At 34.7% G+C, this 72,089-nt stretch overlaps 3 protein-coding genes across 11 annotated transcripts in view; 1 reads left to right on the plus strand and 2 right to left on the minus strand.

Moving 5' to 3' along the window:
* Window positions 1–392: 392 nt before the first annotated feature.
* On the minus strand, window positions 393–29,791 carry LOC127878258 (methylcrotonoyl-CoA carboxylase beta chain, mitochondrial-like). Its single transcript, XM_052424777.1, has 11 exons — window positions 29,728–29,791; window positions 28,071–28,236; window positions 26,917–26,983; window positions 20,098–20,182; window positions 10,396–10,497; window positions 8,736–8,863; window positions 8,138–8,250; window positions 3,598–3,711; window positions 2,158–2,222; window positions 1,638–1,736; window positions 393–411 (listed from the first exon to the last, which is right to left on the minus strand). The coding sequence occupies exons 2-11, from the start codon at window positions 28,230–28,232 to the stop codon at window positions 393–395; spliced, it is 954 nt and encodes a 317-aa protein (XP_052280737.1). The 5' UTR covers window positions 28,233–28,236; window positions 29,728–29,791.
* Window positions 29,792–41,056: 11,265 nt separating this feature from the next.
* LOC127880324 (sushi domain-containing protein 2-like) overlaps window positions 41,057–72,089 on the plus strand; it is a 233,644-nt gene continuing 202,611 nt past the window's right edge. For 2 of the 8 annotated variants that reach the window (XM_052427721.1, XM_052427725.1), the window contains exons 1-3: window positions 41,099–41,183; window positions 48,908–49,023; window positions 49,191–49,508. In XM_052427721.1, coding sequence (XP_052283681.1) covers window positions 41,114–41,183; window positions 48,908–49,023; window positions 49,191–49,508 — 504 coding nt within the window. In that variant the 5' untranslated portion in view covers window positions 41,099–41,113. Of the gene's footprint in view, window positions 41,184–48,907; window positions 49,024–49,190; window positions 49,509–49,820; window positions 49,920–50,222; window positions 50,383–50,798; window positions 50,909–51,149; window positions 51,286–51,622; window positions 51,659–72,089 lie in introns of all 8 variants that reach the window. The other 6 variants (XM_052427726.1, XM_052427724.1, XM_052427723.1 and 3 more) reach the window with 6 other exon arrangements.
* Window positions 66,141–72,089, minus strand: part of LOC127880329 (uncharacterized) — a 230,487-nt gene continuing 224,538 nt past the window's right edge. Inside the window, exons 1-5 of one of the 2 annotated variants that reach the window (XM_052427737.1) lie at window positions 71,043–71,152; window positions 68,752–68,900; window positions 67,762–67,833; window positions 67,110–67,382; window positions 66,141–66,815 (exon numbers count right to left, since the gene is read on the minus strand). In XM_052427737.1, coding sequence (XP_052283697.1) covers window positions 66,657–66,815; window positions 67,110–67,382; window positions 67,762–67,833; window positions 68,752–68,900; window positions 71,043–71,055 — 666 coding nt within the window. In that variant the 5' untranslated portion in view covers window positions 71,056–71,152 and the 3' untranslated portion in view covers window positions 66,141–66,656. Of the gene's footprint in view, window positions 66,816–67,109; window positions 67,383–67,761; window positions 67,834–68,751; window positions 68,901–71,042; window positions 71,153–72,089 lie in introns of those variants that run through there. The other variant, XM_052427739.1, reaches the window with a different exon arrangement.

Consider the following 72,089-nt stretch of genomic DNA (forward strand, 5'->3'; position numbering starts at 1 on the left):
ATTAATTATAATTGAATTAATGTAATTAAGCTTTTTTTCTCAATATATTTGTTTAACAAGACATTATTCATTCAATAACAACTAGCTCTGAACGGCAATTGGTTCTTTAATAATTTCGATATCTTACTGAAGTTGCCACTCATATATGGTTTAACATTTATGTCGATTTAATCAATATAATTCCTGCATACAAACATACAATAGAAAAGCTTTTTTTAACAATAATGTCTACAGAAATAAGAGACATCATAATAGTAATTTTTGTTTTCATTTATTAAAGTAAAAAACAAAGTATGAATTTTAAAAACATGTGTACCTCTCTGACATCAAATGTCTTTTTCAGGTTTCCTCCCACAATGCCATAAGTTCGTCTGCTGAATACAATGGAGGGGTCAGGGGAGGTCACTGTACCTGAACAAGAAAAAAATAGACTGTTAGACTTACAATTTTTCAAGATTATTCTGTCCATTTATCATATCATATTTACAAAAACTATATACCAATTCATACAAAAATTTTTCTTCAATAAAAAATCTTCCATTTGTCGAAAAATTCACAGCTCTTCAGATATAATAATTAAAGTTGTAAAGTCTCAAATACATTTATCCATTGGAAAAATTAGCGTACAGTGCCGTCCCAGTTTACCCTATTTAGTTCACCACAAGCTTATCAGACTCATACATGCTATAAATTTTCAGACCAATGGCGGGACATTGAGCTCAATTTTCAGTGACTTTTGCCGATTTTCCAGGACATGTATACATATCGCGATATTTATAGACATATATGCCTTTTTGGTACGCATTTTTTTTCACATTGTAAATTGCTAAGTTCAAAAGCCTATCCAAAATACACTAGATCTATTAACGTCAAATGAAACATTACTTCTTCCTTAAGTAGATACAAGCCACATGTTTTTTTCGTGTTAGAAAAGAGCACCAAATTGCTTTAGTGTCCATGTCACATTATCTGCAGAAAACGCATGGGTGTATCCACGGCGCATAAAAACTTCGTAGAGCAGCGAACCTTGAGATCTGTACTTAATTTTTTACACTATGATGTTGGACTTCAGATGTGTGAATAACTCCTTTGCCCTTTTGCAGCGGGAAATTATAATGTAGTATATTAAAGAAAATTAAAAACCACATTAAACAATGCCGCCTTTTCGGTTTGACTGCGAACGTGAGACAATGGATATGATAACAGGACCCCTGTTAATTGATTGATTTTGACACGTATCGTAGTTACCTTTTGGGTAGGCATTGCCATGGAGACGCTGCCGATTAGTGGGAACACAGATTCGAGGTGCATTTAAGCCTAAGATAAGGTACATGTATATTAGATTTTGTAAAATCCGGGACATTTGACAGATTTTCGGGACTGCGGGACACATTCTTCATTTCTGGGAAAATCCTGGACAATCCGGGACATATGCCATGTTATCTGGGACTGCACTGTGTGCTTAAAACTGGACTTTTTCCAATTAGAGACTTCCTTTAAATGAAAAATACTATCAAAGCAGAAAGTAACCTTGATTAGTCATTGCAAACTACACAGGCTTATTTGTGTCGAGACTTTTCGCACATGAATTAAGGCCAGTTTTTCACAGAACACGTCACAATGCCAAGGCTACCTACCTGTGGGTCTTTTTTATAGTTGATGTTTCTGATGCAGTTCCTGGCAAGGTGCAAGGCATGCCGTCATCGTGAGCGTAGTAGTCTGTCACACCACTCTTGCTGAACACAGAAATAGAGAATACTAGGTCGGTGCCGAATAAAGCAAAGTTTATTTTGCGAGGCTTAGAAAATCTGAACCACGAGCCTTGGCATGACAGCTATATTTCAGCACTGCCGTAATAGAGGAAAATTTATTCCACAGTGGTTTATTTCGACAATGCACGTCTGATGATGGGATAAAATAGAAAAAAGGCCTCTTGTAAACCAAAATTGAGTTCAGGTGTAAAGTGTCGTCCCTGATTAGCCTGTGTGAACTTCACAGACTAATCTGAGACCAAACTTTACACACATGCATTTAACCCGTTCCCAGTGCAAGGCTTATATAAATATTGGTGCAGATGTATCAACATTGTCGGACAAACCAGTAATGTGGTCACAGATATCAAACATACTATTTTCTACACTACCAGCATGTAGTCACCTGCAATGTAGGTCAGCCCCACCCAGGTCTTCTGCAGACACTTCTTCTCCTGTAGCTGCCTTCACCTGGTATAGAGATACAAAAGACTAGAGGTTAGTTTTGTTCTGGGGTGTAACAATATCACTGACTAATTTTTAATGATTAATCACATTATTTGTGTCTTGTTCTGATAAAACTGGGCATAATACATGTGCGTAAAGTGTCATCCCAGATTAGCCTGTGCAGTCCGCACAGGCTAATCAGGGACGATACTTTTCGCCTAAACTTGATTTTTGGTAAGGAGGGACTTCCTTGAAACTAAAAATACCATTAAAGCGGAAAGTGTCATCCCTGATTAGCCTGTAAAGACTGCACAGGCTAATCTGGGACGACACTTTACGCACATAAATTAAGCCCTGTTTTCTCAGAACAAGACAAAATAATAAGAGCCTCGCTAAGGGAATATTGGGCTTTATGCATGCACCTAAATAGTTGTCCCTGATAAGCATCGAAAGTCTGCACAGGCTAATCAGAGATGACACCTTCTGATTTGATGGTTGTTTTATTTAAAAGGGAGTCTCTTCTAAGCAAAAATCCATTGAAGGCGGAAAGTGTCATCAGATATATACCATTATGTATCCTCTATATAATTTGTGGTACCCTTTCTCTTTCTCTTAATATCTAAATTTTTTTTTTAATGTTTGAGTCCTTTGGTCTGTAACACATTTCTTGTTCATTATTAAGAGGTTAATAAATGGCCTAGCTGGGACATGGCTAGATAATAGCCCGGGGGCCTATCTGGGACATGGCTAGATAATAGCTCCGGACATACAATAATCGCCTGAGGGTTATCAACCCCTGCCTCAGGGCTGCCATTTATTGACCATTTTCAATCATATGTTTTAACCATTTATATCCATCAGAATGATTTCAATTGCTGTTTTGTTTTCTCTTCTAATCATTATACTAATAAGTTTAGATATGTGGGTGCTTGTCTATATTGACTCCACATCCTAACTTGTTTAGAAGAAGATTGTAATGGAAAGATTGAATTTCATGTCCATGTAGATTGAAGAACATATTAAGTAAATTTATATAAATATATACAGTGTGTCAAGAAGATCTTCTCTAAAGGCCAGGTACACATCTTCACTTGTTTGAAAGAATAGAAATGAAATTTCTTTACAAAGTCTCCACTAGATGACCTAAACTGGGTTTAATACATGTACTTATAGTGTCATCCCAGATCAGCCTGTGCAGTCTGCACAGGCTCATCAGGGAAGACACTTTCCGCCCAAACTGTATTTTTGCCAAGCAGAGACTTCCTTTATAGAAAAAGTACAGAAACATTAGAAGTGTTGTCCCTGATCTGGGACTTCACTTTACGTACATGCATTAAATCCTGTTTCCAAGAGTGAGGCTCAAATCTAAAATAATTCTATCAACAGATTGGGTACCAACCAATGGTGGTCCACCAAGGAAGATGGTTCCCTGTTTGCGCACAATGATACTTTCATCAGCCATGGCGGGAACGTATGCACCACCTGCCGTACAGGAACCCAGCACCACAGCAACCTGAAGAAGCACAACACAACTGAAACTGTAACACTGAATAGACAGTCAGAGCTGGTAAACAAAAGCCTCTAAATGGTGATAAGAAAAAAAGCAAAGTATTTGAAGATTACACAAGAGATGTGTTTTTCAGAAACACAATGTCCCCTACTGCGCTGCTTTGAAGCCATATATTTGACCTTTGACCTTGAAGGATGACCTTGATCTTTCACCACTGAAAATGTGCAGCTCCATGAGATACACATGCATGCCAAATATCAAGTTGCTGTCTTCAATATTGCAAAAGTTATGGGCAATGTTAATGTTTTCGGACGGACGGACAGACTGACTGACAGACGGATGGACTGACGGACAGTGAACTGGTATATGCCACCCTACAGGCTACCGGGGACATAATCAAACTGAAGTAATGATTCAATATTTTGATTTGAATATTCTGTTAAAATAAAAATATCCTCTGCATAAGAAACAGAAGATAAAGTTGTTTGCAGATGACTGTCAAGAAAAAGTCCATGTTTTGATAACAATTGCCATCAAATAACGAGAAAATTGTGTTGATAATCAGCATACAGGAGGGTTTCAGTGTCATAGGATATTATATTGTGTGTTAATTTAAATGTGTTTGATCTATTGTCAAGGATAACCGACATGTAATGTTTGTTACTTTCAATTAAGACAGCAAACTTTCTTGGAGCATGTTAAGGGCATATATTCGGCCCCATTCCCAATACCCTAAATTATGTATTGTTCCCAAACGACTGCCCTAAGTTCCCAACTGGAGGTTTCCATAAAAAAGTTTTTCCATTAAATCGCAACATTTTTCCTTTTCCCTAACCAGCACTATAAGTTAATCCTATAATGATAACAAGAGGGCCATCAGGCCCTAAGGCGCTCACCTGAAAGCCAAAGGAACTAGACTATTCTGAAAAAAATGCAAGCTGATTCATGAAGATTATTTTGAACCAAAAAAGTGACTTTTAACATGTTTTTTTTTATATTTGACCTTGTGACCTAGTTTTTAGCTCATATGACCCAGTTTCAATCTCTGGCAAAATTTCATTGGGACAAATGTTCTGACCAAGTTTCATGAAGATTGGCCAATAAATGTGGCTAATATAGTGTCAACAAGTTTTCACTAAAGTCATATAAGGACAACTGCCCCCCCCCCCCCCCCCCTGGTGGCCATGTTTTTCAACAAACCATAACCATTTTCAAACTCACTCAAGCAATTGTTAGAACAAATGTTCAGATCAAGTTTCATAATGATTGGATAATAAATGTGACTTCTAGAGTGTTAACAAGGTTTTGTAGTAAATAGCCATTTAAGGAAAAATGCCACGTCCCCTTGCGGCCATGTTTTTTAACTGATCTCAACCATTTTTGAACTTAGCCCAGATATTATTAGTTCAAATATTCTGACCAAGTTTCATGAGCATTAGACCACAAATGTGACTTCTAGAGTGTTAACAAGGTTTTACCATACAGTAAAGCCATATAAGGAAAACTGCCCCGCCCCATGGCAGCCATGTTTTTCATTCAACTGGAACCATTTTCGAACTCGTCCAAGATGTTATTGGGACACATGTTTTGACCAAGTTTCATGAAGATTGGACTTAAAAGTGACTTCTAGAGTGTGAACAAGGTTTTACTATAGCCATATCAGGAAAACTGTCACGCCCCCTGGCGGCCATGTTTTTCAACCAACCGGAACCATTTTCAAACTCGTCCAAGATATTATTGGGACACATGTTCTAACAAAGTTTCATGAAGATCGGACAATACATGTGACTTCTAGAGTGTTAACAAGGTTTGCTATATATAAAACTGCCACGCCCCCTGGCGGCCATGTTTTTCAATCAACCGGAACCATTTTAGAACTCGTCCAAGATATTATTGGGACACATGATCTGAGTAAGTTTCATGAAGATTGGACAATAAATGTGGCCTCTAGAGTGTTAACAAGGTAAATGTTGATGACGCACGACGGACAAAAGGCAATCACAATAGCTCACCGTGAGCACGTTGTGCTCAGGTGAGCTAAAAACACAGCTAAATTAATCAATATGAGTAAAAACAACACATTTTTCCAATCCAGGGGGCCCAAGCTCCATCCTCAAATTGGTGAAAAATAATACCACAACTCAAGGGAAGATATGTTTACCAAACCTTACCTGAGGTATTTCAAGGGCATACATGTTTACCAAACCTTACCTGAGTTTTCAAAGGCAGACATGTCCACCAAACCTTACCTGAGGTATTCCAGGGGCAAACATGTTTACCAAACCTTGCCTGAGTTTTCCAAGGCAGAAATGTTTACTAAACCTTACCTGAGGTATTCCAAGGGCATACATGTAAACCAAACCTTACCTGAGTTTTCCAAGGCAGAAATGTTTACCAAAACTTACATGAAGTATTCCAAGGACAGACATGTTCACTAAACCTTACATGAGGTATTCCAATGGCAGACATGTTTACCAAACCTTACCTGAGTATTCAAATGGCAGACATGTTCTCCAAACATTACCTGAGGTATTCCAAGGGAAGACATGTTCATCAAACCTTACCTGAGATATTCCATGAGCAGACTTGCTTACTAAACCTTACATGAGGTAGTCCAAGGGCAGACATGTTCACCAAACCTTACCCAAGGTATTCCAAGGGCAGACATGTTCACCAAACCTTACCTGAGGTATTCCAAGGGCAGACATGTTTACCAAACCTTACCTGAGATATTCCAATGGCAATCATGTTCACCAAAACTTACCTGAGATATTCCAATGACTGACATGTTCACCAAACCTTACCTTAGTATTCCAAGGAAAGACATGTTCATCAAACCTTACAAACCTTACCTCAGGTATTCCAAGGACAGATATGTTTACCAAACCTTACCTGAGTTTTCCAAGGCAGACATGTTTACCAAACTTTACCTTAGTATTTCAAGGGGAGACATGTTCTCCAAACCTTACCTGAGGTATTCCAAGGGTAGACATGTTAACCAAAACTTACCTGATTTATTCCTAGGGCAAACAAGTTCACCCAACCTTATCAGACATGTTTACCAAATCTTACCCGAGTTTTCCAAGGGAAGACATGTTCAACAAACCTTACCTGAGTATTCCAAGGGAAGACATGTCCAACAAACCTTACCTGAGTTTTCCAAGGGAAGATATGTTTACCAAACCTTACCTGAGTTTTCCAAGGGAAGACATGTTTACTAAACCTTACCTGAGTTTTCCAAGGAAAGACATGTTTACCAAACCTTACCTGAGTTTTCCAAGGGAAGACATGTTCACCAAACCTTACCTAAGTTTTCAAAGTGAACACATGTTTACCAAATCTTACCTGAGTTTTCCAATGGAAGACATGTACCAAACCTTACTTAAATTTTCAAAGGGAAGACATGTTTACCAAACCTTACCTGAGTTTTCCAAAAGAAGACATGTTTAACAAACCTTACCTGAGTTTTACAAGGAAAGACATGTCCACCAAACCTTACCTGAGTTTTACAAGGGAAGACATGTCCACCAAACCTTACCTGAGTTTTCCAAGGGAAGACATGTTTGACAAACCTTACCTGAGGTATTCCAAGGGCAGACATGTTCACCAAACCTTACCTGAGTTTTCCAAGGGAAGACATGTTTGACAAACCTTACCTGAGGTATTCCAAGGTAAGACATGTTCACCAAACCTTATCTGAGTATTCCAAGGGCAGACATCAGACATAATTTCATTTGTCCTGACCAAAAAGCAACATGTCCTGACCATTATATCTTATTCTGCTCAGCACTTTGCAAAATAATGAAATAATACAAAATGCTCAAATCATAAAGACGTGAATCGTTCAAAATACATGTAAACATAATTGTAGGCAATTTCAATACAAAAAGAACTGACTAGAATAACAGGAAAACTCAAGATTATTGATCTTTAAACATTATACAAAGCCATAATACCCAACAAAAACATGTGTGTTGCCAACATCAAACAGAAAATGTTAAAAGTGATGTATATGTACAGTACTTAACTGATATTTAAAAAAAAAAAATCATTTTATCCATAGAGGACATCACTACGTTAATTGTCTGTAAGATCGGTGTGTACCGGTGTCGTAAAATGACAAAGAAAAAATGTTAAGGGTTGCTTTCCTTGTGAACAGTACAGTGTAGTACATGTATCACATGGAACTATCGGAATATCTCTGGCTTCGACGATTAAACGTATACAAAATATACTCGGAAAAGTTGAGTGATATCTCCACAGAAATAATGGCTTTAAAGGCATTTTTTCTAAGTTATACATTTACAATAACCATTTGTCCCGTCGGACTAGCAAATTCTATATTTACTTGTCCGGACTAACAATTTGGTTGTCCCGGACAGTCGGACTACCTTTAATGTCGAGCCCTGACATGTTTAACAAACCTTACCTGAGGTATTCCAAGGGCAGACATGTTAGCTTGATTGAAAAAGATGCGACCAAAGTGGTCTCTGTCAGGGAAGACATCTGCCTGGCGAGGCAGGTTGGCACCACCAGAGTCCACTATAACATAATGTATTCTGTAATGATTAGTTACTTTTTAGTGAAACATCAACAACTTTGAGTCCTGGAGACCATACTAACAAGCTCATAATTGTTCTATAAGCTCATAATAGTTTTTTGTAAATAAACACTTGACACCAAAACATGATTTTTTTAACAACGCGACTTGCTCCTGTTGAGATGCCAATTCAATAATTCACCAATTAAACTAAGAATTAACTAGATTTGCTTTTTTTCTAAATACTTCTTAAAAATTTAACAACATTTTTGAGGAAAATCCAGTATCAGCAAAAAATGACTATGTCAAATCCGTGAATTAGTATCCAGCCACATTTGTTAAGTGACTGTGAGGAACTAATATAAGTAAAGTATAACTTCAATGCAACTATATATGTACCATGATGCATAACTTCCATAAGACTATAACAAGAATTTTCAACTACGTTGAAAACATGGTTAAATACATACACACTTCAAGCTCTTACCAAGATAAATGCAAGGGAGGCAATTCTGCTGTGCTATTTCCTGTGCCCGTAAATGCTTCCTCACAGTAATAGGGTAATAGGAGCCCCCTTTGACAGTCGGGTCGTTGGCAACTATCATACACTCCACACTGAAACCACCAAGTTCTTGTCATTCAATACCAGGACAACATGGCTGAAATTTGGTTTCAAATTCATTTCTCATTATTTTAAGGTATGGTTGTGTGTTAAATTTAAGTACATTTTAATGTCTTCTCCCAAACTTAGTTATTTACTGTCACAAAATACGTACAAGATTACGGTAGTTATCTTTTAAAAACATAACTTGTATGTTATTACATAATAATTGTATAATAATACATACACTTTAATCTTAAGTATGTTTATGTAGTAAGATCTATAACTGATCTCAATTCAACTCCACTCAATGAAAGCAACATAGATAAATAAAACAAACATAAATAGCTAAAACATTAATAAGACATTAGTTATCCAATCAGTAAAACTGTTCTTCTGATGCGTGACCACTAAGTCTTTACAACATTGGCATTTAATTTCTACAACTACATCCGTTAAGTGCTGTTTATTTAACCCTTACAGTGCTGGAACCGAATTTTAAAGGCCTTTGCAAACAGTTTGGATCCAGATGAGACGCCACAGAACGTGGCGTCTCATCTGGATCCAAACTGTTCGCTATTCTGATAGTATTCTTTGAAAAAATCGAAGAAAATGCTAAGTTTAGAAATTCAGCAGACGATAATTTAGCAATTGACAAATTACCCAGCATGCAAAGGGTTAATTACAGAAATATCTCCAGAGTAAAATAGAAGGGAGCTTCAAATGATCTTTTTTGGTTCCCCATCATTACCCTCTTGGTTGAAAAATATTTTAACAAGAGGACCATAGGCCCTTACCTGAGACCCAAAGGAACTAGACTACATGTATATTGAAACAGTGCAAGCTGATTCATGAAGATTGAACCAAAAAAGTGACTTCTAGTATTAATATTAATATTTGTATTAATTACCCAGTAAGACATAAAAGGAAAAAATGCCCCCCTCCTGGCCGCCATGTTTTTCAACAGACCAGGACCATTTTTGAACTCATCCAAGATAGCATTAGAACTTATGTTCTGACTAAGTTTCATAAAAAGTGTAAACAAGGTTTTACTATAGCCATATAAAGAAAACTGCAACGCCCTCTGGCAGCCAAATTTTTTAACCAAATTGAACCATTTTTAATCTTGTCCAATATATCATTTTGACACATGTTCTGACAAATTTTCATGAAGATTGGACAACAAATGTGGCCCTTTGAGTGTTAACAAGGTAAATGTTGATGACGCACGAAGGACGACGCAAACAAGGCAATTACAAAAGCTCACCAGTAGCACATTGAGTTCAGGTGAGCTAAACATATAAAAATCGAAATGTTAATTTCAAATATTTAACAGAAAACGAATTAACTATGAATGATCTAAAAGCTTTAGTTCCACTTGGTGGACTAAGGAAATCCCAGAATTAATTAAATCATTTCATGAAGTGCTCAGCTTGTCAACCTGCCCCTTTGAGCAGCATCCTTTTATGATCCTTAATCGTGACTTGAATGATTAACTATGATGACTCCTTGTTAGTGTCCTTTACAGCATGCCATACTGACCTACCCTGCCACTCTGCCAATGCCTGTGATGATACCCCCAGCTGGCACCTCCTCCCCCTTGTACAACTCATAGCCTGCCAGCTGACCCAGCTCTAGGAACGGAGACCTGCAATATAACAAAGGCTTACAAGACTTGGCGTATGTCAGCGAGATATTTACATCCAGTTCTTTGTCCCAAGGTTTCAAAATCGGTTGCGTTAGTGAGGCAGGCGTCAACTGACTTAAGATAAAAATATAGGAAACAAGAGATGTGTTTGTCAGCAGGTATAGAAATCATCTCCCTTTCAAGGTTAATACTTCCCTTGAATTTTGTCCAACCCAACGGGGGGGGGGGGGGGGTCTCACAGACAATTATGACCATGTCAGACATCACTGACAACCAAGGCCTGTGGTTTAAAAGAGATCGTAGCCAGAGTTGATCATGTATCTATGGACATAAGTCCACAGGTACTTAATGAACATCAAAGAAATTATAATTATATCATTAAAAAAAAACCTTTGACAAATCAATCATTTGGGTTATAAATAATAATAACAAGAGCACCGCCTTGCGGGTGCAGACCGCTCATCTATTTTCTTTTTAAAGGTGAAGGGACTCTCATTTTCAATCACAAAGGAGGGAGGGGTGGAGTGAAGAGGGGTGTATAGTGTGGGGGTGTGGACATTTATTACATTATTTTCCAAAAATGCGAAAAAAAAAGCAAAACAAGGGACAAAATTGTCACAAAACCAGGTTTTCATTGTGAAAAAAAAATCTGATAAAGGGAGAAAACTCAAACTGAACTTTTGAAATGAACAAACAAAATAAACCCCCTTTGTAAGTTTGATTTTTAAAAAAAAATCTATTTTTAGTCGTGGCGACCTTGACATTGGAGATAATGACGTGATTCTTTCGTGCGACACACCGTCCCATGATGGTGAACAAATGTGCCAAATGATTTTAAAATCTCACAATGAATGACATAGTTATGGCCAGGACAAGCTCATTTATGGCCATTTTTGACCTTTGAACTCAAAGTGTGACCTTGACCTTGGAGATATCGACGTAATTATTTCGCGCGACACACCGTCCAATGATGGTGAACAAATGTGCCAAATGATTTTAAAATCTGACAATGAACGACATAGTTATGGCCCGGACAAGCTTGTTCGCCCGCCCGCCAGCCCGCCAGCCAGCCAGCCAGCCTGCCCGCATTCGCCAATCTAATAACCAGTTTTTTCCTTTGGAAAACCTGGTTAAAAACACACAAAAACATTGGGGGGGGGGATTCTTGGGTGTGATGGTTGGACGGTATTTCAAACATAAAATAATAAAAATAAATATTTGTGTTTTTAACCGTTTAAAAAAAATGAAATTTGGGGGGGGGGGGTATAGTGTGAGGGTGTGGTGGTCATTTGTGAGATGATCTTAAAAAAAAAACAAAAAAAAAAACAAGGGCTGTTTGTAAAACATGCATGCCCCCCATATGGGCTGTCCGTTGTAGTGGCAGCCATTGTGTGAATACGATTTTTGTCACTGTGACCTTGACCTTTGACCTAGTGACCTGAAAAAAGTTTTAAAACAATTAAACAATATAAATTTTTTTATTTTTTAATGACTGGGGGATTCTTTTGAAGAGTCATAGCGCACCAAATGACGTCTTTTGACGCTGTTTTTCTTTGAGTTATAACGCACCACAGAACGTGAATTGACACGTTAAATTAAACAAAATCAACGTCTGGAGGGGACACCCCTCCCGAACCCACCCCCGGGGCGCCTGAACAAATTCCTGCGGAAGGCACTGCAATCTACCCATGAAGTTTCATGATCCTAGGCGTATGCGTTCTTGAGTTATCATTCAAAAACCATTATACTATTTCTGGTCACCGTGACCTTGACCTTTGACCTAGTGACCTCAAAATCAATAGGGGTCATCAGCGAGTCATGATTAATGTACCTATGAAGTTTCATGATCCTAGGCCCAAGCGTTCTTGAGTTATCGTCTGACAACCACCTGGTGGACGGACCGACCGACAGACATGAGCAAAGCAATATACCCCCTCTTCTTCGAAGGGGGGCATAAAAATTAGGGGGGGGGGCTGGGTGGGGGGAGGGGGGGGGGTTGGGATTCTTGGGTGCCATGGTTGGACGGTATTTCAAACATAAAATAATAAAAATAAATATTTGTGGGTTTTTTTACCGTTTCAAAAAAAAAAAAATTTGGGTGGGGGTGGGGTGGGAGGGGGGGGGGGGGGGGGGGGTATAGTGTGAGGGTGTGGTGGTCATTTGTGAGATGATCTTAAAAAAAACAAACAAAAAACAAGGGCTGTCTGTAAAACATGCATGCCCCCCATATCCTAGGCGTATGCATTCTTGAGTTATCATCCAAAAACAATTTTACTATTTCGGGTCACCGTGACCTTGACCTTTGACCTAGTGACCTCAAAATCAATAGGGGTCATCTGCGAGTCATGATCAATCTACCCATGAAGTTTCATGATCCTAGGTGTATGCGTTCTTGAGTTATCATCCGGAAACCATTTTACTATTTCGGGTCACCGTGACCTTGACCTTTGACCTAGTGACCTAAAAATCAATAGGGGTCATCTGCAAGTCATGATCAATCTACCCATGAAGTTTCATGATCCTAGGCGTTTGCTTTCTTGAGTTATTATTCAAAAACCATTTTACTATTTCTGGTCACCGTGACCTTGACCTTTGACCTAGTGACCTCAAAATCAATAGGGGTCATCTGCGAGTCATGATCAATGTACCTATTAAGTTTCATGATCCTAGGCCCAAGCGTTCTTGAGTTATCGTCTGACAACCACCTGGTGGACGGACCGACAGACCGACATGAGCAAAGAGGGGGGGGATTCGGGGGGGGGGGGGGGGAGGGCACGGGGGATGTTTGGGTGGAGTCTATTGTGGTATGTCAAGTAAGAGTAGTTTTGTCAAAGTATCAATCAAATCTAATCATAAATAAAGAAGTTATGGCAATTTTAGCAAAATTTAATAATTTGACCTTGAGAGTCAAGGTCATTCAAAGGTCAAGGTAAAATTCAACTTGCCAGGTACAGTAACCTCATGATAGCATGAAAGTATTTGAAGTTTGAAAGCAATAGCCTTGATAGTTAAGAAGTAAAGTGGATCGAAACACAAAATTTAACCATATATTCAAAGTTACTAAGTCAAAAAAGGGCCATAATTCCGTAAAAATGACAACCAGAGTTATGCAACTTGTCCTTTTACTGTACCCTTATGATAGTTTGCGAGTGTTCCAAGTATGAAAGCAATATCTAGGATACTTTAGGGGTAAAGTTGACCAAAACACAAAACTTAACCAAATGTTCAATTTTCTAAGTATAAAGGGCCCATAATTCCGTCCATATGCCAGTCAGAGTTACACAACTTTGCCTGCACAGTCCCCTTATGATAGTTAATAAGTGTTGCAAGTATGAAAGCAATAGCTTTGATACTGTAGGAATAAAGTGGACCTAAACACAAAACTTAACCAAATTTTCAATTTTCTAAGTATAAAAAGGGCCCATAATTCTGTCAAAATGCTAGTCAGAGTTACATTAGTTTGCCTGCACAGTCCCCTTATGATAGTTAGTAAGTGTTGCAAGTATGAAAGCAATAGCTTTGATACTGTAGGAATAAAATGGACCTAAACACAAAACTTAACCAAAATTTTCAATTTCTAAGTATAAAAAGGACACATAACTCTGTACAAATGCACGCCAGAGTTATCTAACTTTGCCTGCCCAGTCCCCTCATGATAGTAAGTAAGTGTACCAAGTTTGAATGCAATAGCATTGATACTTTCTGAGAAAAGTGGACCTTAACGCAAAACTTAACCAAAATTTTCAATTTTCTAAGTATAAAAAGGGCACATAATTCTGTCAAATTGCACGCCAGAGTTATCTAACTTTGCCTGCCCAGTCCTCTCATGATAGTTAGTAAGTGTACCAAGTTTGAATGCAATAGCATTGATACTTTCTGAGAAAAGTGGACCTAAACGCAAAGCTTAACCGGACGCCAACGCCGACGCCAAGGTGATGACAATAGCTCATAATTTTTTTTCAAAAAATAGATGAGCTAAAAATAAATCTGTACAGTAACTGTGAAAAGAACTTCAATTCTTGGTTAGGAAATAGATAATATATTTATAATTATATAAATTACTTCCCTTGAAAATAATTGTCTGTAACAAATGTCTATTTTTAGTAGCAAATAATTAAAAGCCACTACCGTGACTGTAGATTCACCATTCAAAATGTACAGCTCCATGAGATACACATGCATGCCAAATATATAAAGTGGCTATGTTCAATATTGAATAATTTTCTCCCTTTTTAAAGCTTATTACTTCCCTTAAATCTGTATTTTTTACCGTAGACCGTAAAGAATGACCTTGACCTTTTACCACAATGTGTTTGTCAGAAACACAATGCCGCCTACTGCGCCGCTTTGATTTATTTAACAAAAATATATACGTGGGCAGTTCAGATAACTAAGTCCATTTAAAGCTTATTACTTCCCTTGACTTTGTTTTTTCGACCCTAGACCTTGAAGGATGATGTTCACCTTGAAATTTTACCACTCAAAATGTGCAACTCCATGAGATACACATGCATGCCAAATATCAAGGTGCTATCTACAATATTTAAAAAGTTATGGCCAATGTTAAAGTTTTTTCAGACGGACGGACAGACTGACATACTGACTGACGGACAGTTCAACTGCTATATGCCACCCTACCAGGACATAAAAATATAGGAATTTTTGCATCAAAATATAGGAGGTTTGGGCTTGTTTAGGATTAAAATATAGGAATTTTATGGTAAAAAGTAATGTTCTAGAGATATGTAGAGAACTTCTTACTTACTTGTTTTCCGTCAATAAGCATTCAATTAATGTTTTACTTAAAAAAACAGTCCCTCATCATCCCACCAAGGCAGATATGCTGATGCAGCAACACACTGTGGTCATCAATGTGGACACCTGATTTTTTTTATTAAAATAGTTAACAATCAACAGAACACAAAACATTATTAAACATAGTTTTACAACCTAACATAAGAGTGGAACATAACATTGATAATGAAATTATTGAAACTGAAAACATGAATCACATACATGTAGTATCATATCATGGTTTATAATACACATTCTGTATTTTATGCACATTAAAATTTCTATACACTCTTCAATCAAACATTTTTAAGACAAGAACACCAAAACATCCTATATGATAAAATGTATATACAGAATATTCCTATATGATAAAATGTACATACAGAATATAAGATTTTACTGGCAGCGTCTGCATATAAATATTTTTGAAATTGAACATCAAAATAATTAATTGAACAAAATTGCACTGTGTTATTAATACGAATTGTAAAAAAATCTAATCTCATGGGTATCAGACACACAATGGTAGATGCATATCTTAAACACAAGAAAAAGATGTAATGGTATACATGGCAAGTGACATTAAAACATCTCAATAATCAGGAAGAGCATTAAATATCCCCTCAGAAGAGCATCCCTGTGGAAAGACCTGTTACAACTATCTGCTAGGATATGTTCTCACCTTTTAAATGGTTGTATTTTTCTTCATCAAAGGTGTCCATATAGATATCACAATGGTGTACAACAGCCCTCCTGCAAGATGGTGATGCTTTGGAAGAGGAGGGACAGCTTTTTACACTGTAAATTAAAATATCTAACAGCAGTATTACTTCTTATAAGTATTAAAAAAATAAAAGAGGAAATTTTCAGAACAAAATAGAGGAAAAGTAAAAAATATAGGAAAATAGAGAAAAAAAGTCAAAAATATAAGAAAATATAGGAAATATAGGTTTTGAAAAATATGGGAAAATTCTCCAAAATATAGGAAAATATAGCAATATAGGAATCAGTTGACGTCCTGGTGAGGTTTTATATTTTCTTAAATGTAAATGCAACACTAGCATAGTTGAAATGGCCAGTGTAAAAGGATATAGATAACAAGCAAATTCGTTGAATTGATATTCCCCACCAATATGCTTCTGGACACAATAGTGTTATATTTGACACTCAAAAATGCATTTTTTCAAGATACAAAGGGCCATAACTCCATTATCAACAGATGGTGTACAATGCCATTTGGCGTGCATCAACCTGTTATCCATATATATACTCATACCAAGTTTCAATGAAATCAGCCAAAGCACTTCCAAGATATGGCTCTGGACACACAAACAAGCTTTTTTTCAAGATACAAAGGGCCATAACTCTGTTATTAACAGACAGTGTACAATGCCATTTGGCATGCATCATCCTCTTATCAATATATATACTGATACCAAGTTTCAATGAAATCCGCCAAAGCACTTCCAAGATATGGGTCCGGACACAAAAGTGCTGGACGGACGGACGGATGAACAGACGGACGGACGGAAGGACGGACAATGCCAAAACAATATCCCTCCGCCTGGAAGGAGTAATTAGTTAGCCAGAGAATGCATTCTTGCAGCCAGTAGCTAGGAGCAGCTTTGTTTACAGCACACCTAGTGTCAAAAGTTATTTAAAAATAAAAAGCTATCTTCCATTTGCTTTGATATTAAATACTTTACGGTACTTAAATCTGATGATTAAATATGGGCCCGAGATGAAAAAACTTTTTATGGTACAAGTATATGCTATGTACTGTGGCAGTTTTAAACGTAGTAATAGATTATAGGATTTTTTATTCAATAAAATTTCCTGAATACACAATGTTCCAAAAAACAGCCAACTTTGAAATATAGGCTCATTCTTCTACCTTTTATACAAATGATGGGGTTTTAAAAGAGCAGGTATCTGGTATGTTCAATATTCAATTTGTGAACCAGTATCAATTACTTTCACAGTATTAAAATTCTAGTATGTACACATCTTGTTAATATTATACAATTTGTATAGAGTAGAATTTTGTCTGTTTTTGTTTACTTTTTGTAAGGATAACCGGTATGAATTATATTTCATCAAATACAATAATTGTGATTTTATTAATTTCACACACAATTATCATAAAATCTGAGTATTTCTTCTAAATTAACGTATTACCCTATAAAGGTTCCTTCCAAATCAAATTTTCCTTCAATTTTTCCCATTTTGACGGTAAACAAATCAGACATTTCTTGAAAAATAATCTTAAAAGGCACATTATCAATTCACAAAATGTATCTTTTTATAATTAAATTCATTATTAGTAAATGAAAATGTTGTTTTTAGAATTAATATACTTGTTATGAAGTGCTTTTGCAGTTTTTTTGCAGGAAAAGATTAATTTAGAATTTGATTGAAAACAATACTTATATGCCCTATTTGAGGAATACAAGCATATTGTCCAAAGTAGAGAAGAAAAAAAAAGGCTGATAATATATAATTTATTAAGACAAAAAAAATTGAAAACTTTAATTGCAATATCAAAGAAAAACATTCAGTACAGCTCGTATTGATATAATGAATTAATTCCCTAGCAGAATAAAGTATTTATCTGTTATGCACATTAAAGCATCACATGCGAAAGACGTTTGACCTCTGACATTTCAGATAAAATTTGCTGGGGTTCAGTATTTTTCTAGTAACTTTTGGGCCATGTGTCCGACATTTTTTTTTAAACAATATGTAAACATTTGTTTTGGTTAAAAAGGAAACTAAGAATATGTAAAAAAAAATACGGACTTGTTTATGTTTATTTTACTTTGATAGATTGTTTAACTTTAAAATAAAACGGATTTCATCAACCAGTCGTACTTGCTATATTTGCTGGTTACATACCCAACTCCAAGTGCGAAAGTGTGGAATTCAAAGTTTATTAGGTCCTTTCCGAGCCACAGGCTACATTATGTGTGGACCCAGAGTGTTCCCCAACCTAATTAACCCACTACACTCCAGAAAATTTGGATCAATTTTGAATTATAGCTGCAATTACCAGCTTTTTTGTTGTTACTGAAAGATTTTTCAATTTTGGTGTGGTCTTGTGTGGTGGGAGGTGGGGGGGGGGGCCAGAGTACTCACAGCAAACCCGACCTACCCGATATGGTGATCACCAACCCTACTCACATGCTGCCAGCAAAGGGAATTGAACCCGGGTCGCCTAGGTGAGAAGCTAGTGTACCAACCACTGCACTAGCTGGACAGCCACGTGCGATTCCAAGAACCGGTCAAATATTGCACCTTGTTTTGTTACTGAGGCAACACAAGCTTTTGATTGGTTTAATTGAATTTTAGAAGTTTCAATCAGTGTGATGAGTTGAAATCGAAAGCAGGGAACCACACAAATGTTGCCTGTTCCAGGTCAAGATTTGATACAAAAGTAAGCAGAAGAAGCGGCTGTTCCAACAGTCAAATTACTTGTTACATAAAAAAAATCACCAAGCTTTCTTCACTTTTAACTGAAAGTTTTACCATTTTTATAAAACAGGTTTAAAGTTAGTTGTAATTTTATTGTATTTAGATTTGTTGAACATTCGAACTTCATAATACTAAAAAGAAACTATATAAAAGGTATTTTCTTTTGTTTGGTTATAGAAAAACAAGGTCGGGTAAAATATGGTGAGGTACTGAAAATTAAAAAAGTTATAGGACCTCATGTCCGGTAAGATTTATTTGTCTTTCCCATAAATTGACATTAAACACAGATGTTGCATTATATTTTTAATATTTAAATTAGGGATGGCATCGAATACCAATATCGATATTTGAATGTTCGCAAATTCATTCAATCGAATATTCGAATATTCGCATAAAACTGCTGGATTGATTTTACCTTGTTATGTGTTAATTTCCATTGGTTTGAAAGTTATATCCGTTTGCTAAATACGAGGCTGTTTATTAACGTTGCTATCGAATAATTGTATCGCTGTCGACTAATACTATGACCGATACTGTGATCGGGCACAAATAGAATGAAAAACATCGTGTCATAGAATTTTATTTTCTAATGATTCCACAGATTTGTAGCAGACCGCGCATATGTAAAACTAAGTTTACACACATTACACGTTGCGGTCTTCTTATCCACAGACCATGTAAAATATTCCATACTGCAGAAAGGGCTGGTGGCATTTTCAGATTTGAATTAGGATTCCTTGATGATTGTTTAATTTATATCATCTGTTACTTTTGAATAATTCACATATTTAAATGTCTGTTCAAACTGTGATCACAAAAACTAAATTATTATTCGCCAGTAAATTGAAGCCCTAAATTGGTACCTAATTGACAAACAACAGTTCGGGCCCTTTCTTATAGTAAGTATTTTGTATTGCGCGATTTGAGTAATTCACACATTTAAATGGCTGTACATACTGTGATCACAAAACTTAATTATTATTCGCCAGTCAATTGAAACCGTTAATTGGCACCCCATCGGCAAACAACAGTCGGGGCCTTTCTTAGAGCGTGTATATTGCATTGCGCAATCAACACTGATACGGGCCGCGTTATCAGTTTGACACGAAGAACGTCACATCAAACATGTTACTCACGGGTGATTTCGGTTGCTTTTCAGTAAGCTGTTCGCAGGTCATTAAATATTGGTGAAATTACGTTTGAAAAAAAAATGCGAATATTATTTTTATTATTCGAATGCTGACCATTCAATCGAATATTCGAATAATTTTGCCATCCCTAATTTAAATTGATTTAAAATGCAGAACAAATAGACTTCAAAGAAAGTAGCCCTACTCTGGATCTAAAAGTCTATTGATTCTGTCTCTTGGCAAAAGCTTGTTTCGGGATACATGTCGTTGTCTCGCCTTTTCCCCTCCACCTGAAATACAAAAAATGACAATGTTCAATTATTAGTTCCACACAAGTTTGACATATAAGGATATTGTAAAGATATATATGGGAAGGAACAATTTGAGACTGCAATTGTTGCCTTGAGGAAAAATTTGACTAAACTAGATATGTATCACACAGACACTGATGCCTCCATGACAAAAGTTTGGGCACAGACACATCCACTACATGTACATATTCTACAGAGGACAACAACTAAGGGTCATAAATTGTATCTTTGCAAAAACTGTAAGCAGCAAAATTTCCTTTGTTATCGATCATTTTCAAATTTTGAGCAAAAATGCCAAGCAGTTAAAGAAGATGATTACACAGACTTTGTGACACTAGTCTTCATAGTGGAAAAATGGACAAAATGGCATATATCTGCAGAAACTTGTAGCAGCAAACAGTCCTTTCTTTACAATAATTTATAACTTTGAGCTAGAGTCATCTGGTACTAAAAGAGAAGTTGAAAAAACATTGGACAAAATGTTCTATATTGAAACAAGGGACAAAATTGTCACAAAACCAGGTTTTCATTGTGAAAAAAATCTGATAAAGGGAGAAAACTCAAACTGAACTTTTGAAATGAACAAACAAAATTAACCCCCTTTGTAAGTTTGTTTTTAAAAAAAATCTATTTTTAGTCGTGGCGACCTTGACATTGGAGATATTGACGTGATTCTTTCGTGCGACACACCGTCCCATGATGGTGAACAAATGTGCCAGATGATTTTAAAATCTCACAATGAATGACATAGTTATGGCCAGGACAAGCTCATTTATGGCCATTTTTGACCTTTGAACTCAAAGTGTGACCTTGACCTTGGAGATATCGACGTAATTATTTCGCGCGACACACCGTCCCATGATGGTGAACAAATGTGCCAAATGATTTTAAAATCTCACAATGAATGACATAGTTATGGCCTGGACAAGCTCATTTATGGCCATTTTTGACCTTTGAACTCAAAGTGTGACCTTGACCTTGGTGATATCGACGTAATTATTTCGCGCGACACACTGTCCAATGATGGTGAACAAATGTGCCAAATGATTTTAAAATCTGACAATGAACGACATAGTTATGGCCCGGACAAGCTTGTTCCGCCCGCCCGCCAGCCAGCCCGCCCGCATTCGCCAATCTAATAACCAGTTTTTTCCTTCGGAAAACCTGATTAAAAACCGAAAAAGGGCAATAATTCTCAAAAACACATTAACACAGCCTTTAATTACTGGTGCTTCCTCTTCTTGAGATGCATAAATAAAAAGCAAATAATACTTCCAAGATGGCACTTCAGTTGGTTTGTTTTTGGTTTCTTTGAGACCGCCGAATATCAGCCCTTTCCCCAAGACGTTTTTTTTGCCCAATAAATTTTCCCCCAGACAAAGCTTTCCTATTAAACAATTAATGCAAATAAGTTTGTAAACATCAGTTAGAGTTCAACTAGAAATGGCGCGGCAGAGGCCGACGCGTATCCCCACGCTGCATGTTTGACCCAGGGGCGCCCCAGGGTTGGTAATGGGGCCATGCATAGTTGAGATTGACCGTATTGTCAAAGGAGAAGTTCAGTATCAATTTGAAGTGAATCAGTGTAGAAATGAAGAAATTATAGTAAAAAGGCAATTTTGGGTGGGTGTGGTCTATTTGGCGGGGCGCCCCAGGGTTGGTAATGGGCCCATGCATAGTTGAGATTGACCGTATTGTCATAAGAGATGTTCAGTATCAATTCAAAGTAAATCGGTGTATAAATGAAGAAGTTAATGAAAAATGACATAAAAAAATGAGTGAAAACCTCTGACCCGGCCCCACCCCAACCCCCATAACTTTTGACCCAGGGGTCAGATCAAAATTCCAAATAGTGCAGGGTCGCACATATGCTCATAGCTACCATGTGTGTAAGTTTCAAGGTTTTAGTGCTTATAGTGTAGGAGGAGATAGTGGCCAGGACGGACGGACAGACAGACGGCGGAGATAACCACAATATCCCCACGCTTTTCAAAAAGCGTGGGGATAATAATGGTTACAATAATGTTAACTGGAAATGATCCGATGCGCATGTGTTAAATGACGGACGAGTGATATTGGGCATTCGGAATAGCCGTACAACCAAATCAGACTTTTGGATTGGTACACAAATGCAGCGTCGTAGCCACGCTGAGGCACACCGAGGCAGCTGCCTTGGTTACAATTTGCAGAGCAATGTTGAGATTACAAGGAAAAAAAGGAAAATTTATGTCAAAGAATAATATCTATATGAGAAATTGATGCAATTTAATGAATTTTAAGCACTATGATATTCACAAACAAATATTATCAATGAGTACAATTGGTTCATGTTGAGGCAGATAATTATTTCAATTTAATAACATCAATTGATGCCAAAATGCCTCAGCAAAATGATTTGGAAAATCCATATATTAAACAAAGCGTCGCACTGTACACTTCGATGATAATCATGGTGGACATTGGAACGTACCGAGCTATAATGGGTTGCATTGTTTTCCAGATAGATACGACCCAAATAACAGATACCAAATATATATTACTATCGATTACACATCAATTAACCCTTAACCCTACCCCTAACCCTAATCAATATGACCCTGTCACGCAATCAGTAACGCGTCAGACACTGGATCCTTTGACCACTATTATATTGTCACTGCGTTGGTTCGAACCCCAGAAGGACCTTTTTTATTTCCAAATAACTTCCATCAATTATCCTTTTTATAAGAGCTTATGATTGAAAGCGCTTTTGATGTTATATATTTAAACATTTTTTTTAAAGAGCCCTAGGTGCTTTCAAGCTCCAAATGGAAAAAAAATCGTCTTGAATTTTTTCACGATGAACTTGTCTGAACTACAACACCAATTTAGGCATAAAATGTGGTTTAAATGGCATTATAAACGCACCAGAGACGGTATAGGATTTTAAAAAATTTAGGGGAGGGGGGCATGCCACCGGACCCCGCTAGAATGACCTAAGATACTGTCTCGGCTAAAATTTGGGTCTGGCTACGCCACTGAAATGTAGTCGAAAAATTGATTACATTACTGGATTTTGACGCATATTAAGAACAATTTATTCAATGGAATCAATGTTATAATGCTGTCTGAAAAGACCTGTATTGTCACCTTCAACAATAAATAACAAGGGACAAAATTGTCACAAAACCAGGTTTTCATTGTGAAAAAAAAATCTGATAAAGGGAGAAAACTCAAACTGAACTTTTGAAATGACCAAAAAAAATTAACCCCCTTTGTAAGTTTTTTTTTTTTTTTAAATCTATTTTTAGTCGTGGCGACCTTGACATTGGAGATATTGACGTGAATCTTTCGTGGGACACACCGTCCCATGATGGTGAACAAATGTGCCAAATGATTTTAAAATCTCACAATGAATGACATAGTTATGGCCAGGACAAGCTCATTTATGGCCATTTTTGACCTTTGAACTCAAAGTGTGATCTTGACCTTGGAGATATCGACGTAATTATTTCGCGCGACACACCGTCCAATGATGGTGAACAAATGTGCCAAATGATTTTAAAATCTGACGATGAACGACATAGTTATGGCTCGGACAAGCTCATTTATGGCCATTTTTGACCTTTGAACTCAAAGTGTGACCTTGACCTTGGAGATATCGACGTAATTATTTCGCGCGACACACCGTCCAATGATGGTGAACAAATGTGCCAAATGATTTTAAAATCTGACAATGAACGACATAGTTATGGCCCGGACAAGCTTATTCCGCCAGCCCGCCAGCCAGCCCGCCAGCCAGCCAGCCCGCCCGCATTCGCCAATCTAATAACCAGTTTTTTCCTTCGGAAAACCTGGTTAAAAATTGGAGACACTACAATAAGAAATTGACCAAAAAAAGAGAGCAGAATATGAGAGAAATGCAGAGAATTCTAAGTTTGTTAAAAAAGGGGAAACACTGAGTATTTATTACCCAGTGCTCACTCTGGCCTTCAGAAAATATAAGCCAAATTTTGAAAGGAAATTATGATTAGACGATTTTAATAAGGTTCTCTGGCTTGGAGTACCCAACCCGCCTGTTGCTAACAGAAATCAACTTTTGACTTTACAACTGAAAAAACCCCACACATGTGTTTCTTTCTTGTTAAGTCTAAAACAAACTGTTATATTAATGTTTACAAGAGATGTGTTTGTCAGAAACACAATTCCCCCTATTGAAAATATATATAAAAAAAAATTACCTTTGACCTTGAAAGATGACCTTGACCCTGAACTTCCACCACTCAAAATGCGCAGCTTCATGAGAACGCCGCTTTGAATATTTGTTTTTGTTTTTTACCTTTGACCTTGAAGGATGACCTTCACCTTGAACTTTCACCACTCAAAATGTGCAGCTTCATGAGATGCACATGCATGCCAAATATCAAGTTGCTATCTTTAATATTGAAAAAGTTATGGCCAATGTTAAAGTTTTTTTCGGATGGACAGACTGACTGAATGACATACTGACAGACGAACAGTTCAACTGCTATATGCCACCTACCGGGGGCATAAAAAAGCTTTCTTCTATCCTCAGTCAGTTGTCAGCCAGCTTAAAAATAATGACCATGTTTGTGTTAAATTATCTGTTGCCTTGAATTTGTTTTAAGATAGTAGAATATGTTTAAAGTGATATTATGGGCATCTTACAGTTTATAGGTGTCTATCGCAACCGTTGTTTATTTTTGGTGTTTTCACTTCATATACACTTATATTTGTTAATGCAGTATCAACATACTAAGACAATATCCTGTAAAGAGAAAAATAATGCATTTAAATATCAACCGTACTTTCGTTTTGACAACTGATGATTCGATTAACGATGTGAATCTAAATGTAGTTTTAGTGCAGATTCATTCATATGACACAAAGACACTATTATGTTTTACGGACCATTTCAGCTTAAAAGACTCACCAGTCACGTAAAATATTGAATACAATTTTTTTTTTTAAACAACTGGTAGCAAGATGAGTTGCAGATAATTGGTGGTGCAGATAATGGTGGTGCGGTGGTCTAGTGGTAACACACTGGTCTACCATTCCAGAAGACCCCGGTTCAATTCCTTACCAGGGCACTGGAAATTTCAGAAATGCTTCAAGTGTTTCCCACCCAACTAGAGATGTACTGGTATGAAACCCAGGTAATTTTTGCGTGTATCGGTGCTATAAACTGAGCACTTAGAACCAAGGGATCTATTCGCAAAGAGCTAGGGTATCGAACCCGGATTCCTTGTATCTCAATACTGTCTCTTCTGCAAAAACCAAAGGACCCCATTGGAAATAAGTGCTTGCACTTATTGGGTTATCCTTGACCACAAGGTCAGAAAGAAATACATACATACATACATACAATTGGTCAGTAAACACATTTTAACTAACTCTTTTGACCTGTTAATTCTTTTCAACTCAATTCAACAGTGAAAAATGCCCATAATATCACTTTAATTGATTATTGAAGACTTACCTTTTTTTACCCATCTGACGTTTCACAGATTTTTTCCCATAAAAAAGGCCAGGCCCTTTTCCCAAAATCATTGAAAAACAGCACTTAGAACCGGATGTTTTGAAATACATATAGAATTATACAGGATGAGTAGGTTATTTTTTTCAACATATATTGCATATGGAAAGTGTATTCATGCATTTAAAAATGAGGTGGTTCAAGTGATAACCAACAGCGACACAAGTAATGCAACTGTGAATGTTTGAGCAACAACCATTCAAATGCATAATTCCTCACTCTCCAAGGAGGCATAAACATAGACCATAATCAATAGAAATTTGAATAACAGATGCATCTCAGATATCCAGATAAGGTTTTGTGAAATTCTTAACGTTACTACCAGATTTTCAAAAAGAATTCTTAACTCTGAAATTTTATTCTTAATGTTACTACTAAGTTTTCGAAAGTAATTCTTAACTTTCGAAAGGACCTAAAAATAAATAATAATGGTTATTTTCATGAAAAAAATCAAAATAAACATACTAGCAACTTTATTTATACGAGTTCAACAGTGTCTATTCAGTATTATACAATTTTATTTTTCAAATACCTTCATATGCCCAAACTGTGCTTAGATTGCATGCCGTTGATGAATTTTTACATGTTTCACAATTAAAACGGGTCTCCCCTTCAATATTTTCAGCAATTAGCCACGGGAATTATTGTCCCTTCCAGTCATTCAATGTTTTTTTGTTTAAGTTTGGACCTGTCGTTTCGCGTTTTTTTTTTAGTTTTACGACTGTGTCGGCAACTGAAGATACAACATCGTATAAGATCTTTTCTACAATGTCTTTCTTAACATTCAACTTCGGCTCACTTTGCGTACAATATGTTAAAAGCGTGTTTTTGCACGCTTTGCAGTTTTTTAGGACGCTCTCTGGGCGCCGCCATTGTTTTTTGACAGATAGACTGTACACGCCGCTTTTATTGGAAAAAAAAACGCTTTGTTAAACAAACCCGATAACCATTCTATATAAGCACCGAAAAGATCTTTAAAACGCATAAAAGAACTCAATAAAAATCGATACGAACCGAGGTAAAAATAATATTCGTAACTTGATTTTGTAATTCTTAATGGTACGACAAGATTTTAAAATAAATATGTAACGGACCTGAAAATAATTGGTAATTATGAAAATAAAACCCTTATCTGGAGCTCTGCACTAATGGAGGACAAGCATTATACAATTACCCTGAACTATAGTTGATATTCTTCCTTTAAGTTCTCCAACCAGATTTGACATGACTTCATAGTTTTCCTGCAATTTCAAAATAAGTCCATATTAAATTTACTACTTTTATTTGTCCTCAAGTCAATCCACAATACTGGTTTGAGAGAATTTCACACATAAGACATAACTGATGAAATAAAAATGTTTACAATTAAATATATCAAACAATGCAAATATTTTGTTCCACCTCCAGAAATGTGATTCGTACATAAATTTCTATAAGTAATATGCGTTTTACTATAAAAGCTTTAACTACCTCAGGGAATAATCTAGAATTTACTTTCTATGGGTCGCTGAACTCGCAGATTTTAGACCAATGAGTCCCAGGCCAAAATTAATGAGTCCACCTTGAAAAGAATCGGTCCCAAATTTTGAAAGATACCAAGTAGTGAAGAAACTTTTAATAATATCAAAAACTTGTTAAAATAAAACAAAAACAAATTCAGAGTTATCACTATCTTGTTTGCCTTCACATAGGCTATAACATAATCTGTTACATGAATGTAACCTGTTATTACATTTCAACTTGATTAAAATCGATGATAATATTATTGTTAACATCCGAATTGCGAGCTTGATAATATTATTGTTTACGTCCGAATTGCGAGCCGTTTACCTACCATTATTAAAGTTTAGATTTGTTTATTTTGGATTATTAAGCTTCAACACCTTATTTCGGAGGCATTTTTTCTGTATTATTATTTATGACTAAGTTACACAAAGTTAAAGCAGGTTTTCATCCGGGGACTCGAGAAAATATCGTAACACATTCTATTTTAAAGGTCGATTCTATTTGGTTTGATTTATACATCAGTGGCTCGACTAGAGCCAATCAAAAGACTTGCTGAAGTCTTCAAGCATCATTTGGTTAAACTTAGCGTTCATTGCTACACTTTTGACTTGTACACAAGATGGTACCTATCGTGATTCGCGTATGCATTAACGGATACAGTTCAGCAATGCGTCCGAGTGGACGCACATATTTCAAAACGATGCGTCTATTTCGATATTTGTGCGTCATAGACGCGGGACGCACATGTAGATTATTCCCTGCTACCTTATCTTCACATTTTAATAATTAACTGTTCTCCACCCACCTTATTTCAATGCTCACCTTGAAGTCAGGGCTTTCACGATCTTGCTTTTTACCAATTGTCGGAGATCCATCAACAAAATATGGTCTCGACTGGATGGGAACCAATGGCATTTGTTTAAACAATAACACATTTCCAGTTGCCATTGCTCTATGGCTAAGAAATCTAGAAAAAGTTATCATTTTGTATAGGAGGTTTTGGGGATTCCGATAATGACGTCACGTTTGCGCATGCTCAAATTTTGGCCGTCAAAACTGCGGCCATTCTGCTATTGTTTGCATTGATGAAGCGCATCGTGATAAGGTTACAAACGTATTCGCGACCCTTTTAAAGAACATAAAATACTCAGAAATTGAAATTCTTTCAGATTAAATTGAATCCAATGAATGAACACAAATAAAGAAGAAAACAAACAACAAATTGATTGATTTGATGTAATCAACATATAGAAACTGATTTGAACCTATTTGTCTGTAAAAACTTACCTTGTTACAGATTAACTAAATCCTCTTGATAAATGTTAATGTTTTCTATTTAATTGTTCACACCAATTTTGACACTCTTTGTTTCAGCATTTTAACCCAGTGTTTAATTGCCCCTTTGTTTATCACAAACCAATTATCTCGATCGATATGATCGGTTACTGTCCAGACAATTACTAAGAAAACAGTGTGTCATAAACCCAGGGACCTATACTTGTATGACTCTGTATGGGGTCTCTGCATAAACCACATGTGTCTGGTCATTAAACACAATTTATGATACCTCCATGTCATCTCTCGACATATTAAGTCAAAAACTTAACATAGCTTTAATAAAATATTTGAACATATTTAAAAATAGACATTTGTCCGAAATGGATTAACAGCTAGGAACTATAACGTATATATATTAGCCAGTTTAAACATAATAATAAAGTGTTTAATAACTATACATTTAAAATATTGTACACATTTACTGCTACACAATGAACGTATTTAACTGGTACCTGCAAATTTAAACTCTGCTATAATGTGTAAAGATCGTGCGTTACTGCAGTGTTCGAAACATCATCATGAAAACAAGCAATAGCGTTTGTTCATTATAGGGATATAAAATACTTGCGCTAAATAAATTAAATGTGTAATTTAATGGTATCATAAAATGCTAGATTTGTATCGCTCATTATCACTACTGACGAGTTTTCAATATACGTGTTTATGCAAAGACAGTTCAATTTGCAAAATATGCAGGTGTTTTTTCAAATTGAATGCTTAAATTTATTAATATTTTCATTCAATGTTAACGAAACGAAAATTCATTCAATGTAAAAGAAAATTAAAAATACATTTCAAGATTGAAATGTATTGAGCTATTTTAGGGCTTTGTTTTATGACTAATTCAATGAACCCCTTACACTAAATTTCAATCGCGGATGAAAAATAACACTATCGCATCCACACCACTTATTATAATATTCAAATTATTATATGTTTTATTATTTTTGAAATATCATTTATTAAATTCTTATTTTAAAAAAATACGGGTATTTATAGTTTTGTTTTGTGAAATTGTAAGTATTAAGTCTTCCGACGACCTTTACTCTGATACAATGTAATTGGCCGCGATCAAGAAGTTGACGGCCAATCTATTTTTAGTAACGGAAAACCCCTCTTGTGACGTCACACAAAAACCTCCTATTGTTTATGTTGTATACCGGAAGTACATGTGGATTTGCTGTGCTTGATTTGATTTTAAAAAGAGTCCATCAACACAAGGCTACATGTCACCAATTGTTATTGATGCATGTGCGAAATAAGGTTCCTCTCCATTTGATTTGATCGAAGTACAAAGACGAAATCTATGATACTTTTTTCGGGACATGAAGAAAGACTGGTGAATAAACAAATGACTGAAAGAGTAAAGTAAGTTTGTGAGTGAAATAGTGACCTTATGAATGAACCGATGCATGAATTATGTCATTGAGGAGGGAAATGATGAATACATGAAAATTGTTTGTAGTGATTATCATTATCCAGAACTAAAGAATGTCATGAATGTTGGTTTACAATTATTGCTTGTGTACAAGATTTACCAGAGTGTATCTAATACTTGTTTTGACCAAAGGTGTGTAGGATTTCTGCCTATGTGAGATATATGAGAACATTAAACAAATAAAAAACACACGATGAACGCTTGTTACTATTCAGAGCAAAGAATTTAACCAAATAAGTCACTTGTTCTTAAAACAACAGAGTATACACTATGAGTCCAGTATGTCAAAACAATATTTGCATTTTCACATCTAATCATAAATTCTATAGCGACTACTAACTATACCGGTAAATCCTGAAAGTTTGAATTTACAAACATTGCATAGTTGTATCAAATACATGACATGGACCTCCCAAATGCCTAAAGCAGAAATCTACACAATTCACTCCAGCCTAGTATCCTTGCAATTGGATCCTCTATATTTTCTTCAAGATACCCGGTCTCAAGCTGAATTGAACTACATGTAGTAGATAGCAGATGTTAAGCTGCCAAAAGCTAAAATGCTAGTCTTATTAACAAGGCACACTAGAATGCGTTGCTTTTTCGCACTAAAATAAAGCCATAGCGGATAATTTCTAAAATAAATATAGTAATATAATTTATGCCAAACGCTTGTATGATTGTTAATGCAAATCTGAATGTGTTTTTTTGAGTACATAACATGATTGTTTTACTGTTTTTTGCTTCAATTAATTTATAGAGAAAAGCGTGATATTTTATTTTCGAAAAATGAAAAACCACAATAAATACGTGATGACTTTGTTAAGTTTATTGTGTGAAGAATATATATTTGATATCATATACGATTTGTTATAAAATTTCAAACAGGTAACAAGAAACACCAGTATATAAATTAATACAAATAAATCTTAATGCGCACGATGTGCGCCCATACAATAACTCTGACAATTTCAAACTCGGGAATCATTCAAATAGTCCGATTCATCTACCGAGTAAATATTCATTTCCAATAAATTGTTAAACTCCTCTTCGGATGTTGAATCTATACTTAACGACTTCTCTGCAGTAGTCACGTGTTTCTCCACGATGTCTTCGATGATAAGACTGTTGTCGGTTTCTGTGAAACTGTAAGTAAACTCGGCGCTTTGATAAGTATCGGGATTCGGAAACGAACCGTCGAACGAATACTTGAACAAAGCTTCCTGGGTGATGTGCGCATGCGCAGGCAATTGGAAACGGCTGGATTCCGAACATTTTCTGAGATTAGCGAAACCTGATTCACGACGTAAAGTCCGCGGCCCTGAATGCATGGAATGAGTCTGTACATCGACGTTGATGTTCTGTATTGACCTGACGTTAACGTCATTCAGCAGATAGCTTTCTTTAATCCGCTTAGATTTCCGCTCGTCATTCTCGGAAAGTTCGAGGCCGCCAACATATAATTTCTGTCTGGGTGACTCTAGCTGTGTAGCTTTCTGCTGGTCTGCCATGAACTTCTGCATTATAACAGTTTTCCCATTTCTCTCACTGAAACTGTCCAGGTATTGCTTGGATAATGTGCACTCGTGACTATCCCGACCGCGTTTCGGTTGGAGGGCGGCGACTACCGCGGTACCTTTACGTGGCCTGTTATCATCGCTTGGCAATGGATCGGTTCTCTGACGTTTATGAAGCGGCTGGTTGGCGCCTTCGCTCGCATTTTGTTTCTGGTCTTTTGAAACGCGACCAACGGATTCGTAGCCGGTATCTGCCGACTCTATGCTTTCCTTGGAGTTTGAGCGCGTTGGCTTTCTGTCTGAGCCTTCACTAGATAAGTGCTCAATGGTCTGCCTGTCAGTGCACTTCCGTTTAGGTGTTCCCGTCGTCCCCGCTTGGAGTTTCTCATGTGTGACTTTGCCGCAGAAACTCAGAAAGTGCGCCATCTCATTAAGGTCTGCCCGGGCAAGGAATGCGTCCATGCTATTGGTTGATTCACGTGACGTCATGGTATTCTTTGAATTACGTTGCGAGGCTTGTTCAGTCTTTTCGGAAAGCTTTTGAATTTTCTTTTTCTGGTATCGGAAGTAGAACGCTAAATCGGAAATTTTCTTTATTGATGCACGAGACAAACGTTCACGTGTGGTCGGAGATGCGACGTCAGTTGAGATTTCTGTATGCCCACATGATGATGGTTTTATCGACAACTCAATATTTTTGACTCTGCAGTTCTTTCTCAAAAACATTGATTCATTATTTTGTTCATTCGTTTCTTTCGTAACGACATCGACGGTTTGGTACACCGCCATATTTCGGTCCTGACTTTCACACAATGTCCTCTTGATATGATAATCACCTAAGCACCTTTCAGGACGTGCAGAATGTCGTCTATTAGTACCGGAATCTCCACTTGGACAACAATCTGTAATAAAAATTTGCGTAGACAAAAATGCTACAATACAGGGTTACTATTAAACTGTATACATGACAGAACGCATTTTAAGTAGAAGGACGATGCTCGTGGTGGTGTTGATAAGGACGATAATGAGGAGGAGGAGGAGCAGGAGGAGGAGGAGGAGAAAAAGGAATAGAAAAGTTCAACAGATCAGTATTAATACTTAATTATTCTACGCACGACATGCTTCGACGATTATTTATATAATTACATCAGATACGATAGGTTTTACATCTGAGAGGAAAAGAAATATCAGCATTGCTTCAATGAAATAAGTCATATTGCGCTCAACATACTAGTTAAGTGTCAAATAAATGATAATAACGGTGAAATTATTGTGATTTACAATATTTTTATCGAGTAAGTGTATGAAGATTCGTGCGAATGTTAGTTTGAAGTATCGCATTTGCCATTTGGAAGCGTCCGAAATCTATGCATAGACTGTATGTATATTTAACTCGAAAACTTTAAAAACACATCTAAGAGCTCATATTAAATGCAGTAATGACGCTTTTTACCAGTCTGAGAATGACGTTCAGCTTCAACGGAAAACGATCATCGGGAATGTAAAGCCCTAGAGATGACACGGTATGAGAAGCTCTTTATTCTAAACCAGCCATTCATGGCATTTCCTAGATATTAATAAGATACTTACACAAGATAATACTATTTTACATCGTCGTGGAAACCCAGTGACAATTCATTAACAAACTTATTACACAATATTTACAAAATAATGAACTCGACTACGATCTGGTTATGTGAAGTAAACATTGAATGGTGAAAATTTAACTAATTTGTTTAAAAAAATATACTCACGCCTTTTATTCGTTAACGAAAAATAATTGTGATATTGTGACAAAACTAAATGGAAAGCTTCTGAAATTGTTTTCTAATCGATATTTGTAACAGGTTTATTTTCTTCTAATTTAAAAAATATAGATTTATATATATGTTCAACTGTTATTTTTCACGTTATTTAGTACATGGAAAATTTTTAATACTAGGGCATTTCACACTCCACATAGTTTGCCAATAAATATTGCTTTTGATCATTCTATTTTATAGCATATGATCAAGACATTTTAGTGTTATTGTTAGTTTTAAAATATCGCTTTACTCTTAGAAAAATCATACTAATATTTGTTTTTATAAAATACAGGATATTTGACTCGAACATTTGAAATGAAAGTTTAGAGCTATGAAAATAAAGAAGAAAACGTGTTCAAACCTTTTTTTATAATCGCGTTTACTTCAAACGTAAACAATGCTTTAACTAAATACTGACGAATTACAAGAATTTAAAGCCTCAAATATGACACGGAATGAGAAGCTCATTTGCTATTTATACTAAACTAGTAAATGCTCATCATGTCCCAAAGATTATTTAACGAGATAAGTTTGTTTTATTACAAGAAATTAACTAATTAATGAAATCGATAAAGATCTCAGTATATTTGGTGGGTAATTTAGAAAGCCTATTGTAGGATCTAATTAGAACTAATTAACAATTCACACGTGTATTAAGACATTAAATGGTGTGATATTGTAACAAAAGGTCAATTCAAGTAATGTCGCAAAGATTAAGATCAGTTTGTTTTACATCCTTATTTAATTTTATTTCACAGAACAGACAGTTTATTCAGACATACGTTCATAGTCTTAAATGCATTAAAAATACACCGGAACATTCAAGTGTGACATGCTGTTTTAGTTTTCAAATTATTTAAAACTGTTTTGATATCCAATACAACAATAATAACAACAGCAAAAACAAGAACAAAAATAAAACAAACAAAAACTACATTTAATAATTATAAGCTTTTTAAAAAAGTTGTTTGAATCGATTTACGTATTATCACATGAATGTATGAAATACATTTAAGTAGGTTTCACATGTCCAAAATAATATTTCGTCTTACGTAGTAATCAAGGTGGTAATAAATGTATTTCCAATGTTGTACTTATTTTACTTAAAGCAAATACACGTTGGTTGTTTGCTCTTATTGTTATTATCAAAGACCGATTAAGTTTTTTTTGTTAAACGAAGGTTTTAAAGGGAGATTATACGATTTTAATATGTATTTAATTGTAATATATTGATAAAAAATATGTTTCAATAACACAAAATAGACAGGAAAAATTATACATTGAATCAAATTTCATAAAATGCAGCAAATACAAATTAGCTCTCGAGCCGATTGTGACGAAGATATTGTGTACATATTTTCCTACAATAACCGAAGCATTCGTCTTTTTATTAGGATCAGAGTAAATGTTCGTGTGTCGAATGAATAGATATTGTTGCAGGAAATTAAAATGATCCGTGAAACTAAATTTAGATTCACATCGTACAGGCATGATACACATGCTGGCGAATTTGACTGTACAGACATTTTCGATTTCAGAATTGTATATCTGGCTTATTTCGCATTTTTCGACACATGTTTTTCTTAACGTTTATTTTAATTTATATTGAAATATATGTATAATAAGTTTTTTTACACATTTTATATAAATTCATAAATATTTAACAAAATCGTATAATCTCCCTTTAATACACGATAGTTTTTGTGTCGCCTGACTATGGTTTGGGGACATATAGGTGTTACTTGCTTCGGCGGTGTCGACGGAAGCGTCCGCGGCGTCACACTTTTCGAAAAAGGCTCATAACGTCTATGTCCCTTCAGATATTGATTTTATATTTGGTATGCATGTGTATCTGGACAACACCTTTCCATGCGCATGCAATTTTTTACCCCTGTGACCTTGACCTTAAACTTGAGGTAAGCGCTCATGTTTCGAAATCTGCGACCGCGATTCGAAAAAGGCTCATAACTACTGTGTTCATTCAGATATTGCTTTCATATTTGGTATGCATTTGTTTCTGGACAACACCCTTTACTTGCGCATAAAAAGTTTGACCCCTGTGACCTTGACCTTGGACTTGAGGCCAGCGTTCAGGTTTCGAAATCTGCGACCGCGATTCGAAAAAGTCTCATACCTACTGTGTCCCTTCAGATATTGCTTTCATATGCGGTCCGCATGTGTATCTGGAGAACACATTTCCATACGCACGAACTTTTTGAACTTGGGTTCCGCGTTCAGGTTTCGAAATATGTGACCGCGATTCAAAAAAGCTCATAACGTCTGTGTCCTTTCAGATATTGCTTTCATATTTGGCCTGCATGTGTATCTGGACAGGACCTTTCCATGCGCATAAAAGTTTTGCCCCCCCCCTGTGACATTGACCTTGAACTTAGGGTCTGCGTTTAGATTTCGAAATAAACTAGATCTTCATGCAGTGGTACCGTGGCCAGTAAAACCTTTTCAAAATACGCCAATAACTTCCGACAATTGGCTTACGGAATACCAAATGAAAAATACATAGTTCTTGATACAACATTTAGCTTGGCAATTCGTATCCGACGGATATGTAACCAGAAGATTACATTTTAGCTTATAGCGCAAGAGCTATATAACTAATAGTATATGCATGCGCGGATACAAGAGCGACAATGTATACCATGCTTATAACGAAAGCTAGCGCACAGCAGTCAGTAACAGCTTGCCTCACTAAAAAACAGTGAACCCTCCCCTCTTGCATTTGAGTGAAACGGCATAGCGCGCGTGGTATTTAACAAAAACACAAGTACACGCTGAAATAAAATGTAAGGCGTTGTTGCAAAATGGAATCTTTACACCATAAACAATGACAATAAGAAGTTTGTTTTTGAACAGAATAATACACATCTTTTTTATTCACCCAAGTATACAAAATATGCAATAAGGTCAATATAACAAAGCAATTTTAGTAAGTAAATTATAAAGAAAAAGTCTTTTTATTAATCAATAATGTAAATGTTTTTAACCTGGATACATTGTTAAACAGGTTTGTTTATTGAAAATTAGAAATCAAACGAGTAAAATAATAAAGCGTTTGTTAAACTTTTCATTGATAATTTGTTATATACATGTATTACAAACTTACGCGGTTAAAGTATTATCATGGGCATTTTTCACTGTTGAATTGAGCTGAAAAGAATTAAGAGGTCAAGAGTTGATTAAAATGTGGTTACTGACCAATTATCTGAACTCATCTTGCTACTAGTTGTTTATAAAAATAATATATATTATATTCGATATTTTACATGACTCACCCAGTCCTCTAAGCCGAAATGATCCGTAAAACAAAATAGTGTCTTTGTGTCGTATGAACGAATCTGCACTAAAACTAAATTTTGGTGCACATCGTACATGCATGATCAGTTGTCAAACGAACGTACGGTTGATATTCAAATGCATTATTTTTCTCGTTCCGGGATTTTGATTTAGTATGTTGATGCTGCATTAACAAATAAAAGTGTATATGAAGTCAAAACACCAAAAATAAACAACGGTTGCGATAGACACCTTTAAACTGTTGGATGCCCATAATATCACTTTAATTTCAAGAGCCTAAGCGGTTTAGTAACTAGTCTGGATTACCTGAATTTTTGTCTATTTGTTTACAATAGAAGCTGGGAACCAGACTATGTAGTAACAGCACGTTAGATTATGGGCTCGAATGTTTTTAGTTAACTTTTTTGCATACAATAATTGTTTTTAATTATTCTTAATATGAGGTTGAAGATGCATATATGTAATGACATTTTTTTTTTAATTTCGAAAATATGAGAAACATGTCCCTTTAAGAGAGGCATTAATCTTGAACGAGCCTTTGGGAATTTATACATCTCATAATATTTGTCAATTTTGTGCTTACTTTAAAAATACTAGTGCACAAAAATGGCAAAAACACGATACACATGAAATAACGTCAAGCAAATGAACACAATGACGTCTTTGAATTGCGCGAAATAGCTTTATCACAGCATTTCAGAAGTACAGCTAGTTATGTTCTATGTTGGTTTATGTCGACAATAACACACGGCAATGACGCAGTCACACAAATCTTCTTTTCAAACATTGAAGTAGTTGATATATTAATGACATCGCCTTTTCCAAACAACTGGGCATCTGATTCATTGATATTACACTATTTTGTCCATCTCACTGACAATTTTATTGTCATGTATTGATCTAATGATTTCATTCGCGCGAGGTTGGAGTCAAACAACATGCCAGCATTGTGTCAAAATCCGCTATATCGGGTTAGTAAATGTGCTTCTTAATTTGCTATGAACATTTGATTACATGTGAACATAAATATTTATTAGGATCATGCTATTCCCAATTTAAAATCCTGATTAAAGGGGCCTTGTCACGTTTTGGTAAATTGACAAAATTGAAAAAAAGTTGTTTCAGATTCGCAAATTTTCGCATTAGTTATGATATTTGTGAGGAAACAGTAATACTGAACATTTACCATGCTCTTATATAGCCATTATATGCATCTTTTGACGATTTAAAAAACCTGAAAATTATAAAGCGTTGCAACGCGAAACGATTGAATAATTTGAGGACTTCTGTTGTTGTAGCTATATTTTGTGAAACTACGATGATTGCTTATATGCAGTATAAAATACATATGTCATTGCATGCGGAGGAATGGTTGAGGGGTCCAAGTCGGAGACTTTTTACGCCAGGAATCCAGGGGTCAGTGGTTCGAGCCCTGCTGAGGGTTACTTTTTTTCTTTTTTAAATTTTATTCTTGATTTTTCACTTGTGCTTTTTTGAGCAAATGTTTACATTTATCAATACAAAGAATTTAATAACAAACTTCAAAACATGCCAAAATCTGTGAAAAGGCCCCTTTAAGTAAGACAACTAATGGTGAATAAAACAAGTGATTGTTTGTGCAATTGAGCTCGAAAAGACTTCCGCTATTTAAAGTACTTTGATATAAACGCGTTTCAAAGTACCAGTTTTCAGAAATATGAATCATTGCAATGCGCAAAATGCAACAAAACACGCAACACACCCAATAAATCTTTTAACGATGCACTTCTAATTCATAAGGAAACTGTTCAAGGTTTCAAATGTAATAAGAAGTTGTTGCTTCAAACACTTTTGTAACGGGTTTGGTGTATTCCTGTTATACGTGTAACTGTACGTTTTGATTTTCTTTATCATATTATTCTTCCGACATTCTGATTGAAAACCTATATTTACTTTAATATCTGTTTGGGTATACTAAGTCTTTAACAGCTCGTACCATACATACAGCACATGTATTCCAAATGCACGGATTCATTCGTTTGGAAAGTTTTCTCTGATTCATTATTTCCATTGTTTATTGTTTTTATTTGTAAAACAACTGCCCTCAATCCTACGGATAAGGCCACACAATCAGTTCCGAGCTCGAGAATGGATAAACATTTGACTGGCCGTCATCAGATGGAATGAATTATCGGTAGAATAAAGGTGTCAACCTGCTACCAGACCAATTGGTTGACATACAGAATACTAGGCAAACATATTTCATCAAGTTCAATTATAATGTATTTAAGTGATTTTCCTTCAAAATTTAGAGTTAAGATGGTGGTATATATATAGTAACTTGTTTTTTTAAAATGATTTAATTAGTGTAATGTTATTTTTATCGTATGTTCAACGTATAGTTCGTTAGTATGCGTGTGTGTATATCCTGAGATGCATTTGCAGCTGAAGTTTTTTTTGCTGTTGCACATTATCAAGTACTGGATGGCATAAGCGAGCGTTTCCGCAGATGAAGCAATTTACGAGATCCATAAAGTCATCGTGCTCTCACTACCCAGTCATAACTCGGCATCTCACGGGGAATATCGCGTCATTGCTCGTGGGAAAATGTGCAGTACAAGAAAACAAAACAGCCTGCTCTACATTAACATTTCAAATGTCTTGGAACCCAAGGTCAAGTGCAAATTTATTTCAGCTTGTTTTGCAAGTGTGTTTCTAGCGATACATGAACACATATATCATGCAGCTCAATTCTACTAAAGACATCGTTGATAGGCTGTAGTTGCTTTTAACATTGTTATGACAGAAAATAAAACTTATTAACATCATGGACATATAAATACAACTATTTCAAGATAAGAGTCTGTATGCAATACATACCATGGCATAAATGTATGAATTATGAGCATTTGTGATAGAAAATGCGATACAAATAGTAGTACACCGACAAGGGTGTGTTCATATGACATGTGTACTAGTAATTAAAGAACAATACATGGACTTGAAAATTCGTTGCATTGCCAAGATGTTTATCATACAAAGTATATAATGAATGATAAATAAAATAAATAATAAAATGCATATCAAACTTGACAAGTTTACAACTACATCCTCGCATTTGATATGAATATATGAATATGTTAAATTGATTTCTTTAAATATTGCGGTTGTTTTTATGTGGAAACAGCGCCGATTCCTGTGAGCTTTTTAAACACAAAGAAAACATATTTACGTTGTATATAAATGTTTGTACACTCATTCATATCTTCTCAGTCTTCTTTTTACATTATGTGACATAATTGTGTTTGTTTCTGATTGCTGTCACAAGACACTCAATACACACGTGTTTTATCATGTAAAAATTGGATCAGATTTCGTGAGTACAATAGTTGATAAGTTCTCATTTTCGGCAAAACATTAATGTTTGATCATTACTTTGTCCAGCTGTCGTCAGTTTCTTGAATAAATGATCCGTTCGACGTGGATGGGTCTTAGTGTTTAGTTTACTGTACGTTTTTTTTCTACATTGTGAGTCTTTTGATCATGGCGTCCATAAAAATGTACACTTGTTTCAACAAAAAGAAAGCATTTGCAAACTTTACATGCTTTTTCGATTTTTAATAATATGTATGCTCCTGTCTACATATTTTTCATAAAATGCATCGCAATTCATAAAACGATGTTTGATAACATGTAATGGTATGTTACAATTATTTTAGCCAATTCTACGGTGGTACATATGGGACATGTGTATGTTTTTATTTATGTCGTTATCACAGCTTAGTATCTGATTCGAGTAATTCATGGAAACGACCGAGTAAAGTCGTTGCAACGCCTAGTTAACTCGCGGGAACAGCTTAGTCAGGCATTGGAACGAGTTAGTAAAACGTAAACACGAGATAACTTACTCGTTTGAACAACATAGTGAATTCGTGGTGTCGAATTAATTGCCAATCACAATACTCATTATTTATCGATAGTTTGAAAATGGAGGATATGAAATAAATCTGACGGATACGCGTGTTCAATTATTTACAGTTATTATTGTTATAAATATGCCTGCTTCAAAAATAAGTTATCGCGACCCAAAGAGTAATCAATCGTTTTCAAAAATAACTTGGTCGCTCCCACGAGTAAGCTATGTCGTTACCACGACTTAATAAGTCATTCCCGCGACTTGCTTTAAGTCGTTCCTAAGACGAGTTAGGATTATCGTGACAAAGATTTGCACATTAATTCCCATGATTTAGTTATCTCATTACCACGATTTATTCATAGAAGCTTTACTAAGTCAAAGTTAGCAAATACATAAAACTCGTACGTGTCACATCTGTGTCACCGTAGCTATCCTTTTATCGCGTGCATTTTCCTGCATGGTACCTCCCGCTTGCATAATGAGCTGATCTTTATCGCAAGCAAATTATATCGTCGCATAAAGGTTACACGCAATCTGAAGGCGTAATCATTGTGCAAATAATGGCGCTCGATGCAGCACATACATTTACACTGTGGATATTCATATTTTCTTTGAAAAATGATGCATATGGTAAGTAAATGTATGCGGCTGTAAATTTTAAAATATTCAAAAGTTTGAATATTTCTTGTTCATAATTGTCAGTACAACTGGTATTGAAATATGTGTCATTTGTTTAATTTACTCGAATTTTAGACCAGAAGTAAATATTTAAATCAGTTGATTCTGAATAAATTATTGTTTTGTTCCAGTTTATGCTTGTATTGCTTGTGCGATATTGACATTTCACATCTTTAATTACGGCTTATTCCTTAATTGTATGTGAAATATCTAGTGTTTAGACGATGTACACTGTGCAAGTCTGAATAAATATTTGTCTTGAAAAACAAAAAAAAAATAAAAAATAAAAAATAAAAAAAATCAACATTTGTATACGAAAATTATTTAGATTTATTACCTAAATCACTAAGACACTATGTCGCAAAGCTTCGATCTTCCAGCCTACCACTGAGAATTCAAACTGGAAGATATGCTGGTCAAAATATACCACGAAATGAACGTTTTTGCCTTTGTTGTAACGAATTAGATATTGAAGATGAGTACCATTTTGTCTGTAAATGTCCATTATACGTTGATATTAGAAAAAACTATTTAAAGAAATGTTATTACAATAGGCCTTCTGTTTACAAATTCCACCAGTTGCTGAATACAACGAATAAATTTGAACTTATTAAGTTAGCCAAATTTGTAAAAGAAGCTCTGATTTTAAGAAATAATATTACTAATGCTGTTAATTAATTTATATAGCAATCCTCCATATATTACCTTGCCTTTTCGTAACCGTATACGATGCTGATTATGTTATTGTTACTACTATGTTTATCTCTGTAACTTTTCCTAAGCGTATACGATGCTCCTTATGTTTATATTATTACTATGTTTATCTCTGTGACATAATTGTATGTGAAATATCTAGTGTTTAGACGATGTACACTGTGCAAGTCTGAATAAATATTTGTCTTGTCTTGTCTTGTCTCCTGACATGGGTTACAGACAGACAGAATGTTTTATTGACGTAAACTTTACAGTTATTTGTCATTTACAAATAGTTAAGTCATATATCAATATATAATTATGTCAACGTTAACATAATTGCATTTACATGAATATAATATTGATCGCGTAAGGTTTATCACATACATAATAATACATTTTGAGTGATTTTACACCAATAACAGAATATGCAACTGTTATAAAGAGTTTTGTTCGACTTATAAATGAATAGTCAATTTTTGAATATATATACATGTAATAAATTGAACAAACACGTCTTTGCAAATTACAAAATATGCAACTACAATATTAAGGTTTTGCGCGACAAATAAACACATGTATAAATGCTGGAAGTAATGAATTTAATTATTAAATTGTACATAGAATTTATATGATGAAACCATAAACATAGTACAAGATTTAAAATGAGTTCTACAGCGTTTTGTCAGACAAATAAGTACACTAAAGAATAAATTGAATTTAAATATCAGGTAGCACAAAAAATTGCGTTGATTTTTATGCGAATATACTATTCGATTAGTTTCACAAAAATGACGGAGGATGAAAACCATAAACAAATACAGTTATAAGAAAGTTAGACAAGAGGAGTTGGTAAGAAAAAACAACAACAACAACACAACACTTACAGATGAAGAGGAATAGATAGATTAATATTTGGGCAACTATGTCCTGGATGAGTTATGTTGGATCATGTGTTAGGGCTCTACAAATATACTTGCTCAGGTTTTTTATTTGCGTTTTGTTTGACGAACCCATTAATTCAACAAATTTAAACATACTTGGTTTTCTATAGTAGTATGCATTGATACACTCTTTTCGCAGTGAATTGAAGGCTGGGCATATCATAATGAAATGGTACTCGTCTTCAATATCTCTGTAATGACATTTTGTACATAAGCGCTGAGATCTTTTTATATTGTTATGTCTACCTGTTTCAATGGCTAATTTATGGGACGAAAGTCGCAATTTTGAGAGGCGAATTCGCAATTTCCTCGGCAAATAATAAAGATAAGACTTGAATTCCAACGTGCATTTAAATAATTTGTAGGTCATTAATGAGCTGCTATTATTAATTGAGTTGTACCAAGATTGTTTAAAAACATCTACAACAGTGGACTTAAACACGATATGGAAGGTATCGAGATTGACAGGAGAGGGATTGAGCCAAACGTATGAAAACCCATATGAGTCCAGAAGTTTCTTCACATTTAAGGCCCAATTACTTTTACAAGTTTTCATACTTTTGAATCGTTCATACAATTTAGATATAATTATGTTATTTGATTTGATGAGTTTACACCAGAACTTTATTAAACGAACGTTTCTGTTTATGTAGAGTGGATACAAATACCTGGATTTTATTAGTAAATGATGCTAGATTCTCGAATCCTGTCAACACGAAGGCGATTAGATCATACTTGTACAAACATCATTTTATCGTGCAACAGAAAGTTCAACAATGCAAAAATGTAGTTCTTTTCTAGTGAATATTAAACCATCGAGCAATTAAATTGTAATTTTATTGAATTTGTTTTCTCTTGTTTTGCATTGAAATGTATAGAGGAACGCAATATTATCTCAATTCCATCAATGTCTCTAAATTCAATGTTTAATGAGACAAGCACAATACCAGGTTTAATTATAAATGTCTCTTCCGTATACTGTGGTCACAATATATGTTTAGCTTCTTCGATCCTTTGAATTGATAAAATTATTTGTATGATTTTAGCGGAAATAACAGGCCACACATTATTCTTTGGCCAAATTACAACGTAAACAATCTATACAAAAACTTAAAACAGTTAAAGTAGCTCAATATGATTTTGTACTTTCCATTGTATTAATTTACGTCAAATTTTCCCGATCAAATCACCACATGCTTTGGTATTTAAATATGTTCATTATCCACACAAAAGTTTTACAAACATATCAATAGGATATTTCAGAATGGTGAAACAGGGTTATACCCATTCTTTCTTAATGATAAACATAATATATTTTCCAATAACTTCTTTGTACAAGTCTATGTGAAATTGTGTAGTGTTAGGCAATTTAAATTTGAACCCGATGAATGGCTTTCATCAGCTGTCTTACACTCAAACGATTCATGAAAATTAGCCCCATTATTGGAATGCACAAGTACTTAAATCGTATTCAGTTAGCAATTTTCAAATTTCTTTTTCATCGAATTAAATAATCCTCAAGAAGTAATACAGAAATATTAAAAGTTTAGTTCATATTGAGTTATTTTTTATTCCTCTACAATCAGGGTTGGCAAAAATTGTTTCGTAGAATCTGAAAAACCTGAAACAAAATTAACCACCTAAATTACATGTGCAAGATTGTTTTCAAAACAGGCAATGGACGTTAATGAGTTTTCATATGGCATTTCCGAAATTAAAAGATTACCAAGGCGATTGGCCAAGTGACCTCTCTGACCCCATAGCCTTCTATATGAGCCGTGCTCTGTGAAAAGGGGGTTTAATGCATGTGCGTAAAGTGTCGTCCCAGATAAGCCTGTGAAGTCCGCACAGGCTTATCAGGGACGACACTTTCCACCTTAACTGGATTTTTGCAAAGAAGATACTTTCTTTAAACAGAAAATAACATACAATCGGAAAGTGTCGTCCCTGATTAGCCTGTGCGGACGACAAGTCTTAATTGTGACGACACTTAACGCACTAGCATTAAACCACTTTTTCACAGAGCACGGCTCATATATTTTGTTTTTGTCATAAGAAGAAGTGCACATTGTTCATACCATAAACACAAAAGGTCATGAACACTTGGACCCATGTGTTTCACTCGAATAATGAATGCAGTTGAGTTTGTGTCACAATTAAAGGTGGAGTTTTGTTGCTATACTTTTGAGAGCCAGGTGATGAAATTACAGAACATAATCAGTTTTTCTTTTCTCTGGTTTGTTTAGTAAAATTATGTATAAGTGAAATAATACATTAACACATTGGCTTCGATAATGCAAACCTCGTGTTTTTGTCTCCAATATTTTCCATAATGTCTTTATGAGTTTTAATCATTTGGAGATCATATTAGCACTTAGTTCTCACGGGAATCTTTTATGATATCGTGAACATGTGCGCCGTCCGTTCTTGCAAACGTTCGATAACGTTTTATTCCAAACATCTCCTAAGCCGCTGTGCATTTTTGAACGAAACTACTCAGGAATACTATTTGGATAACTCTTTTTTAGGTTTCTAATCGCTTCTGTACGTTGCAGGAGCTAAAAATCGATTTAAGAATGAAACGATAAAAAGTCGCCTTCTCTGATACAACAATGTTCAGCAACTCAATATGTTGTATGTAACATCATCTATTGACCATGCCCCATGGGTCACATACTTTATGTAGACTTTATAAATATAGGATATACCTGTAAACATCTTCTATTAAACAGCCTTTTACAGTTTGGTGTATACAATTGTATGGTGTTCGTCTACAAAGGTATTTTCAAATAATGCGTGGGCTTTGTTAAAATCTTCTATAAAATCCAAGTCCGAGAGGTTTGGTATTTTGCATGCTACATTATATTGTTGCTCTCTACCAAGTTTGTTCAAATCATGTCCCTGGGGTTAAAACTCGCCACGCCCAGCGGTCAAAAAATTCATAAGGACTTAAGTAAATAACTTTGAAATCTTATCTGAAAGCACTTGGGTCATTTGTTTGATAATTAGTAATTGATAATTAAACACAGAATGGTGATTCTTTGCAAAGATTGTTAAAATAATTCACTGGTGTCAAAATCTGTTAACAAGGAATTACAAACCTTAAAAATAAACGTATATATATATATGTTAACCTAAATGCAACGTAAACGTAAGAATGACGCTTTGTGATCTTTTCATGGATTGTTTAGTTGTTTCCTTATTCACATCTGATTCATTTAAAGCCACTTGCGATGATATACAAAATTGCTTGGTGGGGAATTATGAACCTGAGATCACCCACTTGATTACGCGTGACTTCCTGTTTAAAACAACCCCTGAACATAATGGAAATCATATTAAAACTTGTCTGTAGCTACGGATGAATACATGCTTATATTTATTTACATGTTTATTATAAAACTTAGTTTTTGTGAAAACACGTATGTTAACAATTGTTCTCCAAGACTCATACAAAACACAAACAGAGCCCGCTTTCTTAAGAGTTCGTAAATGGCTTAAACATTTATGACATATTTCTGAAAGAAGGTGACCGTATTAGACTATATATACGGATTTTAAACGACCTTAGTATTTCTTTCGGCTTATCTTGTCAATGTAAAATTAAAATACAATTTTGTTACGCAATCAGAAAATAAGCAAAATAAGAAAACTGAGCATTCATGTTCTTAGATTTAAATAAATTATAGGTAATTCATACTGAAACCCAAATATAAATAAAACCCACTTTGTCATACATATGAAATTGAAGCCCAACCCTTATAGGAGAGTTTTTGTGACCCTATCACATAGAGATATAGCAAGTTTTTGCACAGTTAAATCAATGCAGACATACCCTAAATTCAGAATGTATTTACTTATGCTATTTTCCGATTTTTTATTTATTAAAAAATTAAAGGGTGAATAGTATATATCGACCTTTCCAGTGAATATTCAAGCTAAAATCGAGACCTATGTGTTAAGCAACCATTCAAAACTTTCTGGACAAGATATGCTTGTTTTATATTTTGAAATGTTATTACCGTACTGACGGCACAACCCTGAAAATGTCTTGTTCACTATTGTATATTTTACTTCCTCGTTTGTTTTGATAAATATGAAAATGTTTCTAATACACTTCACCGTTCTTTTTTCAATGCACATTACAAGATTGGCCGATAAAACTGCAATTTAAAATAATACTCCGGATTTCCTCCTCATAAAGTGCTTCACCTCTGGCATTCTATGATTTTGTGCATGTTTATGACAACCTAAGTGCATAAAGTGCCCAATTAGTAGGCGTTTTAAAGGCTATTTTCTTGTCTAGTGCTGCAACTGAGTTGCACCAAAGCACACTTTGCTGTGTCAAATAAGCTCAATTTACAACATCATTCTATGATTATATGACACTATCATGTTAACAAACATTGGTGTATCTGGTGAAAGATAAGCGGTCATATAATGTGATACCAATTATATTATAGATTTTTTCTTTATTGGCATTTTATTGCTGAACATCTTTTCGATACAGCGGAACAATTATTAAATATGTGCATACGTTCGAATTGTTCGGGATTTTAACTTTGTGAACCAGCTTTAAAATGACTTTCAAAAATGTCCATCTTTGTAACGACGTGTAAGAGCGTGGTTTCTAGGTAAAATGCCTCATTTTGAGGTAGAACTTGTAATTTTCCATAATACAGCACGTCCGGATATCATTTCACCCAGCAGTGAATACCATACATGTGTTGCTTGTGGAGATAACATGTTGCGTATGGGTAATTTTGTCCATAGCTCAAAGGCAATGTTACAGTAACTATAAGGTTTAATTTTATGAACGCCACGATGAAGCTTGATCGGACAGTTACTTCATCAGGCAATTATTTTTTCCCTTTAAAAACGTTTATACTTCGGAGAAAACTTGTCGCGCGCAAGACCTGTGTCAGTAGCTCAAAGGTCAAGGTCACTATTACAAATCAAAACAACAAAATTAATATTCATCATTCATTGGACAATGTGTAAGTCACTTAACACATATTTTAATCATTTGGTATCAATTCGCTGCGGGCAAGTAGGTTTATGCCGCTAAGTAAAAAGTTCAATGTCAAACTTAATGCCTAATGCTATAATATTGGAATTATACATCATTTGCGAACTGTATTTTCATTATCCAGAAGGCAATAATAAAACATGACTCAATAAAGGTAAAGGTCCCATCCAATATTAAATTATTATTATTATTATTATAATATATTATTATAAAACGAATTGTCATTCTTGATAATGTGCTAGACATGCAACTACTTAATGCTTTATGGCGATATCTTGTTTTTTGGCATTAAGATATCATCGTTATGGGGAATGCAAAGATAAAAAAGGATTATCTCAATGTGCAAAACTTGTCACTGACTTGTTTTGATAAAGGAATTTTCAAAGGTACTTGTGTATCTTGACTTATGATATCACTGAATTACGATAACGGGCAGCATATTTAATGCAAACGCGTATGTTTCTGATACATTAAATAACTCGAGCGTTTTAATAATCCGACTTATGACATGTCGTGCATGTAAACTGTTCAACGTCTATCTTTCAATAATACCAAAGATAGGATTTGGTGTACCTGTATTTATAACTTTTCTATATCCATGCCTTTATGGTTTTATTAATATGTTAACCCATTTATGCCTAGTAAACTCTCCCATCTTTCTAAATTGGATCAATTTATTTCCAAAATTAGGGATGTCTAGTATATTTATTTCTATATTTAGAATATTTCTTACAGGAATTCCGTTAAGCAAACAGCGCAGACCCTGATTAGACGCCGCATTATTTTTGTTTGCCAAGGCCTTTTTTCTAAACGCTAGGCATAATGGGTAAATACTTTTCTTGTGGAACGTCCATTTTGCAAACTCTAGGCTATCATCGTTTGTTGAACTGGAAGTAATTCAGAAGAGTCCGCGGACTAAAGACTGTTTCTTATTAATATCATTTGTTTTACATTCTGCTTCTTTATATTTTTTTCACATCCTTAATTATATATTTATGATTCTTTTCTAGAAGCCACACCTATGTATACATTGCCTTCTGTGGCGCATAATTTGACAGGAAAAGGACATCACATCAATACGTCTACACCATTTGTGTACGAAGGAAAACTGTTTTCATCGTTTGTTGTAAGCATACTCATAATATGTGTATTACATGTATCAATGCTCAATTATTCAGGGAAAAATAAGATTGAATAAATCATTTAAATTATTTGTGTTGCTAATTTGGCATACATATAAACTTAAATATTTTGCAATGTGATAATCAGCTATTACTATGATATTTGTTGCAGATAAGTATTAATGGATTCGTGGCTTTCACACATAACGTCACAAAACCAGATTTCAATAACATGGACTGGAGCAAGAGTGATATTTCTCCTCCTTTGGACCTACTGTTCATAGCCCCTTACTACCATGACGAAAGTCAGTACCAAAGCCGAGTGGAATATGGTCAGATAGAAGACACAAGCCTAAACAACTTTGGAGACTATTGTAGTGCGCAAGTCATAGCCTCCAGCAACTTCCGTCCAAAATATGGGATAATGGTATCATGGATCATATCTTCTACGGACTTAACGATGTGTGGAGTTGGATCTAATCAATGTTTGGTAATGACTTACTTAAGAAATAATACAAATTATGTTTATAAAAAAGTAATTATTATACAACATAATCTCATACCAATAACATATGGTTCAAATCATATCATGTATTTTTAATCCTATTACTATTATCAATTTACAGTTTTATGCTGTATTTATTATTATAATTAACATGTTTGCGTAATAAATACCAGCCGGTAAATCGATGTGCTACATTACACATTTTTATTAATAATAATAAATGATTTTATAGTTTGTTCTTTATCAATGTTAGAGACAATTGTATGTTTTTATGTTTGTCTTATTTTAATTTTCCAGAGCAACACTTTTCAGTTAGTCTTGTTGACTGATGGCAATGAGTCTTTTGCAATTTTCAACTATGAAAAGATGGGCATGGCAGCTTGCAAGAATTGTAAGGTAATGTTAAAAAGCGGCAAAAAATTAGCCTTAAATTCAGACACAAGATAAACTTGGTCATATCTGCTAGATTAATATTATAATACTGTTCGCACAAATTCGGGCTCAATATGAAATGATTTTGAATCGAATCTTATATATACGAATACATAACATACATTATTTTTCTGCACGTGTAAACCAAATTGTAAACAAGTTACCCGTTAAGGATTGTGATCTTATGAACTTGATTTATGTGCATGAATACATCTTATTTTATCGAGTATCAGTATGAAATACGGAGTATCAACAAATCATTTTCAGGCCGGTTTCAAGGGAGACGACTGGACTGATATAATATCTCGGCGTTGGGGGCTTCGAGAGTTACCGAACAAACAAAGTAGTGACACTGTTGGAAGATATGTTTTCAATATATCACCAGGACGAATTGTCAGAGCCGGGTGTTCCACAGATACATATACAAGTAAGAACATGTTTTCAATTGTGATATTTATTGTGCTACGAGTCTAAAGCGACTTTAAGATTTGCAAGTTTTTTGTTTTGATTTAGGAAATTCATTATTGTATTAAGTTAATGATTTGTCATTTTAATTGGTTTTAAATGAAATCATACTCAGTGGTTTTGAACAGTACAAATTACGAAATTGGGATCACAACATTAATGCATCGCATTCTATTTATATATTATATTAACCCTTTGTAAAGATTTATACATTAATATACAAATACCGATTTACAAATTACACATCATTCAAACAAACTATATTGAAACGTGTATTAGATCGATATAGTAATAAACAACATCGTATGTGCGTATAGAAGCTACTGACGTGCACAATCATATTTATACCGTATGCAATCGATTTTTTTTTTACTTTAGACAAACTCACTACATACCCAACGTACGCTGGAATGTTCGGCGGACGAATGATTGACGTGTCTGGACCCTGTTTCAATCGAACGGAGACGTACACATGCAGATTCGGAGAAGTATGTTCGCAGTAAAGACTATATGTTCATTATAATTTTACATCTAAAACATATACCGTAAAGTAATTTGGGAAACTACCTAAATGGACCAATAAACTAAATGTCATTTCATTTGATAGACAGATGACATTGGAATTCAAAAACAGAATGCTGTTATGAATGGTTTTTTAAACATTTAATTTCCAAGATTAAATCATCTACATAGCGACGGAATTGTTTAGTTTCATTTTAATTTTTTTAGGGACCTGATGAGAGTAAAGCCATATATTTAAGCCCAAATCGGGTACGCTGCATGGTGCCCCGTCTGTTGTTCAGAGACAACACTACCCTGTCTCTTCAAGCAAATGGCCAAACCTACACTGCGGATTTTTACATAGGTGATTGGCATTAATATCTTACATTTTATAACATATAACACTGCTGTTGACGTTATGGATTCAGGTTCATGGTGTTGGCACTAAAACGACTAACTTTTGAATTAAACATAATACTGTAAGTGATTGTCGACATAAATAATGAAATATCGAGTCGGATTGGTGCCCGGTAAGCAAAATGTGTACCACTATCCAAATCTAACAATATGAATAAACATATAATACATACTTGTTAAGTTTTCATGTAAATGCATTTGTACATTTTAAAGCGAGTATTTAAATAATTTTTTTTTTAACTAGGTAGTTGACAATGACAATTCCTCTTTATAAATATTTTTAGTTTTTCCTGGAAGGCTGACCCGAGGGGAATCCGTAGGTGTTGTGAGGAGCAAGGAGGACATGGGGTGGTATGCTAGTGATCCTTCTACTTTGACCTTGACATGGGAAAAAAACTTGCTTAGCAGCAACACTGAAGACCGCGTAGAAGTAAACTTGATTGGTTACAAAGAATTTTACAACAAGGTAATTGCTTTTTCCCTTAAGACGATAACAGATAATTTGCTACAAATATAAAAGTCATGATCATGCGTTAACATTCTGTGAACTTTTATACCGCGCCTGCTTGTCTGTTAGATTGAGTAAATTGTGGGTGATAATTTTGTGAGTTGCCAGTTTATGCATGATGCTCAGTGGTTATTATGTTATTTCGTTGCATATGCATTCTGCTATATGCCATTTAGTTTCTTGCGTTAATGGTAAAATAGAATAACAATAACCAAACTTTACTATTGGAACAAAAAGGGAACTAGGATTTTCGATATATATCACACGCTAAACATATTTGCTCCTCCCAATTACACCTATAAATCAATAAGCTGGCACTTATTTCATTCATAGAGTACATTATTATATATTACATTATTACATTATTATATCAGTTGGCATTCGTGTTGTTACTGACTAGACATATGAAGCACATCCTCATTCAAATGATACTAGTTTATGACAGTGATGTAATTATAGAATATCATGTCTTAGATTTGCATTTATATTCCAATTTAAGAGCAACATACATGACCGTTTTATACACGATAAAAAAGTCATATGCAATGTGTGTATAAAATAAGTTCCTCCAATGATATGTTAATTCATAAAGAATAATATAGACAGTACATATGTTATAGGACAAATATAAAACATGGACTGACATAGGCATGTTTCGGATTTAGAGATTGGTCGTGCTAATTGGTAAGTTGTTATTGTGTAGATAATGAATTATAGTGAATATATGAATGAATTAGTGAATGGCTGGCTGTAAGTGGTTACTGGTTACTCTGAACATTCATTTTCGTAGATATGCCCAAACAGATATGAAAAAAGCAAATTAATAATTTTTAAAACCACATAAGAATGCAAAATACACTCGTTAAACAAAACAATGTTTTATGGCGGACGATAGCGATGTTAACATTGTTGCATTGGATATATCTTGTCCCTTTCTAAATTATCTTGATGAATTGTTAATGCCCATTCGATTATATTTTAACTGCAAGAACTTCTTTACCTTTCCTACTAATGATTTACACATTAATAAGTAGAATGTTATTAAAAAATATGTTGCTTTGCGCCCAGTAGCACACGCATTTATTATTGCTTTCGACTTATTGGACTCTTACATGTGTTTGTTAACCAAAACTAATATGATAAATCTAATATTCATAGTTATTGTATGTAAATATTGAAATCATGAGAGCTTATGAATGAAACGGTCGTTGACCCACAGGATATTGGTCATTACATAAACGAAGTAACGAAATTTACAAGAAATGGTCAGCTATGTGATGTTATGAGGCACACAGAAAGTGGAACGTCGTATGTAACTTGAGTGTTGTTGTGAATTCAAAACCCATTTGTGGTTTCAATGTTTATTCCAGTACTATAAACACAACCTGAAATACAATTGTATGCATTAAGTTTAATGTATAATTTGTATGCCATGACAAATAATAATAATATTATTAAATGCATCACTAATTGAAATATAATTAAAATAATAAAAATTCTTACCAAGCAGGGTAATTATCTAGTACACTAAGTCTAAACAATTAACATGATGCTATAGAAGAACCAGAACTGGTCTTTCCATTGGCATTGTATTAACTTTCATAGTTTCTTGTAAGACAAAGTGACATATTAGCCATTGTTGCTTGGTATGGATATGTTATTTGTATGTCCTCAATCCAAAAAGGGACGGTAGTCATCTTCCACACACAACTGTACACTGGTTACCCATATAATGCATGTAACGAACACAGGGTAAAACACAATAAGAACCATGCAATTTTCATTTACCAATATGCAGTTGTCCTTCAGCATTGTTCATTTGTCATATAGCAACCTAAAGGTGTCGATTTGCCCGGAACATTTTATCAACATGAATTTGCAATAACGCACAATGTATTTGACATTCAGCACCATTCAGACGCATACATGAACTGGTAGACTTTCCCTTTATAATGAACGCCTAAACAATATTTGAAAGGAAGCTTCATTTTAAATTAAAACACTAATAATAAAAGTAGACACACTCACGGCCATTAATCACGGGCGCCACCTCTTTTTTGAGATGCATTAAAATGTGTAAATGCAACTACCGAGGTGGCGCTCAGGCCAGGATGTTTAGAAATTTCATGGATAATTTTACAGGGTGATTATGTTTTATATGTTTTTATGCCCCCGGTAAGGTGGCATATAGCAGTTGAACTGTCCGTCAGTGTGTCAGTCAGTCTGTCCGTCCGTCCGTCCGTCCGAAAACTTTAACATTGGCCATAACTTTTGCAACATTGAAGATAGCAACTTGATATTTGGCATGCTTGTGTATCTCATGAAGCAGCACATTTTGAGTGTTGAAAGGTCAAGGTCATGGTCATCCTTCAAGGTAAAAGGTCAAAAAACAAAATCCAAGGGAAGTAACAAGCTTTAAAGGGAGATAATTTCTATTTTATATCATTTGGCAGGTACACATCATTTTCAGAAGGGAAGTAATATTTTTAGAAGGATAAAATCTGAAACAAATTTTAAGGTCAATGTCATTCTTCGCGGTCAAAAGTCAAAAAATACAATCCAAGGGAAGTAATAAGCTATAAAAGGGAGATAATTGCTAAACCTGCCAAATGATATATTGAAATTTTATTTCAAAGCGGCGCAATATGGGGCATTGCGTTTTTCTGTTTTCAGATTTTCTGTGCAAACGTTAAACAACATATTCTATTACTATTCTTATCTGATAAGCAATTGGAAACATTTAAAACACCTTTGGCGAATCCTTAGGCCTCCTTCACGCTTCTATCGCGTCTCGTCAGCAACATCTCTGCCTCGGCTGGTAACCACACTCTGGACCCAAAGCTCCTTCAATGCTCGGGAACCAACTGCGAGTATGAGCTCGGATTGCTGGAGGTCAAACTGATTGGCGATGCCAAACCGATGAAATATATGTAAGTGCGTGAGATGTTTTAATTAGAAGAAACACAAAGTTTGGAGAAATCTTTGTATAGTTAATTTGTTTTATCAGTTGGTCAACATTGAGTAACACTTGAAAGCTTTGAATTAATGAGTGGTTATATTTTTTTTATGTTGCGTATATTTAGCTACACGAACTAACGTTTTAACAAAGTAATGTTGCAAACTAAGCCTGTCTTTTATTTTACACGTATATTTAATAAATATAATAAAGGGATAAACTTTTCCCCATTATTGTAGGTCAAGTTCATTTTGTTTTCGTTTCCTGCACGCACATTTAACGTTGAATTTTGCTTCGTGCAATTGGGAATTAAAGAATTGTAATAACTGCTACGGATAGAAGACTTATTAGCAGAACGGTTTATAATGTTTTTGTCTGATTGCCAACAGGTACCTGTCAAGCAATGTTATCCTGCTGGGTTGGTACGTTAGGAGTGCAAACTTAGCGAAATATGGCACGAACTGGGCAGCAGACCTCTGTTTGCGCTGGTACAACCAAGACAAGAAGGTGCGCCAAGGATGTTATTTGTTTTATTACACATTTCCAATGTAAAATAATAGACTAATTTAATAATTGACTTGGTAAAGCATATATGGTATAATCCTACACACGTATGTCAAAATAACTATGCGTTGTATAAATTCAAATTTACGGTCGATATTTTCATATATGTAATTTGCAATTATGTTCATATAGATATGGTAAAATTATGATATTTTGTTGTATAATTTTCAAAATATGTATGTGTTTTAAACGTTGCGATTTGTATGTAATATTTCCATATGATTGTTGTACAACATTTATAGATGTATATGTTTTATAATTTGCATCAGTGGAACTATTTTAGGTTACAATCCACTAAATCATGTATCCCTCTTCGGAGAGTACTTCCTATTTCCTTTTCTCTTCTGGTTTGAATGCCATTTAGCGATCGCACCTATGCTTTTTGTGGTTACTAGTATTTCATGTATGCTATGTTTGCCTTCAACAGTTTGGTACAATTCAGTAGGATTACGTTGAAAGATGGACGTTTCTGGAGCGTTTATTGAAGTACTATGCTTCTGTCGGAACCGCACTGTCGAAACCCTCTTTCCGATGTTTCGCGATTTTTAGTTTCTTAGAAGTTGTGAGAATGTATTTTTTTATTTCAATTATTGGAAGAGGAAAGACCCATCTTAAAATTGATTCCAGGCTTCCAAAAATTTGATGTATGAAGCAAAATGCTTTGCACGTTGGCGGTTTTTATGGGATTTGGAATTAGTGTTATCTTATCTATATGACTTTGTTTTACCATACATAAAGGAAAATATCGAACACATATAGAAAATTATGCAACACACATTTTTCCATGCATATACCGAATTTTACCGTATACATATATATATGGCTTTATAGAACATATGTTTACAAGTATACCTCATAAACATGAAAATATATAACATATATATACAAATATACCACATAATATATATATAAACAAATATACCACATATATATGCACACATTGAATTTAAAACGCTTGGCATGCCATATTAGATGGTAAGATGTATGTAAAAACAGAAACACGTATTCTTATACGTTGCCAAAAACGTTCGACCAGAATATCTGAACGTACGTAACCTGTATTAGCGTTCATTACTTGTTGCGGAATATTTAATTGGTAGTTTGTATATATTTAGAACATAACAAGGTATTATTGTCGACTGTAGACACATTTTAGATATATACATCCGATACGAAATGTTGACATACGACCTACTATATTTGTGTTGTTGTTCAATGTCCATGTGCTTTCAGGATATGAGCTGGGTGGGTGACTTGCTCAGTTGTCCCTGCTCGCTGCAGCAGGCCATCTTGGACTTTGGCCGTTTTCAGCCCGATGATGGGTGCAAGCTTCAAAATGCCCATCTTAAAAGCAATTGCTTTTACCATGACGCCGTCCATTGTGTCAGGGCAGTGCAACCAACGTAAATATGATTGAGTGTATAAATAAAAAAGGATAAGAAATATTATTTCGCACGAAACACTAAACTCAAGAAATTTCACACACATTCTGTCCTAATGATATTTTGATTCCGATAAAAGTCTAATACAACCATTTGAACTATGCAAGCATATCAATAAATACAAGTAAGTAAACACGTGTAATTTCGAATACTTGTACAGCGGCCTAGCGGGAAACCAGTGCTGTTACAGTAGCTCTGGAATCCTTGTACACACAGCGGACTCATTTGGAGGCAGTACCCCGGACAAGGCACACGACTGGGGTGCCGCGCCATATATCAAAGCGAGATACGTACCACTCATGTCCCATTGGTTAGACGATCTTGTAACATTACACTATTGCTGCGTTTGGACCGCCAATAAGTCCTGCGATTATTATATGGACTTAAGGCCTACCACTGACTGCACAGGTTACACCCCGCCATTACCAGGTACTTGTTAGATAAGCAATTGATTTGAAGAAAATATTCTTTTCTTTAAAAATATTGCTTGGGTATGCGATTCACATGCTGAAGATATTTTGAGTTTAAAAACTGTTTAAGCAACTTTAGAGTGATGTTGCATCCCCTCATAGTCCGCCAATGAATATTGTTACTGCTGTTATAAAAGCAACGAATGTGCTAAAGTAAATATATTACAATACATGTAAACTGAAACACGTGTGCTAAGCTGTTTACGATGGAATAACATGTAAGGCCATTTTATGACGCATGTTTTTCAGCGACCGTTTATGGTCAAGGTCATGTGATGACCTTTGGCAAAGAACCGCATCGAATACGCGGACCTGGGGATTTTATTCTCTTCAGGAGTGGAAACACAGAAATCCAAGGGCGCTTCGAACGGAATCCTTACCGAACTGACGGTATTTAATTTATAAAGTTGTTTTTAAATTTCTCTAAATATCTTAAACATAGTTGACAAGGAGCCTAATAGTAATTTATACAACAGGACTTTACAAACAACTACGTACATAATTCCGAACGTACATTATTCCGAACGTGGATTTATAACTTATTAATGCTAACCTTGAATGCTAATTTATTATTCTCAGTTAAGGCCTGTACTATATTAATTTGAATATTCCTTTGTTGATAACAAGTGATGCAAACGAAATGCTAGGAATTATTAATTGTATGCATTTCTAGCTAAATACATGTCTAAAAACTAAAAAAAAACGCTACCTTCATTATCATATATATCAATTGAATCGTATTTAAACCAAGTGGGCATATGATTATGTTTTAGGAAATATTAAAATTTCTGACATCGTGACCCTTGTGGCAGTGGCCGTTCTGGACCGAGGGACGTCAGACCGGGTTGAGATTCAGCTCCGTGGTCCTGAGTACGACCGAAGAACTCAGCAGCTCAATGTGCGAGTCAACGGGCAATACATATCGTACGACCAGAAATCAATGTATTGGCAAGATTACAAAGGTGCAGAAACAAACAGTTAAACCACACAATTTTCATTTTTGAGAACGTTGGAATAGTTAAATTATATAACATATTTATATGAATGGAAAGTATTGTGTTTGAAGCATGTACATGTATTATGTTGTTTTTTATTTCATGTGCTTAAAAAGCCAACATAAAGAAGCAAAAAGCAAAACAAATAATGAAAAAGCTGTCACGCAATAGCATGTATGCAAATATAGTTTTAATATCTTCAGGAGTAGCTATAGTAAACACAGACGAGAGTAATAAGCAGTCCAACTTCACCGTGATGCTGACCAATGGTATTGGCTTCCAGATTGCTGAGGCTGCGAACACGCTTCAGATGGATCTCTTGGTGCCAAGATCATATGTATGTATATGCATGTGTTGCAGTTTTTAGGTACACTGATGGTCTGATCAAAAAATTGGTTTAAAAAAGCAATTTTTCAAATATAAAAATATGTATGTATCAGAGTATTTTATACTAAGCATGATTAATAGTTAATCTATTGTTAGTTTAAATATTAAATACACATGAAGCTAATTGTAATCGGAGGGAAAAATCAATATGTCTCATTTCAATTCAGTTAAATCAAATATGTTGTTTTCTAGCTATTGATTTCCCGTTGCCTTACAGAAACGGTTCTCTGGTTTGTTCGGTACCCTGTCTGGAGAAATGCTACTGCCAAATGATACAAAAATAGATGTGAGCAGTCCGAATCCATCCGAAATATACAGACAGTTCCAACTTGCTTGTATGTAGATAATGTATGTAAGATAATATCACACGTCAAGAGTTATTAACTTTGTAAGTTGCATGTAAGTTTTTATGGTATTTGTGTAAAAACATTGTAATATTTCCCTGTTTTTATTCTGATTCCTTGAATGTTGTAGGGACCGTTACGGAAAATTACAGTCTGTTCAAAAATGTCCTGCCGGTTAACGATCCCGTCATTCTAAGCCCGACCTCCTTGCCAGGAAAGGACAAAGCCTCTCCTAATTACTGCATGCGAAACCAGGAGTGCATCTTTGACTTCAGGTATCAGCAATGTGAACTATTATATTTATCACAATATAACACTAACGCCGACATAAAAATACGGCATTCTGAAGTTGAATTATTTAGAAATAATTGTTTCTCACAAGGCAGGAAAGTTAAACGCCTTCGCAATTTGCTTGTCTGTTTATCTATATATAAAACGACTTCCGGTGAAACGGTTGTTGTGTTCACATTATAGTTTAAAGACGATTCTACACATGTTAACGGTTAATATGAAATGAACAAAACGTATAAAAACAGGAAAGTGAGGTATGGAAACAACATCAAATAGGAATATGTTTTGTGGTAGCGTACTATTATGTTAACTTCGCAGGCACACGGGATCTGAAGCCATTGCTAGAAGCAGCCAGAAAGCAGCGGAAAGATATGCTTCCCTTTATGAGGCATTGACACCTGGTATGTTAATGCTATATATTGATGGTTTTATATAATTGTTTGATCTTGTTGGGTATTTGAATATATCGTTGAACGATTGTGTGACTAAAGCCGTCGTGAACGTTGACACTTAAAATGCTATGATATGACCGTACTTAATTGCAATAAAATAAAAATATATTGGTTTTATGATGTACAAATATATAATGAAATTGATGCAAACTGTTACAAATATTCAGAATTCAAATGTTTTATTGTTAACTTTGTGGATCATCGCATGCAGATACACTGTTTTCTCATTTGAATGAAGACTGTAATTTTGACATTCAGATCTATCTAAAAATAACTTGTAGTTTCGTTCACATGTTTTTATATAAAAAAAGATAAAACAAATCATAAAAAATCAGGAACGAGCCGTAATTCGTTGTTCAGAGCTTGTTAATAAGAGTCAATTGTTATATATCCAAAAAAGGTAAAAAATACACAAGAATTAAAACACAAAACGATAAAAAAATCATTGAACCTATATTTTTATGTCAATGATAATGTTAATTGTTTTTTTCCATATGACGCAAATCTCAGTACGAGTTTGTGGCTTACTAGACGTACCCCGATCAATCAAAACAAACTTTGACTACACTCTGGGAACCACCACTACGATCGCAAGCTGCAGAGTGGGTGAGCTGAAGGGAACCAAAACATATGAATGTGTTGCAACCACCAATACTACCCAGGAATGGTCACCTACCGTAGATGCAGTCTGTGAAGGTAGGTGGTTAGTCAAGTTTCGAGAATAATGCATATCTTATATGTTAGAGGTGATCTTATGATAGAAGTGAGCTTATTAAAAAAAATATATTTTCAGACAAATGAAATAACTATTTTTAAATATTTTCAGACCAATGAAATGATACACATACTCCTTCCCTATTCACAAGTAGAAATTGATGACGATAAAAGTCGCCTTTTCTACAAATAGAAAAACAATTACCACGATATAAACATTAAAAGAAATAAGCCAATATTTGACGAAGTAAACGAAACTAAATGACTTGAAAACAAAGTTTAATACTTACAATACTTGCTCTAATACGGATCGTATTTTACTTTCACATACTCAATTGGAATTGAACCAGTGCCTTGTGGATATTTCAGGTGACAATAAATTTAAATGATGATATATAGAATATTATGTTAGTGTCTTTTGTACTTGAATTTGTATTACGAGTTGAAGAAGGTTTTAACCGGCAAGGCTTGGCCTTTCAAAGACGAGAATGCTGACCACCCTGATAAATTATTAATTTATAGAACAAATATTCGCCCACAAAACAAATGCTTATAAATGTTTCCAGTTAAATCCGATGAAACTGCAACTGGACTGATAGTTGGTATCACGTTTGCCGTCTGTGTGTTGATTGCAGCGGCTATCGCAACTGCGATCGTTGTTATTCGGAAGAGAAGGACGAAGTAAGTTTGCAATTTATGGAGGTTATAATTTCATATTCTGCGATCAATTCCGTACCAAATGTGTTTAATAACCAATCACTATTTTTATGTTGATTGCATTTTTAATTTGAATGTCACAAGTATTGTATTTTGCAAATTTAAAGGCGTTTAACGTTGTTTGCTGTGTTATTATTCAACGCTGTTTCTTTAACAACAGGTATCTGCACTATGCAAACAAATGACGATGAATGTGTATTTTTCTAATGTCACCACCAATGTCACAAATGTTTTGTTCTAAAACGACCCAAACGTATTACATTATGAAAGGAGCATCGATATATCGGCATGTAATGCGATCATAAAGTTGATTCTCCAAAAATATGTTTATACTAGAATAAAGCAGCGATATTAAAACTCTAGAAAGTATTTTTTACTTCAGCCTCTAATATAGAGACTTTACTATCATTATTGTGCAAAAATCTTATCAATAGTCTTTTTTGTCTGAACTGTGTTTATGTTATAAGATCGATGTACCTTGGGAAAATGAACGCAGGTTTTATCATCCATGATTGAAACTTGTAAATAAATGCAAATATTTTTTGTGTGATAATACAATATGATATATTTTCTTTGACATGTATGTTATATACTAAATATAGCAACTAATAGAGCAGACACACAGACCAAGCGATCCTACAACAATGTTGGCATTCTTTCAGGAGGTCTGGCGAGCCTCATACAACCGAAGAAATGGTAAAAATGAAAACGTCTGAATAAAAAGACAACGATGGAGAGGCCATCGCTTGCGAGTGAAGACACAGATTTTCACATTTAATAACAAATGAGTAATCAGATACAGAATGTTAATATTAATCGGTTACCTTCTAAAATATATTTAAATGTAATATTTTTATCAGTGTGCTATATGCATAATTATACAAACATGGATATCAGGAACCAGTTTTTGAAACCCATCACGACAATAAAAATGTGTTTGTTTGTATAATGTTTTTGTAAGAAAAATGTTGACTTAAATTTGATCATTACACATGCTAACATTAACATCAAACAAAAGTACCATGACTATCGAAAAAAACACACACTACTACACTATTGTTGAAATAATAAAATGTTCATATATCAATTCGTTGGAAATTGACATTTCTTGATGTATAGAAAATTATTTGATTAATGACTGAATACTTTTGCCAGCGACATACGTGCAATTGATATAAACGTGTTTTTTTTTACAAACTACAATATACTGTTATTAAACAAAACAATAGTTTTCATTTTGTAATTTTTGTTTTATTGATATGATTAAAAATATTGTAAATTTTAATAGTGTATGAATTTCAATCACTGATTGGACCAGTAAATATGGACTTTTTACAAAAAGACATCTGTATATAAATAACATAAACATATTGTTTTCATAACGCTCTTCTTATAAATAACTCTTTCATATAAGGCAAACTATGGACTGCTATTTTTATAAGTATGGTACTCTCAATGTATATCTCTTCCAAAACGTGACAATTGCTTATGGTATAAGTGATATCATGTTTGTTATATTCATTCTCTTAATTATAAATTAATTACTGAATTAACTTTTTAGATTGATATGTTTAAACTAAAACTGCACTTGTATTTTTTCGCTTTAGTACCCGGTGGAAAACCCGGAAGACCAAGTATTCAATATTGTAATAACTTCATGAGCCTATCACTGATCCATTGCCCAAAGCGGACGTGGGGTATTCATGTTACACATATAATATTATATTGATGTATGTATGCATAGTTAAATATAATGTACCAATAAGATCAAAAAGTATTTTGGCTTTTTTACTTTTTGTAAACAATGGATATCGAATGAAAATTTCCAAATAAGGTTTTTCCTATGTATCTATATATTGAGATAGCATGCTGTTTATGTGTATTACTACATGTGCATGGTATAAGTTATTCTTAATCACATACATTTGTTATATTCGCTGTTCCTACCATATTTTGAGATTTATGATTGCGTAAACTCCATCCTCTTTTATATATTTGTATAATTAGAGTGATTAAGTGCTTGACATTTTGTAACAATATGTGTTTCCAAATGTAATGCTATGCATGTTTATCATGGTATACTTAGTCCTTCGATATTGGCTTTATTTAATATGTTTTTTTTGTCTTATTACCTATTGGAACTCATATAAAATAAACTATCAAAGCTATCAAAGTGTTAACCTGGGACAAATACATTTAAAAATTGTGAATTATTGAATGACATTTTCATTCTCTGCTACTTTAGAACATCTTAAAATTGCACATACATATATCCTGAACAAAACGTCGGTTCATGATCATACAGGGCTTTTTTACATTATGAACACGTTTAGAAATCCTTGATAAGTGTCTTTGTCGACTTAATAGTCGGTTACACTTCCAAATCTATGGCGTGTATGTTTTTGAATTCCTTATCTTTTGTCAAAGAAATATTTTGAAGATTGACCAGACACTTTACATTTTCATTTATAGGAAATAACGTACAATTCCGGCCATATTGTTTTTACACATCATGCACTCTAGGCACTTCGTTGACGTAACACAACGAAGATGATATCTTTTAAATTATTATGATCAAACCTATTAATTTGTTGTTTTCATTCAAAGTTGTTCAAGAGATCCAAACGTGAAAATGAGAAATCAAATTACATTACTCAAAGGAGTTTGGAAATGATAAATTGAGAACTGTCCTGTCGGGCGTTGTTTAAAACCCTATAGATTTTGTTTTCAAGCATAATGTAAAAACGGAAGAAAGCATCGAACGATGAATGATTGACGACGGACAGTGACTTGCCACATCAGCTCATCAATAGGCACTTCATACTCAGGGGTTAACTAAATGTTCAGCACCATTATAGTTCTAACAGCGTCAACTGTTATGTCGACAAAAACAATTATAGTACACTCAAATAGATTTGGTTAATTACACAATGTTCAATATTCTTCATTGTTATATACTTTCTAGTATTACTCATTGTTATATAATTTATATTAACATGATCTGTTCACAGGGTGGACATTAGACAATGGCGTTATATATACGACATTAAATCAACAAAACCAAAACCACATGTTTATTACAATTTATATAAGCAAACTCAACACAAAACAACAAACCAAACCCTGCAAGCACTTATATGAATGAAAAAATATCGCCATGATTTATAATTGTCTAACTTTTGCAGTCAATCAGATGTTGTATCTCTTATGAGTTAAACATAATGACACTTAACCAAAAACATGAAATGTACATATAAAACAAAACATATTAATATAAAAAGATTCTGACATATAAATGATACGTTGTACTATGAGCGTAAACGGTGTTGATTGCATTACCACTTATAATGCACGCGCAATGTTTATTATAATTACAAAACATGGTACATGTTTAAAAACAAACAACAAGAAATCCGTAATAGTTTATCGGCTTAAACATGTTGATCTTTCTTTAAAATATACATGTACCGTCTTTATAAGAGGCCCTGTTTAGAGTTTGGTTTGTTAAATTGTTTCCTTTTCCTCAAAAATTCGAAAACACAAATCAATCACCTATCGAAATGCAAAACAAGTTCGTATTTCTTTTCATTAGTTTTATTTTTGCGAGATATGTGCACCATTAAAACCATTTATAAATACTTAGGAAAATTAAAAAGTCTGCATAGCCAAGTGCTTCGCGTTTATTTGTCTTTTATATCGAAAATCGGCGCCCGGAGTTGTGTTCGTGTTATAATTTCCCCAATGTTTCACTTGTACTGCCTTCTTTTCCTTGTTCCTGATTAAAACAGAATATGAACTGGGCCGGATTCAAAAATAATGAAATAAAGTATTTAGTTTGAGCTCATGGTTTACGAGTTCCTGAACAATGCTCGTTATATGCGCTCTTAACTTAAACAACACACATTCGAAACGTATAACATACGGATTGACATCTCTTGGTTTTGTATTATTATCTATTGTTTATCCACGAGTTAAAAAGTCCACCAACTCAATCTTGACTGCGAAACACGTAAAACAATTCATTTATCTGATCACTTGTGAATTTAAACTTATATAATATAGAAACTTGAATACTGATACATACATATTAATTGATATATAGTTTCACTATCAGTTTGAAAAGGTAGGAAACAAAGCATCTTCCGAGATGTTGTGATACTTAAATGGTCAAGTCGGTTGCCTTACTCTAGCATCTGCGACTGCAACTCGAACTCCGTGCTAGACGGACATTCTAAACAACGGTAGTCGGTATAAGCTACAGCATGGCCACGTAACTCTCATCTAGCGCTGCTTAAATCGCATGTAATTGATACGCACACACAACACTCAACACATTTTACATACAAGTCGCCCCGTTGGTACAAAAAGGTACCATGTGCCTTTTAATTTCAATGTCACACGGTACTTTTTTGTACCCAGGGGAGCGAATTGGCTGTAGTCAATTCAAACTCTTCCTCCTCTTCTTTGCATTGTATTTGGTGTCATCTGACTTATAGTTATGGCCATGTTTCTGTCAGCACTCCTGTATTGATCGTCGCTTACGTCATCTGCATCATAGTTATGACGGTGCTTCGGTCAATAATCATGTACTGAGAACATAGTTCATTTCTTTTACCACTTGACCATAAGAATAATTTTCTTTTGTACGACTAGAGTTTGTGGCACAATACGTTTTAAAGATAAAACGATGTAAGGTGATATGAGTAGATATGGAACGATGAAAGGCAACTTATGTAATGGAATGTTGCAAAAGATTGTGGTGCTTGAAGATAACGTAAAATAGACTCAACTTGCAGTCGACGGAAAGAACAACAAACGCAGAGTCAAGAAAAAAGCAAATTAGAATTTGTTTCTCGCATAAAATAGTGATTAAAATGAGTTTCATTCAATTGTCTTAAGTATAAAATCCCACCAACATGACTAATAAGCCAGTTTTTTTATTTAAATGAAACAAGAAGATCGACAACTTAACACATTTATATAAGTTGATTTGATAATTGATTTAAAATGAATTGATCAACCACAAACAATCGCTAGATTCATGATATCACGGTTAACAAGGTAAAACTTGAACATTGGGATTTTGATATAAAAAGTTCTATTAAGACTATTCAACTTAAACGCACATATGTCTGTTCTAAAACAAGAGATACAAAACTTCAATCCCATAAAATTGGTTTACGGATAGATGACACAGGTTGCCTTAGCCGAAATGCAGAGAAGTATTCCGAAATGATATAACATTAGACAAGATAAAATATCACGACCTCATTTGATATTCAACTCAACAGACTCTGATATCACTTTATATTGTTATAATGAGATGTTATAATTGTAATAATGTCTCATAGTTGCGACTTTTTAATCAAGGAATGAGTAACCCGAATATCGTAATATATTTCAGTCCTATAATAGTTGTGCTTAAATTCATAATCATATTCATGTGTAAATTGTCATTCCGCACAAACTATTAATGCGTTAGAAATTATTTCCAAACTGCTTTTCAGCGGCGAATGTCTGCACGTGCACCTCAGGCTGAACAGACACAGAATACGGGGGCGGATTGCACGGGCTTCTTGCTTCCGGTACTGTGCTGTTAATATACACCGACGCAGTTGCTACCATACCACTGTTCGTCTGAAAGAAATATAGTACTGTTATTATCCCTTAGCGCTTAAAACCTGCGCATAAATAATCACGTAAACATTGTTTTCGAGAAAAATTGTAATATTAAATCACCCGTAAAGTGTTGCCGTAAGGATTGTTCATATTGTTAATAGGGGTAATCTATTAAAAGATACAAATATGAAAGTATAGGGGAGCTTTTATGATAAACGAACAAGGCAGTTTGGTTTGAGATACATTACGATCAAAAGAAACGGCCATTGAGTCACGAAAGTGTGTCGTTACAGCACGTTTCAATAACGTTACCGTCGCTGCCGCCTCTTCGACGTCCTGTCTGAGTCTGTACACGAAGCAACAGCCGTACTTGTGCAGAATACAAAACGTGTATAGGTTCACCACCGTCAACATAAGACACGAAACAAGTCCTACGACATACAGAAGGATGGTGACGGCAGGTTGGTCGTAGTCGAAGGTGTAGCTATAGAACGCTGCCATGTAGCCGAACCCGAAGATAAATAGTGGCGTCAAAGCGCAGTTCAATACGAAGAGCCAAAAGTAGAGGACGAACCTTCCGTAAATCTACAAATAAATGACTTTCATGCATTATTGAACAACACAAGTCATTTTAATGTTATCAGGCCGTTAAAAGGTGTCGTTAGCTATGATAACGATTGCATGACAAATAAGAGTAATGAGTTGAGGTAACATAACTGAGGATCACGTACTCGATGCAAAGCTCGAATAGATAACTTCTCTATGGACCGATCATGCAAATATTTCTTCTGCCATTCTCCAATCACATCTGACCCTACTAGGGTAGTTTTATGGTACTTGCATACGTATATTTTAATCGCATTTTGTACAGGTAAAACCGCTCAGGAATAAAATACCGTGAAATACAGTTGCATATTGAGACACATTCAAATAAACAGAATATTTCAAAAGAAATGTATGTTACCCGACAAGGCTTGTTGCTGATTGCTGGTTTCTGGGAGTACAAGCAAGACAGAAGCAGGGGATGAACTAGTGCCTAACAAGAAAATAAATTACGTTAAAAATACATAAATTGACATAATTCGTTTTTTTACAACTACAAATGTACATTTAAACGTTATCTATGTTGTCTATCTGTGTAGCTTGTCTATTACATTCGTTTTGTTTAACCCTATTTCTCAATAGATTCTTTGCCCTCGATATAAGACCGCATTCAATTATAAGATTAATGTCCTGCTGGTGCAGAAGTATAGCTGGCAGAAAATATTTAATGTTTAAAAGTACGCATTGAATATTTCGGATTGTGATTTTGTCAGTCATAATTGTAAACTTCAATAGGATAAAATTAATCGCACTTACCAATCGTTTGATTTCATAAATCGTGTTTTTGGTCAGAATGGTTAGTATGCGATAACTTATTGAAAAAATATGGTGGCTTAAATTAAGATTAATAGACCAAAGAAAACAAAATTGGAGTGCATATTGTTGGATTTGGATTGTTAAAAGTATTGAAATACGTTGTCATTGCGGTCAGCATGTTCTTAATTAAATTGTTTTTGATGATTTATTTATTAAATTGGGCTTTATTTATTGGTATGCACTGTTTTCGTTTCATTCAATTTTATTTTATCATCCCTATTGTTTTACATTCTTTTAGTTTTCGCATTTTTCACTTATTTGGTGTTTCATAATATTTATCAATTTTGACCATAAGACTGAGTTTTGAAGCCAGATCAGATAATCAAAAATCGACGGCTACTATAAATATTATATTGACCCATCGGAGTCGAGTCATGCCATGTTGTAACTATGTATCGCAAAAATATGCACCATACCGCAGTAAATGAATTTTCATTTTGAAATCGTAGATACGCTTCCTTTGGTCAGTTTAAAAGATTATTCGTTTTTTTAAATATATATTTTGATATCAATTCGCCAATTTAAACATTCTTACCACAAACCCGTTACACAGCAGTGCTGTTCCCCACCAATCCACCCCACGGAAGACGATGGTCAATACCCCCGAAACAATGTCCACGATAAATATGAACCGCACTATCCACGATGCTGCCTCCACTTGAGTCAGCGTCCGCCTGGCGACCGCTGTTATAATAAAAAGACGCCTGACTTGTATATACCTTTCACTCGTATAATATATATTTTATATAAAAATAGTTTATATTAATTTTGATCAATTTCTATCCACAATTTCGCCTGTGCACTTCATTGGGTCGCTTGGCAACCGATGTAATATTACAGGATGCCCTATTTATATTATTTAACACTCATAAGGAACAATAAAATAAGCAAACTTGACAACACTATTTATCCTAATACTTATATACGCATGTCGCTTACCGTATGTTTAACAGGACCCTTCAGGTTATGGATAACGGTATACTTGAATACTTATTTAGGATAAAATAATATGAAATATTAATAATAATAATAATAATTATATATTCACACCTATAATAAAAATAATCATATGACCCAAACATAAACACAATTCGATGTTGAGACAGTGGTAAACGAACGGAAATTTGCTGTACTTTCGGATGATTTTAATTAAACTTTAGTAATAAAAATTGTATAATATTCAATTGTAATGTATTCACGATAACGTCTTTATGTACACATTTATTTGCCCCTAGTACCGAGCGTTTCAGTTGACCGCTGTTATAAAATAAGACGACGCACTATTATATACCATATGAAATGTATCGAAATAATATTTATAAATACATTAAAAATATGTTTCGTAGATACGCTTGTATTCAAAACATCATATGGACACATTTCATTGACATGCTATGAAACTGATATTAAAAGGCAATACTTTAAAGCCTTTACACTTTTATTTTGCATTGACATTTTGTCTTGTTACCAGGTGGTTCTTTCTTGCTCTTAAAGCGCATATGGTCAACCTGGTTTAGATAAAATATATTGTTAGATAACATGTGGTACTATTAACTGACTGCTTACGCGTGCAGAATATGCGACTCGTTTAATTTGCAAAGCAATCTAATTTACATTACAAAAAAGCATATCCAAATGTCGCTTAAAACGCGTACACTCGATACGCAAATAGAGAACATTTTCCGATAGCGGAACAAAATAAACGGTCCACGATTAGTTGTGTTAACATGCAATCCGACCCTTTTCAAATGTTCACCAGCCATGCGTCAAAAATGCTCTTCATACCCGAACGCTTGATTTACATTTTTATGCATTAACTTGTAAACCACAATACGATTTGCATATAAGACGACAATCTGCGGTTGTCTCAACATTATTTTCACCAGAATAATGATTATACTTTGCAAAAAGCCGCGTAAATAGATTGCGCAGTTGTTGTCGGTCCATGCAATAAAAAGGGTCAATCATTCGTTCATTATGAAGAATATAAAGTACATCGCGTAAGTCATCGGAAGCCGTTTCGGAAAGTATCGGTTCTGATTTATTTTCGTGCAAAGTACTATTTATAATATTTATACATAATGCTATATACAGAAAGTGTAGTAAAGAAAGTTTGTTCATGCGTACAGTTTTTTGGCAGAAAGTGGTAAAAATGTTATAACATTTTATTTTCTTTCATTTTAATAAAATGTATTCACGATAAACAATTTCATGTTTAATTTCACTCCTGTTCTTCCTCTTTGCTCATATACAGTGCTACACAATTTTTTAACCTTTTCGTACACTCTTGAGGTCCCGATGTTCAATTGTTTGTATAGGTCCCTGTACTTACTAAAGACGACATTTAAGTATTGGGGTAAATGGCTTACCAAATTTAAGCGAATGATATAGCCACGCTCAATTAATTTTATTTTCAATGTAAATAAGCAAATGAACGATTAGTATTAATATTTTAGTTGAACTTAATGAAGTGTTTCTAATAAATGAATCCGATGAAACGATGTCTCTGTTCCGTAATATCCGACCTGACTATACTTGTATCCTTGGCCACGACGCCGTAAGGTAAAATCAGGAAGAGATGTGGATAATATCGATTAATTTTTTAACGTATTTTATAGCAGTCGAACTTCACATATAGCGGTCAAATAACCTACGTTAACATTCCGTGTGTATGCCGGTTATGCAAGTTGCTTAAACCGTAAGGAGAACACATAATTAAAAACCATTACACACAACATGATATAAGGAATATTCGAATACAAACAATACTCATGCATTGTAATATAAATCATTTCTGTTTTAATAAAGAAACGCGAAACACAATACCTTCAGATGTCATATTTCCTTTGTATTTTTGTAACTTTTATTCAATGTACTGCACAGCTTACTGTTACGTGTGAACTTCCTTGTTTGAGTAATCGGAGACAGCAGAAAATAATGGGCTCAATTGACAAAATACTCGTTAAAGAGCGATACCTCGGCTATCTACGGAATACTCCGTTCGATAGATCTCGGCTACACTCAACTCAGTATCCGTCTCTGATTATACGGTTGTATGCGACGCGCGTTGGCATAGCGCCAAACAAGCAAAAGAATAATATGAAAAGACCAACGTCAAGGTTTATTTATTGTACAGTTGAATTTTATTCAAACGATCCACTTTTTGAATATTATTTAATTACTTATTTATCATGGTACTGTAGAAAATAAATTTACTCTGTTTACTTATTATTAAACAGAGTATTTATTTAAAAATTAGCCACACCAAAATTGACACTAGACTCATTACTTTTCTTGATGTAAACACTAAATATTTGTTCAGTAAAAGGAATAGAATCTTACAATTGAGTACATGCTATAAAATTCCGATCGTAGTATTGGCTAAAAAGACATAAGATGGCAGGTTATACATAGTATACTAAGATATTTATGATTTTGTGAACTCCATCCGTATTTATTTACATGTATTTGCATAATTAGAGTGATTTAAGGGGCCTGTTCACGTTTTGGTAAATTGACAACATTAAAAGAAATGTTTCAAATTCGCAATAGTTCGTTGTAGTTATGATATTTGTTAGGAAACAGTAATACTGAACATGTACCATGCTCTAAAATACCCATTATATTCATGTTTAGACGATATGAAAATGTTATGGACAATAGATGACCCCTATCAAAATTGGGGTCAATAGGTCAAAGGTCAAGGTCACTGTCACAATTAGTGTGGAAATTGTTTCCGATAAATAATCATCAACGAATGGACCGATTGGCTTGATACTTCACATGCGCCTTGGACAGTCGATGACCCCTATTAAAATTGGGGTCACTAATTCAAAGCCCTGTTTGTGGGGTGGGGGGGGTGGGGGGTGCATA

This window comes from Dreissena polymorpha, chromosome 4 (genome assembly GCF_020536995.1).
Source record: "Dreissena polymorpha isolate Duluth1 chromosome 4, UMN_Dpol_1.0, whole genome shotgun sequence".
NCBI lineage: Eukaryota > Metazoa > Mollusca > Bivalvia > Myida > Dreissenidae > Dreissena > Dreissena polymorpha.

Bases quoted from the DNA above. Each gene is read 5' to 3' on its own strand.
- LOC127878258 (XM_052424777.1), bottom strand. From the start codon at position 28,232: ATGATAACTTTTTCTAGATTTCTTAGCCATAGAGCAATGGCAACTGGA. The intron at 8,864-10,395 runs GTAGGTCAGTAT...TGGTGGTTTCAG, and splicing joins GGCATTGGCAGAGTGGCAGG to TGTGGAGTGTATGATAGTTG. The intron at 2,223-3,597 runs GTTGGTACCCAA...TCTCTATACCAG, and splicing joins TCCTTGGTGGACCACCATTG to GTGAAGGCAGCTACAGGAGA.